The sequence below is a fragment of the Durio zibethinus genome, chromosome 14 (genome assembly GCF_047325235.1).
Source record: "Durio zibethinus cultivar Kanyao isolate XHJ-2024 chromosome 14, ASM4732523v1, whole genome shotgun sequence".
NCBI classification, from domain to species: domain Eukaryota; kingdom Viridiplantae; phylum Streptophyta; class Magnoliopsida; order Malvales; family Malvaceae; genus Durio; species Durio zibethinus.
In genome coordinates, this window is record NC_143175.1 from 6,616,312 (window position 1) to 6,684,502 (window position 68,191).

The following is a 68,191-nucleotide window of genomic DNA, read 5'->3' on the forward strand; positions in this document are numbered from 1 at the left end:
GTCGAAAACTTCAATGTTCGTCGGAATTATTGCCGGAAAATTCAAATTTCGCCGGAATTTTCGCCGAATCTGAAAATTTCTCAGAAATTTCCAGAAAAATTTTTTCGTCAAAAATTTCTAAAAATTTTTTCTCACTCCCAGAACACTCCTAAACTTTTCCTAGCTTCCTATACGCCTCTTTTTCTCTCAAATCAGTAGCTTTGCTTACTATTTTCTATGTATCTTGCATTCTGTTCCAGAGTCCCTTTTAAAGGGATTGATCAGGAGTTCCTGATCAATCCCAATTTCTCCTTGGACGAAAATTCAATCTTTGAATCCCACTGGACTCTTCTGATTGAATTCCCATTTTCAATGGGATTCTTCCACTTTCAATCCTAGCACTCCAAAAATTAAAAAAAAAATACTAGATAATTAGAAAAGATAAATAAAAAAAAATATTATGGGATAAATAAAAAGAATAATATCAGATATATAAAAATAAGAAAATAAATAAAATAAAAGATAAAAATATATATATTAGTAATAATAAGTAAATAATAAATATATAGGATATACATAAAATAAAAAATAAAATAATAATAACCAAGATACAATTAGACTTACCCCTTTGGACCAGGCCCAATTGATCCGGACCTGGACCAAATTGGGTGTCTACACTTACCATTTTCTTTTCTTCAAGCAAAGTAAGAAATACTCTTTATTATGGTCTAATCAAATAAATATGAATGAAGCAATTAATGGTAACTTTTATTTTTCAAAAGAAAAAACCATTAGCAAAAACTTGAAGTGATATAGAAAAGTAATGACATCTAAATTGATTAAAATTTATTATAAAATTTTTTTATTATATGAAATAAATATGATTTTAATAATATAATATAATATCATATAATTATCACAATTTTAAAACTTTAATACTATTTAATTATGTAATTATATTTCTAATTTTGTACACTAAGAAATATTAACTACTTAAAAGTGATATTTATAAATTGAATTTTGTTGTTAATACATTGTTTTCTTTTTTTGAATTTGGCGAGAATAATTACATTAAATGCAAAAAAAATTTCTTATAATGATTTTCCTAATGAGTAATTTTAAGGTCTTATTTTATTTTTGTTAATATATTATTTATAATAATAATTTTATATTAAATACAATAGTGAATAGTTAATATAGTCATTTTTTACACATCAAGTGAAGAAATATATATTTTATAAAACTGTAGTATCCCTTTCTTCAAAATACTATTCACAAAATTGAATTAAAAAAAAACAAGCTCTTTTTTTTTTAAGTTAAATTCATAATTAATTATTACATCCAATTAATCAATTGAAGAATTAGTAATTACATCGCTAAATAATTAATTAATAAATTATATAACTTAACTAAACAATCAAACTCACACACAATGACTCTTGAACATAGGATCTCAAGGTTTTATTAAATATATAATATAATTAGCTTGTGACATATGTGATGCATGAATTGTTTTATTTATTTAAATGTGTGTTTACATTGTAAAATTTGTATTTTCCTACAATTATATCTAATTCTTTAAAATTTTATGACATATATAAAATATAAATATATATTCAATTCACATGTCATAAGAAAATTAAACTTTACTATCATTATCTTGATCAAAATGTTAAAAACAAATTTAAATAAAAAAGAGATATTAGATAGGGATAAAAAGTAAAAAAGGATTGAATATAAATATAATATTGGTATTTTAGAAGAACATAAAATATAATATTGAATGATCAATTAAGTAATAAAAGAAATATTGAAATACCTTTACTAAATTATTGTTTTGATCAAAATATTGAAAAAAAATCAATTAAAAATGTGTGACAAACAAAAAATAAAGATTAAAAATGATATCAAAAGAAAAAAACCATCTAAGTAAAACAAACAACAAAATCACAAAAATAATACAAATCTTAAAGAAAAATTGCATACTAGGAAAAAATGACATAGCACATATTAATAATAGGGTAAAAATTATATGTGTTTTTTAAATTTAAAAATAAATTAATAATAAGGTATTTGAAAATTGAAAAAGATGGAAGAGATATGTGGGATTTTAAAGTTAGAGAGAATTTTTTTTGGTTTTAAATTTTTTGCATATTTATAGTAAAAAAATTGATAATTTAATTTGTTTTTAAATTTAGTATTATTTTAATTAAAAATTAATTACTTGGTTAATGAATGTTTTGTCATATATTTTTATTTATTTATATGATGTTGATCTAATCCTACACAAAAGTTTCAATTCCTTTCTATATAAAAAAATATTTTTAGTTATTTTATTCTTAATTATTTTCTTAAAAAAATTTATAAATATTTACCATTTTTCTATAGAAATCATAACATATAAGTACTATATTTGAAACATTGAAGAAATATGATTCTTGTAAATTATTTTACAACGTACTTACATAATTTAAATACAAAATAAAGATATGTATATGTTTTATATAAAAAATATTTAGTTAATTTTAGATGAGATTTCAATTTTTTTTTTTACTGTGATGGTCCCAATAACATTATCTCATCTAAATAAAGATAGAAATTCTCAATTACTTAACATAAAAAAATTTGAATAAATCTAATATTTTAAGATTTGACATATTTTTAAAATAATAATGAAATTATTTGATAAATATTTATAATTAAGAAATTATCCTACGTATTAATAATATAAATTATTCACATAAAATTATAAATAAACAAATTTTATTGAATAATTATGTAATTTATAATATGATATGATATATGATTACTATATAATATTAAAAGAGAATTTTTTTTTACACATATTAACCGAGTCTTTAGAATAAAATCTTTAACGAAATTCCTCTTTAATCAGTAGTCGTCACGACACCCTAAGTATAGCAGAGGGAATGCCACGACGCTTCCCCGCATGCCAAAATGAAACAAAAAACAGCGCGTAAAAGACACGGACCAATCTTGAAGCAACCAAGTATAGATCACTCACTTGTCTTGATTGAAATTTTTATTTGCAGTCATAATTTTAGTCATTTGTAACTAAAAAAATTATAATTTTGAATTACTTTATTATTTCTAATAAAATTATTTTGTAACCTTCAGCTTCCAATCACGTCCAATTTACCTTATCTTTTCTCACAACTTGATGCCAAGTTACCAACTAAACAAAATTCCATTTTTTTCCGTTTAAACCACCGAAGCTAGGCTCCATCTTTTCTCATTATCTAATGGTTAGTTACCGTTGAAGGCAATGCATCCGTTGCTAGTGATGAATCTGCAAGTGGCAAACAACTTAATGGTTCTCTGTCTTGTGAGTTGTTTGATCATTCAATACGACCTGCTTTCTAAACTCAAAAGTTAAAATAATAAAAAAATCCGTGAATTATTTTAATTTTTTAAAGGAATCTTTATATTTTTATTATATTTAAATAAACTCTTACATTTTAATTTGCATTTATATAAGCTCTTATTTCAAATGAAAACTTGATTTATGTTAAAGATTTATTTTAAGTACAAATTAAAAATTTATTTTGATGTAATTTAAAAATTAAAGATTTATCTAAATAAAGTGATAAAATTCAAAAAAAAAATTTTTGTTATGTTAACTAAATTCAAACTTATATTTGAGTTCTAATTTTTACATTCATGGTATGGGAAACTTGGAGATACTTCTCCATGTTTCCTTCAACTGTCCTTGAGTCTTAGTTTCCTTAGTTGCAGAGGCTATATTGTAAGTGCAAAAATGTTTACTTGATTGTATTGAACAATTTTTAAGAAAGTTAGAAATATAGATGTAATTGGCAAGATGGCTGCAATGAGTAAAATTGTGGTTGTAAATAAAATTTATCCTCTTGATTAATTAAATAGATACAGAGCATTCTAGAATAATTTTATAATCATACATATATTTATACATAATTTTAAATTTGTTAAAAATTCAGTTTAATTTAATAAAAAAGTTAGAAATAACTTAATTAATCGGACTTTATCCTTACCGAATAAAATTAATAAAAAAAATAAATTAGGAATAACTTCATCTATGAGCTTTCATAACAAAAATAGAACTAATTAAATTGAAGGATCCATAGATTCTCTTGAAAAGCTTGAATGATTATTGAAATGGAAGCCTGCATTTTGCCTATCCTTTTTTGTTTTATATTGTGGTTTGGTCCCTATGTCCCTTCTAGTCGTCTTTTTTCTTCTTTTATGTGTACTAATATGTAACGTCATGTTTCTAATGGAATTTCGTGATTCGGTAACCCACAAAAAAAAAAAAAAAAAACGAATTCCTTGATGTTTTAAACGAAATATTATTTTTTCTAATAAGAACAATCCGACTGCTAACAAATGATATAGAGATAATAAATAACAATTCCAAAAATATTTAATTTTTTTGTGAGTAATTGAACAATGAACTTGTAAAATATTTTAGCACTTTTATGCTTAAGGTTGACGTGATAAGAATTTTTTTTCATCGACTATCCAATCCAAATGAATGCCGGAGATTGTTTTGGTTTTATTACTTGTACATATGATGTAAAACCTAATATTGTTATAAAGAGGAAGAAACTATAAGAGCTAGCATACTTTACCTTCAAAGACAAAGTTTCATGAGAGAAAAAAAAGGGGAGAAAGAAAGATGAGTTCCCCACAAAATCAGCTAAGTTTGACCTCCATGTCTGAAGAGGAAGAAGCATTTGGATACGCTTGGTGTTTACGTTCGTCCGACATTTTGTGTTTTGTCCTGGATGCTGCCATCCAGCTTGGTGTCTTCGAAATCATAGCAAAAGCAGGCTCTGGTGCACATCTTTCCTCGTCCGAGATCGCTTCTCAGCTTCGTGCAAACAACCCTGAGGCACCTTCACTTCTGGATCGCGTGCTACGACTCCTTGCTTGCTACGATTTAATTACCTGCGTTACGCGCAACCTTGATGGAAATGAAGATGATAATAATAAGATTGAGAGGGTCTATGGACTTGCTCTGCCTGGAAAAGCATTTGTTCCTGATGAAAATAAAGGATCTTTGGCTGGTTTTACTTTCAGCAAGACCAAGATAGAAGCCTGGTGAGTAACTAGAGCTATATATGTCTAATCTAATCACTTTCATATTGCTTGTTCTGAGATTTGTTTGAATTTTAGCTATAGTTTCTTCTTTCTCTTATTATCCAATATTATATATATAAATAAGATAGTGATCATAGTTTTATTGCTTTGTTCTCTTTTTTTATACATATCACAAGCTCTTCCTCACCCCCAATGTGTGATGGGAGAAATTGTTAAGGTTATCATATGTCGGTTGTGCAAAAAATTAGAGGTCACTTTAATGTTGACAAGATCCAAAATCATGGTATCAAAGTCTGGTTGAGAACATCTCCCTATTAGCCAGGCATAGAAACTCTTCTCTAAAGCCTGATATGTGAAGGGGAAGATTATTGAAGTTATCTTACATCGGTTGTGAAAAAGGGCTAGTGGTCACTTTGTAAATATAAGGGAAAGCTTCACCCAAAGTCGCATAACAATAATTTTATTATTAGCTTTTTTTTTTATATAATATATAAAACTTGGAGCATTTGCATGTATTGTTGTGTGTATAGCCTATCCTTGAAAGATAAGATTCTTGATGGTGGGAATGTGTTTGAGAGACTTTACGGGGTGCAAATGCCGGTGTACCAATATATGAGCTTAAATCCAGAAATGGCGAGGAAATTTGACAGCACAATGACTAATATTTCAAAGATTGTTATGAAGAAAGTGTTGGATAAGTACCAAGGATTCCAAGGGATAACAACATTGGTAGACGTTGGAGGTGGATATGGCATTACTCTCAGCATGATCATCTCTATATACCCTTCCATTCGGGGCATTAACTACGACTTGCCTCACGTGATACAAGGGGCAACATCTTTTTGCGGTATGTGAAATTTAATTTCAATAAAAAAAAAAAAAAACCTCAATTTTAGTACATGCAATTTCTTAAAAGGAAAATTTATTAAATATTTGTTTATATACTGAGAGATTTATCGTGTATTAAAAAAAACTCAGAAAAAAGAAAAAATTTTCCCTTTACAAGACGATGGTTTTGAACTCTAATCAGATATGACTAATTTAATTTCTTTTTCTTGTCATTTCTTTTGCGGTTATTGCAGATTAATTAAAAACCAAAAATGCAATTTCCACCAATTATTCATATTTGCTAATATCCATAAAGGTAAAAAAGGAAACAAAGTCAATCATAGCAATTAGCAAAGAATTAGAAGACGTAAACCTTGAGTTTTGCCAAGACAATTCATCTATACATTTTTTGAAGTTAGGAGTTGAATTTTAATAAAATTAAGTTGCGATCCTTGGTACTTGCAAATTCTTCTTTCTCATTTCCCTTTAAACCTTTGTCTTTTTTGTAAAAAAAAAGAAAAAAAGAATTATAAGCCTTTTTTGTTTTTAATGAGTAAATCTTCAAAACATTGCAGGCATCGAACACATTGGAGGAGATATGTTCTCAAGTGTTCCTAAAGCAGATGCCATAATGATGAAGGTACGTATATTTTGATTGAGATGATACCTTTATGTTCAAAAATTCAGAAGATCGTCTATTCCCTTTTAAGTTGATAAATTATATTGCAATAACATTTTTTTTAACCATCCCATCAACAATAGACGGAATTAAAATTTGTCATACGAGCCATATTTTTATTAATCTAACAAATCATTATTATGTCAATAACATCTTGAGTTTGTGGCAAGAAAAAGATCCTAAAATTTTAAAATCTTAATTCCATTCAAATTACATTGTGCGTGAGTTTGATTCAATTATGTATATAATATAAATTGATGAAGCGAGAACAAAGGCAAACAAAAATAAGTTGAATTGTGTTTGGTAGGATGTACTTCACAATTGGAATGATGAACGTTGCTTAAAGGTGTTGAGAAACTGCTACGAGGCATTGGCGGACAAAGGGAAAGTGATTGTAGTGAGTTACGTGATGCATGAGGAACCACAGGCAAGTAATGGTGCTAAGTTTGTTTGTCATATGGACCTCTTCATGGCATTGCAAGATGGAGCAAAGCAAAGAACAGAAAGCCAATTCAAGGACTTGTCAAAGGCTGCTGGATTTTCAAACTTTCAACTTAGCTCTCGTATTTTCAATGCAATTGGTGTCATGGAATTCTACAAATGATTTTGCTTTAATTTGTTTTGTTTCTAATTAAGGTGTTTTGATGTTAATCCAGATTGAATAATAGTATAATGCATGGAAATGGTTCCACATCATGATCATCATTTTTCAAAATATTTTCAAGGTGTTGATTTAACTAAACTGTTCTATGGAAAATCTATATCTACAGTAAAAACTGTCCCCATTATCAACTGCATGGACAGATGAGCAATGTCCAAAAAATTGATTTAAGGAGTATTTTTGAGCTTTAATTTAATCTAAACATATATATAATTTTATTTATAATCTCATGTTTGCATGACACATGTCCTTTTTGGAATATATAAAAGAGGGATTCTTTTTGTTTGTTAAAGATAATCATAAAATTAAAGATAAGGATAAACGACGATAAGAAGAATGTTTCGTAACTAATTGCAAGTATGAAAAGGAGAAAAAAAAAAAAGAGAGAAACGTAAAAGAAATAACTGTTAGAAAAAATACATAAAAAAAAAATAATATAAGAGAATTTTTATTTTGAGGCATGAAAAATATTTTTTTTAAGATAATTATGCTTTTAAGATTTAACAAAACTTCAAATTCTCTAATAAGAAGCAGTGAAAATGATTATATTTAAAAATTTATTTATAATGAATGAATAAACATAAATTTTTATTCAGATGGTTATGATCTTCTGTATAGTCATGATCTTTATGAATAATAATCTATTTATATTTAAATAATTATGACTATTTGTCATATAATAATTGTTTCTGTTCAAATATAATTATTTAAAATATAAATAAAATTAATATAAAAATTAATTTTATTCATCAATAATTAAATCTTTCTATCTAATATGAGATGCATCACCTTCTAAACTACTAATAATCTCTCACTAGTTTAGAATATTGGTATTTAATTTTTAACCTTTTATACGAATAAATATTATGAATATAAAAAAGTATCTTTTAATTTAAACATTCAATTAGCTTATATATCTTAGAATTCTAACGAAATTGAAGGTATCCGCAAATTAAACCTCAATTCGTACTATTAGAATTAAAATTATACTATACATAATACTTATTTACTCTTATATTAGAAGTTTATAACTGATTTTGGCACTACTATGACTATGTGCTTATCCTATTTATAAATATTTACAAGAAAGACCTCAATTCTTTTTATTGAAGTGACAACACTTCTATGTTTATATGGATAGAGTTTCTATTATGTCTCCATTGCTTTAGATATTTAAGAGTATAAAAACTCATCCTCCTCACGTAATAGATCATATTAGTTTATAAATTTTGAATGAATTTTATCGGTGCTTAACGAACACATATCAATAACTTGTTTTTACCCAATAAACTTTGTAATTAGAGGTTATTAATTCAAAGTTGGGTTCTCATTATTAGTGTCTAATAGTAAGAATCTAAATCCATTCTACTTGTAATACTACTAACCAAATATCTTGAAATTCATTTTTTTATGGTAATTATCCCAATTTGAAATTGAATCTCTAATATAATTACTTCAAGCTAATATGTCCAAACTTTTCATTTTGCATATCATTTATATGCCCCAAACATTGTTGCCTCATTCTTATCATTTAAAAAATAGTCGATTTTAGTTGTGGCCACAACTTTATACTCATAAATTTCAACCATTCTATTTCTATATTTTTATACATTTTTAATATAATTATACTTCTAGTACAATTAGATAAACTCAATGAATAAACTAAACTATCTTAATCCTTTTAATATTTTTAAAGACCTTTTTATGATTTTACTTTAATAAGTGTCTAAATTTATTAGCTTTTATAATTTGCTCATAGAATTATAATGAAATCTTACAACACTATGATAGCAATTTTTTTGTTATTCTTATCACCCTCACCATGTGCAAATAGCATTCTTTTATTAAAGAATGTCTCATTCAATTGTCAAGATATCATTTATACTTAATCAAGTTGTCATTTCATTTATCTTATTATTATTTGATAATTTTTTTTTAAGTAAGAGGCCTCTAAATCCACACTTATGAAAAATAACTAGCAAATATCTTAATATTTCTATAAAAATTTCAAAATTTTTATATTTTAACTCAATATAAAAGTTTACATCAATAGGTAGATTGAATTTATCCCTACTTGAGATTAAATCTCTAATATAGTCACTTCAAATTAATATGTTCAAACTTTTCATTTTGCATGTCATTTATATGTTCCAGGCATTATTGCCTCATTCTTATCATTTAAAAAAAAAGTCGATTTTAGTTGTGACCACAACTTTATACTCGTAAATTTCAACCATTCTATTTCTATACTTTTATACATCTTTAATACAATTATACTTTTAGTATAATTGGATAAACTCAATGAATAAACTAAACTATTTTAGTCCTTTTAAGATTTTTAAAGACTTTTTTATGATTTTACTTTAATAAATGTCTAAATTTATTAGCTTTTATAATTTGCCTGTAAAATTGTAATGAAATCTTATAACACTATAGTGGCAATTTTTTTTTTTAATTCTTATCACCCTTACCATATGCAAATATACATTCTTTTATTAAAGAATATCTCATTAAATTGTCAAGATATCATATATACTTAATCAAGTTGTCATTTCATTTATCTTTTTATTATTTGATGGTTTTTTTTTTTAAATAGAAGGCCTCTAAATCCACCTTTAATGAAAGATAACTAGCAAATATCTTAATATTTCTATAAAAATTTCAAAACTTTTATATTTTAACTCAATATAAAAGTTTACATCAATAGGTAGATTTCAAATATAATCATGCTTCTATAATATCTTTTTGAGACTTTTTATGTAAATTCATAAATATTTATTATGAATCTATTTCATCATGGACATTATTAATAATTTTTATTACCATGAACAAAACCATTTTCATCACCCAAATGGATTAAATAACATTTCTTTTGCTATTATAAAAGTTTTCATATTCACTAGGTTTTTGAATTACTCATAGCTTCCAAAGTAAATATACTTTGAAATTTTCACTATATAAAACTATAGATGATAAATCATTTGTACAATCCATGAATTAGACCATATATATAACAAAAAATTACTATAATGTGATCAAAATTGTAGCATTAATTTTGGCTTATGGCTATTCTAAGCCAGCCATAATAATCCACATCATACCTACAAATCATGTAGATTTAGTTATTGAAGTTATCTCATTTATAATGATGGTTTTTAGTGAAAACTAACTATCTTAAATATTATCATGAGTTTCTAATGCATATATTAATTGTCCAATAGCAAATTTCAAGTTCATGAGTATTGAAACCTCTAAACTTGATTTCAAAATTTTATGAGAACTTTATTTCTCAACTATTGTGCAGCCTATATATCTTTATTATTGACCACTTTTAATTGGTCATAACATTTTTAAATATATAATAAATTCAAACTTTACTTATAGGACTAATATGCCTATGTACAATAAGAGTCCATAATATATTTAACTCCAATTTCAAATACTTTCACAATCATTTTGTGATTAATATGTTCATATTAAATCAACATATCAACGCAAGTCATGAAACATGAATCCAAATAATCATTTTCATAAAATAGTATAAACAATAATTATAATATGTGTTTTACTCATATTTCATGCAAAAACTCGTGATGAATTTGCATTGGTTAAATCATTAATTGGCTACCTCAAAGGCTTACGGCTTTCACAAATCAATATTATTATCTAAGCCTATATATTAATTTGGTATATAATTAACCACATCCTTGCCACTATCATGAAACTATTGAAAACCTCAAAAACTTGTTCATTTTTCATTTTAACAGCCTATAAAAAGGCTATTTTTTTTGTATAAAAAGTAAAACATCTTCATTGTCTTTAACCAATAATGTATTAATTGGACAATGGCATTCTATCTCTATAGTCCATATCTTTCTTATATGTATAAGAAAAAAAATTTCATCCCATTTAATTCATTTTTGTAATATATGGCAAACTATACCAATGTTTTTCATGCCATCACAAAATGGAATTAAACACTTGCATATATTGATACCTTTGAAACATTGAATTTGCATGTTCTTTTCTAATTTATAAATATGGCTAATTAAACATTGATGAGTATCCTTCAAAATGCTAGTAATAGACAAATGCTTCAATATTTTTAATGACATGCCTTTTTCTTAATCAATATCCCATACACAAAAAGCAACAATGTTTTTGTGCAACCATTGATTAACTTTTTTATGGCTATTTATGATTTTCACTTTGTGATTGTTCACAATAAAATTTTATTTTATAAAATCACTTTTATTGTAATGCACCCAGCAAGCCAAATACATGTCACACTGCCTATGTTTTTAATAATAACAATTATTTGGGTTATTATCCACTAATTAATCTATAAAACACCTTATCTTAATAATAATTATCCACATATATCAATTTAATTTTAATTGATCTTCATGAAAATTAAACACTAGTCAGATTTTGAACCAATAATAAATTAAAAAAAATATATCAACATTTGATTTATAAATGACCAACAAATATAGAACTATACAAATAGCTTGACTCAACTTATTATCTCAATTTTGGTGCCATAATTTAAAAATAAAACTAATCTTGCAGTCAAATATTATTTTCTACATATATTCTCTACTTACATCTAATTTTTCATGGTAAATTTCTTTACCCATTTTTGATTGTTTTTATAGAAACTATGAAACAATTTGCCTGTTTTATATATAAATAAGACATGACAATTAAACAATTGACCATTCCATTAGAACTCAATTTAATTCATCACTTAATAACAAACGATAATTCTTTTGATCGTAGATCAATTCATATCTTTCTTTTTTATGTTTTCAGGCTATTTTTCATCCCAATTTTTATAAGCATCAATTTTTTAAACAGATATAATACAATTTATTAAATCCAATTGTGGAGCCAATTTCAGTATATGCATAAACTTATACAATATAATTAATATTTTGCATATTATGATTTGACTTTACACACTAATGAAATTCATTGTTACTATATTTATCTCATCCAATCAAAATTTTTTTACTAGCAATTATGTAAAAAATAAAATACATACCTCTAATGAAGATCTTTATAAAAATTAATATTTTGGTCCATAGAAACATTAATCTTTTGACACTCTGAGCCTTCTCTAATATTAATCTCCAAATCATACCAATTTCTTTTCCTTCTATCTTCTTTATACAAAATATAAATTTATCATAATTGCCTTTAAATTGTTAGAAAAAATAAATAAAAGAATAGCAATAATAGAAAAGAATTTTGGCTTTAAGGTGTGAAAAACACTTTGTTAAAGGCAATTATGCTTTTAGGAGACAATAAAGTCTCAAACTCTTCAATCAGAAGCAATGAAAATGGTTATATTGAAAGATTTATTTATAATGAATGAACAGACATAAACTTCTATTCAAATGGTTATAACTTTTTGTATAATCATGACCTTTATAAATAATAATCTATTTATATTCAAATAGTTATGACCATTTGTCATATGATAATTATTTTTGTTCAAACATAATTATTTAAAATATGAATAAAATTAATACAAAAATTAATTTTATTTATCAATAATTAAATTTTTTAATCATATAAGAGATGTATCACATTTTAAACTACCAACAACAACCAAAATGAATTAGTCCAAGCCAATCCTTGCCTCTGTCAGATTTAAAAACTCGTTTCTCCCCTCCTAAATCAACTCAACTCCTTGCTTTTCCTCTCAGGTGAATTGTTTCTCTCACTTTTCTTAACTTCTCTCACTTCAACCACACTCTTCTCATTTACTAAACTTTCATCAAAGGTTTTACTTCTTTACAAAACCCAACTCCTTGTTCCATCTAATATTTACCAATGACTAGTCTGATGAGTAAGAGGACCCAAAAATAGCATCGAATTTCTTCAATTGGGCACGTAAAAATAACGAAGTTTCTCACAATTCTTTTGTTTGTAGCTTTATACTTAGAATTTATGCTAATAAGATAGAATGAAAGAGTTTTAAATGAATTTAAGGGAAATGAAAGACCAAAATAGGAATTTAATATTTTAATTGTTATTTTGTTGTATATTTCATTACAGGAGATTGATTTCAAAATCATGATTAAAATCTTCTACTTAAATTGATGATTTGTGTTCGTTTTAGGCAGCTATTAGAACTATTGAAGATAGTCTTACAATAATAAATATTAAAACTCATATAACGGTCATGTTAACTCTCATATTGAGCTGTTAGTTCTAATCTAGAATTTGTTAGTCAATTTCTTAAGTAGTTTTCTTAGTTCTTTAAAACTTATTCATTAAGTGAATGTTTTCTAAAGATAGAATTACAACAAAATATAAAACCTCAATTCTTTTGTTACTCATTTAAATTTGGCAAAACCAAATACTTCTATGCATGTTTTTAGAAGTTATAGAGTTTCTTATGTTAGTAAGTTAATTTTATTTATGTTTATAGGAGATTGTTTAATTTGAGTGTTGATTTTTTTTGTTGTTACAAGTAACTTTTTTATTATGTGACTACCAATTAAAGTCTTATAATTCTTATTATCATTGTTAAAAGAATGACAATAAAGTTCTTTTAGTATCCTTATATTAACCCTTTCATGTGGTAGACGTAATGAAGCTATAGAGATTGAGAAATGAACCTAAATTATTATGTTTGACCTTTTCATATGCTAGACATTGTTTATACATGACACCTTGAGAGGGCATCAAAACAAAATAGTTTGGTGCTTTGCATGTTTTAAATTTGAAAATTGAGTGTACAAAATGTAATGATCTATAGATTTATGTTTTGAATTCAATGTTGTAACCAGTCTTTTAGTTGTTTGTGTATATGGGTGGATGTTGCATTTTCTGTTATGATTTTTTTATTAGTTCTTTTTTTCCCTTAAAAATTCCAACAAAATTAGAGCGACAATAAAATAATGAATAACAAAGTCTTGAATTTCTAAAACAATGTGACTATCAAACTGGAATAAGTTAATTTCGATAGAGAGAAATATCTTGGTTTGCAAGATACATATGATTTATTCTGAATGATTGAATATGGGTGTTCAAATTAGTGGTAATGACTGAAAACTCTACTGGACATGGTTTTTCCAACCATTCTTTTAGTTTGCAACAATACAAATTTCTAACACTTTCATTTTGTTGCTATAACATTGACAAATTATTTCATTTTCTTTTTTTCCCAATAGCCAAATAAATTTTCAAAGGTAGCAAAATGATTTGGGAATTGAAAGGCTGATAGTTGTTGGTACTTAGTAGTCATGGCCTTAAAAGTTACTACTTAAAAGCTTGGTATTTGACAAGAACTTTCATAAACCTAAAGGGTCCATAATTACTATACACACGATCAGTCACAGTAATTTAAAAACAATGTTGAATGTGATAGGTACAACATATAAGCCTAGCTTCCATGTCTTTTAAATGCTTTAAGTTTTATTTTTTTTTTCAATGTTTTGGTGCTTTCATTTTTAAAATTTTCAGCTCTAATGGGACAATTTTTTTTTAAGCTTAAAGTTTTTAGAGAATTTGAGGTAAATCAAAAAGATTTTTTTTAAATCTTAAATTTTAATGAATCAGAATTATTATTTTATTTTTAATTGAATTTAATGAAATATGAATAAGTAAGCAGCAAAGATAAATGGTGAATCCTATTGTATTTTTATTTTTGTTTTTCATTTGTTTAAAATAATCATGATTTATAGTAATGAAAAATGAACTTTTTTTTTTTTAATTTGTATTTGTCCGTTTGAATGTTATGTAGGAATTTGTTTGTATGTGTGCATATTAAATGTTATGTTGTTTTGTTCTTATGGATTGTTTTCATTAAAATATTCTCTCTTTGTTAATTATATTTTTTGATAAAGTTATTATTAAACAATTGATAAAAGGTACATTTTCACCTAATTAGTTCAAATATAGTTCTATGATTTTTTACATTATGATATTACTGATAATATTAATTGTAATTAGTAGTATTGATGTCTTTTTTTATTTTAAAAAAATGTGAATTACATTCGAATTATGTTAATTGAAAATAATTGAAAATAAATTCCTTATTCTATCTCTTTTTATTGAAAGATTTTATAATTTATAGGAGTGAATTAAGTTAGAAGAAATGAAAAAAAAATATCTTTGTGCATTGTTAGTGGATTTATTTTTTGATATTAAACTCATATGCAATTCAAATTGTTTGTCCCTTTTGATTGGTTTGGGACTTTTTTTTTTTTTTGGGGGGGGGGGTTAAATTACCAATTTTATTTAATTTTACATATTCTTATTGATCAATACGTAATTATTATTTAATTACATTATATTCGTTTTATGAGCCCGCAGCGAAGCGCGGGTATCATGCTAGTTAGTGTCAAAGTTGTAATTTAGGAGTACATACGCACACTGCATTCCTTTATTAAGAGGCTTCGTTTTGGGGGTTTTAGGGTTTTTATTTTCTTCTTATAGTTTTATTCTTTCTCTCAACCAAAAATGACTGCTCAGACGGACAAAGAGATCGAAGAGATCCTCGCTGCCCATCTGGACCAACAGAAAATCGATGTATCGTTTTCCATTATCTCCCCCTTTGATTTCCTAAAATTAATGGTTTTTTCCTTTTATTGATTTTCATTTTCATTTTATTTTGGGTTCACAGTCCGAACAACCTGTAGTTGAAGATGACGACGACGACGACGACGACGACGATGAGGACGATGACAAGGATGAAGATGATGCTGAAGGTGAATTTTCGTATTCATTTGTTACATTTTTAGCTTTGGGTTGAAATATTTTCAATAATGTTTTGGTATTTGATTTAATTGTGTCTGTTTAGTTTGTTCTTTTATTGTAGTTCAATTTGATTTATGTATGGAGATTTGGTAAAAAATTTTAAGATGCATGGATAAGCGAGCTGGCTCGATTGTTTTGGGATTATGCCACTTGACGACTTCCCTGTCAAGTTGATCTCGAGTAGTTCAACTAGTGGGTTTAGCCCTGTTCACGAACCTTGAATTTGTGCTCGAAGCACCTTCGATTCAAGCTTTTTACTGTTTTGACTCGGATAGACTCAATTGTGTTCGTGCATTAAGCTTTGTTATTGATATTAGTGCTACTGCTATGAATTATAACCCAGAAACCTGCATGTGTAGTTGTTTTTTTTTCCCCTTCTTCAGATGTAGGAATTTATCCTGTGAGTTGAAAGAAAATGAGCTCTGTGGTAATTGTGTATTAAATGGTGATTTTGATGGATTTGGATACTGTCTCATGTTCATATATGAAAAGATTAAACCGTCAATGTGTAAAGTTCTTAATGCTGCAAAATGTCTTAATGTGTCATAAAGAGTTTCTTGGCTAGCTTAAGGCATCTATTATTGACCAAATTAACGTGGCACAAGTTCCATGGATCACTGTGTTAAGAATGTCACATTCGGGGAATGACAAGTATGTTAATTGGAGAAGTGCTCTTTATAGAAATGAGTGATCCATTGAACGTTGGTAGTTTTTCTTCTATTCCTTTAGAGATTCATTTTTTCTACTGTATGTACTATCAGGACATCATGATGGAGATGGAAGTGGTAGGTCAAAGCAAAGCAGAAGTGAAAAGAAGAGTCGCAAAGCAATGTTGAAGCTTGGGATGAAACCAATTCCAGGTGTTAGCCGGGTTACTGTCAAGAAGAGCAAGAATGTCAGTCCCCTTTCCATATTACTATCCATTCATTACTTCCTTGCCTTATAAATTATAGTGTTTATTAAGATAACTGATTTTGCTGTTGAACTTAGATCTTATTTATCATTTCAAAACCGGATGTCTTCAAGAGCCCTGCATCAGATACCTATGTGATCTTTGGAGAGGCTAAGATTGAGGATTTAAGCTCACAATTGCAGACTCAGGCTGCTGAGCAATTTAAGGCACCTGATCTCAGCCATGTGGTCTCCAAACCTGAGTCATCAACCCTGGCCCAGGATGATGAAGAAGTAGATGAGACTGGAGTTGAGCCCAAGGACATTGAGTTGGTGATGACACAAGCAGGAGTCTCCAGGTCGAAGGCTGTCAAGGCACTCAAGGCAGCAGATGGAGACATTGTTTCTGCTATAATGGAGCTAACAACCTAAGAATGGTGTTAGTGGCATGTGATGGACTTGGTCGTAGTTAATTTGGTTTGTGAGAATTGTGTGTTCCATGTTGGATATCCCTTTTGTTTTTCAAGTTTCTTTTTAAATGTCATCTTTTCCCTTTTCTTCTTACTGTTATACTAGTAAAAACCATTTGGGATTTTCTCTTCTTTGATGGGTGGAGCTTTTAGTATACTATCAAGTTTTGGTTAGTTAGAAACATTTTTTACCTCAAATTTTTACAGCTTGGGCCAACCATATGTCCGTCCTTGAAGATGTCAAAGACGTGACGCTTTTGGAGCGATCAAAAGGATGCGAATAAGATCCTGTTGCAGACAAATAATAGAGTTTTCCTCAGGAATGACCTTAAACAGTGAAATGACAGAGAGCAGACGGTTACTTTCATTTCCGAAATGCGAAGGCCAGTTGTTGGGAAGGTCTTGATTCACCAGGCGCTGATAGTGACTTTGACAATGGAGTTACATCAATTGTATTGCCATATTTCCGTAATTAACCCTGTATTGCAAAATAATAAAATAATAATTATTTTATCTCATGTTAATTTATATTTAAAACGAAAAAAATTTGTAAAAAAATTAATCATTTTCTTTTTTAAAATGATTTAATCTTCTCAAAATGAAAAAATTTTAAAATTTACATAAATAATTTAAATAATATAAAATTAAAAAAAATAATTTTAATTAATAAATAAAATTATTTTATCTTAATTTTTACACACATAAAATGATATTATTTAATTTAATTTTAAATGTGATATCATATTATCATATTCTATTTATGATTTTGTGCACTAATCGTGACATGAGAACTATATCTAAGACATACACGTCAATATCTGCACGTTGCAAATGCTCGTCTTATCTCTGTTTAAACTCTTGAACATGTTGGTAAGAACCGTTTGTATTATGAACAATACAAAGAAGAGAAGGATAGAGAGAAGACGTCGAACACTCAGAAAGCCACATGCATATATGATTTACATCTTTTGTGAAGCCTGTCTTATTGTTATAGACACTTAGACCAACTCCAAACATGGCATAAAGCATTTTAGATACCACAAAGAAGATTATTTTAATTCCGAATCTTAATTTAATTTATTTATATAATCACTCTTAAAAGGTAACATTTAATATATCTGACTTTTGAAATTAAAATATCAACACCTGCAATCTTTTCCTTAGTCCCCAAACTGCTGTCTTATATGTAACAAAAAAAAGATATAAAAGCTAAAAAAATTTCTATCAATCCGGTAAGTTCTAGGGTGCAATAACTTTTGCTACACGAAATGTGAGAATCTAGATGTCCTTCAAGAACCATATATTATAAACTGAACAAGAATTTTATTAAATTCAATTGGTTGGGCATGGTGAAACTCTGAAAGGACACTGGTAGAAGAAACTAAATCCCACAGTTGCTGATAAAATATAAATGGTAATAAGCGCAAAGAGGAAAAAATGTAGGAAGTTTGTCATTTGGTTGGTATTCCAGATCTCCATTGAGACACTTATTTTCGAGTGATAGAAGATGAATAAAGTTTTGTGGCCTGCTTAATCTCCAGGCAGTTCTAGCATCTCCAAAGAAATAAGAGTACATTACATTTCTAACTCAAATTTTGAGGCACTACACAACACTTGCACATGTATCTTAAGCTTTTGTATTTGCAACCAAAATTGCGCAGCTAAGATTTAACAGGACATAAGACTAACCAAATATTGAAGCTGGTGAGAACCAAAAATAGCCAGCTTTATGCCCAAAGCATTGTCACAACCAAAAACAGCACGAAAGCCAGCCCAAAACAAAATCCTACAATCACCATGAAAGCCTGCAGACATTTTAAAAGGGTTACGATGCTTGCTAATGGAATAATATAGGAGAATTTCCAAGTTGAACTGTCATGTACCTTTCCCTGAGATTCAAACTTAAATTTGACAGTGAACCATGACAATCCTCTGTCTACAAATGGGGCAAAAGCAAGGGCCCTGCGATAAAAGCACCTACCTAGAATTACATGGTTCTTGATGGAGAATGAAGCACTTTAAAAAGTTTGCAGAACAAAAGAAATTTATTTGATTGATGGCTACCAAGGATTTAAAATGAAAACATCTTGTAGCGATTTCATATTTACAGTAAGAGACAGATAGAACAGTCTTATGAAACCATTAAGAAGACTTAACAAACAATTACGATCACTTGACCAGAATAATCATGGAATAGATTAGAATGAGGCACAAGGAGTTGGCGTAGACTAGAGCTAGATTACCAGAAGTTACTAAAAAATAATCCACAACACAATGTAAAACAGACCAACTCAATTCCAGCATTTGGCTCAGTAAAAGAATGCCACCAAACCTATGTGTATGGAGATCACCCATTTACATAAGAAAGGATCCTTTCTTCCTCTCATCCCCACAAAAAAGGTAGAATGAAAAAATATTTACAAAAAGTTCCTTCTGCTTTTATGTTCTGTGTATGTTATGAGATGGTTATGAATTTCCTTTAACCTCAAGACTTCCTCAACATGTTCTTGGGCTAGTAGTCCTTATTAATCAATTTAATCCATGTTGTAGATAGCTTAGCTTAATGACTTGGATATGGAGATGATTAAAGGTTATATTCTCTTAACCTTCCTCAAAGTACATGACATAGATGAAGCTGCAACATATAGGAGCATAAAAAACTAGCACTTAACAGTGCAGAAATTGAACAAACAAATAAATGGATTTAATTAGATTCAAATTACTACCAATTGAGCACCAATGGGAAAGTATCGGTTGTTCTGAAGATTCTGACGTAACTAATTGTTAAGGAAAGACATTTGAATTCTATCAACTTACCCTCCAGCTCTAACAAGCTTAGTCACTTGGCTTCCAGCCCAAACCATGGCCATAACCTTGAGAAATCTGCGAGGAATGAGATTGCTCATACCATCTGTATTCTCATAAATGATGAAGAGGATGAGATACTACCTCTCAACAGCAGCCATATAACCCATTCTTCCAGGGACTGGGGCAACATAGAACCTAAAAAGGAAGCAAAACCGCTCCTTGTTACAATGACTACATTAGAATACACAATAGAGCACCTAAGTAAGATGATTATATATGAACCAGTGAATATTTCAATCATTAATCTTGAACAAAATGATGATATCAGTGCTGTTGGGAAGTGGGAACTGGAGAGATTATCATGCCTTATTGAAATATCATTTTAGCCAAATTACAGCATATAGAAAAGAGTAACATTGATTCAGATTGGCTCTTGTTCATAGTTCCTTTTCAATGTATAGGCAACATGAAATCCGTTTTGCACTCAATGCAAAAATACAGGGTTGACAAGATAAATAAGACACTTTGTGTCCTCACAATAAATAGGAGAAGAACATTAACGTGATACAAAATCAAATCCAAATAATATTTTACACATGCCAAATGACTTGTGACAGGCCATCATGAATGTTTAGAGTCCATAATTTTATAAATTAAAATGCATATGCCAAATTAAATCATGAATTAACAGGGATGCATATTTTACTCACCACACCAAGAGAAAGGTAGTAAGATAGTAAGCTGTGTTCAGTAGCCCATAAGACAGTACTCCAGAAATTCCATATCTCTTCAACTTCTTCAACACCCTGAGAACCCAAGAACAAAAACAAACAAAGAAATTAGGCCTACATATCCTCACCCCTCTCCCTTTTTTTTTTTGTTCATAGTATGGATTCATAAGTAAAAAAAAAAAAAATGAAGTCAAGATGTGAAAGCAAGATTTTTTACTGCTACCATTGTGATAGAAGACAGCTATGTGAAGAAAGATTAATCCATTAAGACATTTTCTTTAACACATATCCCCATATTCTTTGGTGGCCTTACAAAAAAAGATAGAAATGAATAAAATGCTCTCAAAAGAAAATAAAGCTATTGGTATAGTTCTCATTTATGATGAAAATCCGTGTCATATATCTAAATAATAATTGCATTTGGTGTTACATATCATTTTAAGAGAGAAGAGAAAAAGAAAAGGAAATAATAAACCAAATGAATATAAACCTAGCATAAAAAGATTATAGTTTGAAAAAACAGTTCACTGTTAGCATCCAACAGTTGTGGTAATACAAGCATTCTTTATCAAAATACCCAATCAATGAATGACATTCTGTCTTTAATAAAATTAGAAGAAATTCTAGAACAACCAAGTTTGGCTGTGTATATCTCAATGACAGAGATTTAGAGCAAACAGAAAAAGAAGGCCGCACAAGTACATGCATCAAGTAATAGGAAGACCTTCCGAAGTTGGTGATTAAAATTGCGATTAACAATATATTTCAATAAAATAAATCATTAGTCAATAGTCATTTAACACAAATTAGAAAGGAAAGTAGTAAATACTCTTTAGATGAAAAAGATTCTCCATTTCTACTCTCACCCTTTCCTGTCATTGAACCTTTAAATCGAAAAATGACAGATAAATAAACAAGTTATTTTCTTGTTAAACAAAAAAGTCATATAAATAAACAACATCCCCTTTTTTGTACAATGTCTATTTCCAATACCTTCATTGTTTGTTGAGTAGTTGCTATTATCAGTTGGATCATAAACCTAGAAACACACCATTAATATAAAAATTAAATTAATTAAAAATTAATAGGAGCCAAATAACATATATTAAATTAAAAAAATTAAAAATTTAACAAATAACAAATCAAGCAATAAAAAAAAGAAAAGAAATTTCCCAATTCAACAAATAAGTTATAATAATCACGGAAAATCATGCAAGAAACGGTAATTGAATTCCGCTTACAAAGTTGTTATGGCCGTCGATTGAGCACGAAAGTTTCCTGAAATTCTGATAGACAAGGCTCTTGGATTTGTAAATACCGGGAAAGGTTAAAAAGGAGATTTGATTGAAACCCTAAAACCAAATAAAAAAACAGTTATATTAGTAAAATTAGAGAGAAAAAAGAAGACTTGAATAGGAAAATTAGTACAAAAAATAGAAAGAGAAAGCAGAAATTTTTACGCTTTGAGGGAAGAGGCGAGCGGTGTTTGGTGTGAGTTTGAGCGAGAGAGACATTACTTCCACAAGGATAAAATGGCGGGATGATAACAATTTGGGGAATATTTGTTTTTTTTTTTTTTTTTGGGATTAAAAAATTAGCAATCAACTCTTAAAATTTCTCAATGACCCGTATCAAACAAGTTAAGCTTGCATTCATATCTCTATTTTAAGTAAAGAAGGATAAGTAGTGAACAGAATTAAATTTTGGGCTTTAGAAATGCATAAACTAAAAGGACCCAGTCCAGCCTAGGTTAGCCCAGATCAGCCCAAGGATCCCATGTGCGTGCGTGCCCTGCTTTTCTTCCAAACTCAGCTGAGAGCCGACTCATACACCCTTTTATTCTCTCTTTCTCCTTTTCCTCTGTACTACAATCCTAGAGTTTCAGATCAAAATATAGTACGCCACCGAAACCACCATAGCCCTTCGCCACGCCAAGCCAACCCAAGGTAACCCTTTTTTTTCTCCTTTTCTTTAATTGTCCTTTCCTTTGCTTCTTTTCTTTTATTTGTTTCTACCTGTTTTTGCGTTTCTCTTTTTTGATCTTTTTTTTTTTTATTTTGTGTTGGAACTCGACTGAAGAGAACAAATAGTTAAATTTAAAGCTTAGATTGTAGAAAATAGGAGAAGAAATTGCTTGAACATGGAAAAAAAAATGAAAAGGGACCGGTAAGATGAAAGTTTTTGTAAATTTCTTTTTTTTTATGAATGCAAAATAATAGTTTAATTATTGTTTGGTTTGTAAATGGCAGTGAAATCTTGATCATGATTGATTAAAACATTTTCTTTCCTTGACTTGGAAGGATCGAAAAGATGGGTTTTTAAAGGGAAAGGGAGGGATTGTCCATTTCACTCCATTTCCTTCCCCTATGAGCATATTCATGTTTAAACGTGGATTCTTTAGTAAATGAGTTTTCAGATTCTGTTCGAATTCAATTCATGCGACTTGCTAAGTTAAACTAGCTTAGAGCAAGCTCAATCAGGAATTATTGGATGAATATAACCAATCAATAAAACATCCTTGTAATCCATTAGGCGAGGACTTTTGCCGATACGTTTGATGCCTATGTTTATTTTTGGTCTAGGCTTAGCAATTGGCAAAAAGCAACATGTATACTTTTACAAGAATAAAAATGCTAAAATATTGCCCCAGTGTTATTTCTTGTTTGAAATGGAACGATAGTCTGGTCTCTGGTGATGACTTTTAGTTTTGGAAAGATTGAAGTTAGGGGGTTTTGGATGAGGATATAAATATTAAGAAAATCTTGCATACATGGCTATAATTTACTTTTTCTAGTTTACTTTACTTTAATCATGCATTGCTAGCTCTGATCAGGCAGTTTGGTATTTTAGGCAACCACATATTACCTGGTCACCAAGGCAATATCTTGAAACAATCTGATAGTTGCATCATTTTAGCATTTATATATCTTTTGTGACCATTTTAACACAAGCTATACTGATTGCAATTTTGCAGATTGTTACACAATTTATCAAACTAGGTACAAGTAGAGTAAAGCTATTCTGGGATATTAGTTTTGGCATTTTCATCCCTCTTGGTTTTGTTTGTCCACCATAAATATTATGGCGGTCCACACAAGCATTCAGCTTATATCTTATTCTCAGGAGCTTGTGGAGGGACAGCCACTCTATGTTTCTTCAAATTGCCTTCCTGTTAAGGCTTTAAAATATGAACCTGCTGGCCATGCTTTTCATTATGCTGCTCTTAAACTCCTTGGCTGTGAGGAGGATGATACATCAGAAGTTGATGATCAGAATGTCTCTAATGATAAGGAACAAGTATATATGCCATCATCTGATTCATATAGTTGCAAAGGAAAAAAGAAATCTGCTGCTGATGGCAAGCAACAAGATCACTATGCATTGCTGGGTTTGAGCCATTTAAGATATCTTGCCACTGAGGATCAGATAAGGAGAAGCTACCGTGAAGCTGCCTTGAGACATCATCCTGACAAACTTTCAGCTCTTCTTCTTGCTGAGGAGACTGAGGCTGCAAAGCAAGCAAAGAAGGATGAAATAGAGAATCACTTTAAGGCCATTCAAGAAGCATATGAGATTTTGATCGATCCTGTAAAGAGAAGAATCTATGACTCAACTGATGAGTTTGATGATGAAATTCCAACTGAATGTGCCCCACAAGACTTCTTCAAGGTGTTTGGTCCAGCTTTCATGAGGAATGGACGATGGTCAGTGACCCAACCTATCCCATCTTTAGGCGATGACAGTACTCCACTAAAAGATGTAGATAATTTCTATAATTTTTGGTATAGTTTTAAAAGCTGGAGGGAATTCCCACATGCAGATGAGTATGACCTTGAACAAGCTGAGTCTCGTGATCATAGAAGGTGGATGGAGAGGCAGAATGCAAAACTATCTGAGAAGGCTAGGAAGGAGGAATATGCTCGGATACGTACACTTGTTGACAATGCCTATAAAAGAGACCCAAGAATACTTAGGAGAAAGGAAGAGGAGAAAGCTGAGAAACAGAGGAAAAAAGAAGCCAAGCTTCGTGCCAAGCAGTTGCAGGAGGAAGAAGCTGCTAGGGCTGCTGAAGAGGAGAGATGCCGGAAAGAAGAGGAGGAGAAACGAGCTGCTGAAGCTGCTTTACGGCATAAGAAAATGAAGGAGAAAGAGAAGAAGCTCCTCCGGAAAGAGCGAACTCGCCTTCGAACACTTTCTGCATCTGTTTTATCTCAGCATTTGTTTGATCTTTCTGAGGATGATGTAGAAAGTCTTTGTATGACCCTTGGCATTGAGGAGCTTAGAAGTATATGTGATAAGATGGAGAATAAAGAAGGATTAGAGCGGGCTAAAATAATCAGAGATGCACATGGATACAATGTCAAAGTGGAGGAGAAGAAAATAGATGAAATGAACAGCTCACAGCTGAATGGTTCTGTGGAGTCCAATGGACGTGTCTTGTTAAGCAGCTTTGAGAAGAAGGAGAAACCTTGGACCAAGGAAGAGATTGAGCTTTTGAGAAAAGGAATGCAGAAATATCTCAAAGGGACATCTCGGCGGTGGGAGGTTATTTCAGAGTATATTGGTACAGGGAGATCTGTGGAAGAAATTCTTAAGGCTACCAAAACAGTCCTCCTCCAGAAGCCTGATGCTACCAAAGCTTTTGATGCTTTTCTTGAGAAGAGGAAGCCTGCGCAGTCTATTGCATCTCCACTTTCTACTAGGGAAGAAGTAGGAGGGGTTTCTACACCTTCAGGGACTGAAAACAGTGCTGTGAAGACAGTTAGCCCTGAAGACTCTGTTAAAAGTGCAAGTAATCCTGTTGATGTGGTTTCTGGTAATGAGGTTTCATCAAGTTCAGAACAAGAAATGTGGTCTGCGGTACAAGAAAGGGCACTGGTTCAGGCTCTAAAGACGTTCCCAAAAGAAACCACTCAGCGATGGGAACGAGTAGCAGCTGCTGTTCCTGGGAAGACTGTAAATCAGTGCAAGAAGAAATTTGCATTGCTGAAGGAGAATTTCAGAAACAAGAAAAACACAGTTTAGTTATTGGATTACACTGCTCCTGCTGAGAAGTAATAATTTTCATGAGGGACATTTGGATTCAATTCTTTCCTTAGAACTGGGAACTTGCTTGAGCTACCACGTATGTGCAAGACAACCAACCTTTTCCCCTAGTTCCTATACTCTGGCTTTTATCATGCTATAAAGGTTTTTATAGCTCACGTTTTAGCAGAAAGTAGCTTATATATTGATATAAATATGCCAGATTGCATTGATTTTGTATGGAGCAGTATTGCATCGATACCATGATTTAGCAATTGCCTTTTTTTTTTTTTCTTATCGCCTTATGGTTTCAATCATTGTTTTAATAAGGTTCTGTTTGTTTGGCAGAAAATTATTCTCAAAAAATATTTATATTTTTTGAATTGAAACAGATTTTCTGTTATTCGGATGAGTTAATGAAAAACATTTTTTGATATTTGGTTGTTTTTTGAAAAATCTATTTTTTTTAAATGATATTAATATAATTTTTAAAATATTAAAAATTATTTATTATTAAATTTATTAATATAAAAAATAATTGTATTTTAATAATAATATTTAATATTAAAATGTTATGTTAATATAAAAATACTTAAAATAAAACTATTTATTATTTTTATATTATTTATTAATATTTTGTAATATTATTTATTAATAATATTTATTGATATATTATATTAATAGTATAATATTAATAATATTATTTATTAATATATTATTATTTTATTTTATTACTATAATATTATTTATAAATAAAATTATGTTCAAAAGTATTGATAAATAATTTTATTTAAAAACAATTTTTTTCAAAAAATCTCTTTTTTTAAATTTGTAAGATAGTTTTTTAAAAACTGATTTTATTTTTTTGTTAATCAAAAAATTATTTTTCGTTAATCAATCAATTTTTTATCAAATAAACATTTAAAAATAAAAAAATTATTTTTCATGAAATAAATGGTTATATCGATAACATCATCACATCATTCTTGTCATTCTATATATTTTTTATTTATTCGAGTCATTATCATCATTACAAATGAGCCGAGAATCAGATTTGGGTCATAATACACAGCAATAACTGCTAATTTCTTTTTTTTTTTTTTTAAATGTTAAGATGCTATGAGATGCCGGTTGAACATATGCAAATTAACTACTATTATATGTTGACATTATTATTTTTTTCAACCAGCTGGTCGCTACTGAAAGAAAATTAAATTAAAGCTGTCCAATAACATGAGATGCAACTTTTCCATCCAATCAAACCAAAGCTGCATAGCTAATGTATATAAGATTGCATTGTTACGATAAATTCTAAGATTTTTGATAACTTAAGCAAGACAAATTAAGGAATCTCAAACATCTATAAATAAATACATAAATAAATCATAATAAATCATAGAAATTATCAAACAATTAATTATCATAAATCTTGAATTCTTAAAACTTAAGTCGGTAAAAATAATATGATTGATATTTATTCAAGTGGACATATAAATATAATTTAATATGATATCGGACCAAATGTTATTTTTATTATTTTTTTTGTGATAGGTTTATTATACTTACACGTAAATATTTTCACGTGTGAGAAGAAATATTGAAGTGGAGATAGAGTAAATCTTATATTTATTAAATTAAGAACAATTTGAACATATAATTATAATAAAAATTATTTTATTTATTAATCAATTAATTTTAAATTAAATGTTTATATGAAAATTTAATAGTATATAAATAAAATATAAGCTGAAGGAAGATTTTTTAAATTTAATATTCATGTCTTAAGACAAAGGGTTTATTATCCTCATAAAACATGCGATAGTTTTACTCATTCTTGCTAAATATCATCTCTTGAAGGTATTTATATGAACTAATTGGATTAAGTTCTTGATAGGAAGTAACCTTTTTACTGAGTATTAAGATAGATCATAGGTGAGACTAACACTTGTTTTTTTCAGACAGATGAGCTTATCAATTGAAACAATCTGTGCTGTCCAAAAAAAGGTAACTGCAAATTAAATATTACTAATGGTGACTTGAAGTAAACTACATGATCACAGTAGTAAAACCAGCTTCCCGTTAAGTTTTATTTCACATTGAATAATCATATCCAGCTGGGGACAGACAAAGCTAGTACAGTCACCATTTAAATAAGAAACAAGTAATTTATTCTCATGGAGAAGATTCCTAGATGGCTTTGATTTCATCCATAACCCTGTCTTCTCTTGGAAGCAAACATAGAAAACATCAATTTTTGTAAGCAAAAGCAAGGATATATCCTTCCAGTACAACAGAAAGAAATTCCAGGGCCAGGGCTTGGATATTCGAATATACGCTTGAATTTACTTCCAGAGATGCTTGCTTGGATTGACCACCAACCTCTCCTCTACGATTTTCTTTAAACCATCTTCTTCAATTGTTACACAGAAGCAGTTCATTATCAATGTGAAGGAACTGATTTTTTTTGGGCTTGTTCTTCTTTTTTCTCATATTTCTTCTGATATTATCTCTTGTTTCTGTTATAGTCTACAAATTAAAACTTTTAGAATCAAAAAGAATACTGAACTAGATTTCATATTGCTAAACTGTATAAAAGTTTTAAACTGCTGATGCCTTCCTGGGCCAAATGCTTTAGATTTCATAGAACCAAAATTATAACTGCAAAGCTCTTTAATTAGCAGAAAACTGAAAGAGCATCTGACACAAGTAAACTCCGTGTATTTGAAAATTTTTGTATATCTTCTACTTGGTTTTGTTTTTTCGAACATAACATCACACTGTAAAATAGTTGTGACAAGTTCAACCATAGTAATCATGACAACAGGAGCTGAAAGAGTGGTGGTGATCCTGGATGCATCAAAGGAACTAAGTCTGAGCACAATCAGATGGCCCCTGCTAGGCTTATCACTTAAGTCTGGAGACAAGCTTATAATTCTTGGAATTATTCACCAGGTTAATAATCCTAGTATGTTATCTTTCATGGGAGCTGGAAAACTCAGTAAGAATCTATGCTTCTTTTATCTTCGAAAGGAGAAGGAAAAACAAGTAGATACACTGGATGAATCACATTCAATGTTCCTGCTAACTGCCCTTTTCTTCAGTTTCCTTTTTCTTATATTCCTTTTTTTTTTTTTTTCAGTGGGGTTTAGAACCAAGTTGGATCCCAGTTCAATGTTTGGAACAAACAAAAAGATCACTGGAGAAGAAACTGAAAGAAAGAAAGAACAGTACCAAAAGAATGCTGAGATAGAGAAAATATCCAAACAATGCAAAAACGAGCAGGTCTGATGAAAATTTTCTGCTGCCTTTACTGACTTTTTATAGCTTATTAGTACTTGGCCATGATATCATGAGAGAATTCTCATAACAAAATGAGCACTGATCCACAAAAAATTAAATAAATCCTGAAATGGTTTTTCCATCTCACTATTGTTACCCTACAGTTTCATCATACGCATGTTGCTGAAGCATATCTGTATATCTTACCTTAAGAACATACGTAGTCACTAATATTGTAACACCTCACTCCCATGTCGGGATATTATGAGGATCCACTATGATATATATGTAACGATCTAAACCCATAGCTGTGAAACGTCTTTTATGGACAAAACAGATTCTATTAGGAACAACAAGGTCGATTGACATTCTGAGAGATCTTGTTTCGATCCTGAGCAAATCTATTTACACTTTATATGAAACATGAAGAATTAAGAAACATCTGCTCGGAGAATTTGACTTCCTGGATAAAGATCCGTCAACTGCTTGTAGGAGATCACTTGAGGAATGATGTGTTTGTGCACATATGGCTGAGGAAATACGGTGCCCTCCCCTGAACTGAACTGCATAACTGGATTACAAATAGGCCATATGAATAATATAATTCAATATATAGCATGCTCACATTTTGCTAAAACTTATCAAAGTGTTTAATGTAGTATGGCTTGTGTATCAGATTGCTGACAGTACCTTGACTTTTCTCAGATAGAATTCCGGGTAGAGATGCTAGCTGGTTCTTCTTTAAAGGTAGTTGCTTCAAGAGCTGTGAGAAGATTTCATGCAACATGGTTAGTACTTGACAGGTAAGTGTGTGATTATTGCAACTTTTTTTTTCTATCACTTGTACAACAAGTTCAAAATGGAAAAAAAAAAATCCATTCAAGACTCAATACAACCATTTTTTATAAGCTTAAATGGGCAAATATAATTCCATTTTTATGCAAGAAAGAAGTGCAAATTAAAGTTCGAAAACCAGGATAAAGAAGGAAGAACCAATAAGGCACCAAAAAGGATCTCCTCCAATGATTTAAAAACATGGTACACTGTTATGTTTGAGGCAGGCACATGAAGAATGATGAGAGGTACTTTGTAGAGAACCTATCATGTAATATGGTAAGGATAAAGAAAGATAACAAAGTTAAAAAGTTAAGAGGACCGGCTGGAAGGGATGACCGCAAACCGCCTGCTGCGAGGAAAAGTATCGTAACATATGCTGAAATGATTCCCGCAACTAGCCCCAGCAAAGTACAGCCTCCTCGAAGTAAGTTATTCATCAATCATTAGCATAAGCGACTCTACAATGTTCTCCTCACAAACTTATAATACTCTTTCTTAATCTGGGACGCAATAAATCATGAAGAGTCAAACATATTGGTTTTTTGTTTCAGAATTTCAAAGTGTTCAGAACAGCATCTCAGTGAAAGAACGAGGAGGTGAAGGTAGTGGAGAGCAACCGTGGCATGGTAATAGGAAATCCACCTCACATTCAGCTTCAACTTCCAGCCGTGCAAGTAATAGAGCATCAACTTCGGGTTATAACGAGTCAAAGTACTCTTCCTCACATTTTCATGATGAAGAACACACTACAACTATAGCGCTGGAAACCGGAGGAGAGCTTTCCCCGATATCCATCAATGAAAGTGGAGACCAGAAAGACTTTTATGGTCCAGATGAAAATCAGAAGCTACATAACCACAATGATGATTGGATGGGGGGAAATCCAGGGGATCAGGAATTAAAAAATTCCGTTTGCTTAACATGCAATAATAGAAGACCAAAGTTAGGGTCGATGAGAGAATTCAGTTATGCAGAGCTTCAAGCTGCTACAGAGGGGTTCAATGCAAAGAATTTCCTATCAGAAGGTGGATTTGGCTCTGTCTACAGGGGAGAGATAAATGGGATGAAGATTGCTGTAAAGCAACATAAATATAATGCAAGCCTCCAAGGAGAGAAAGAATTCAAGTCTGAAGTTCAGGTACTTGGGACAGCTAGAAATGAGAATTTGGTCATGCTGGTAGGGTATTGCTCTGAAAGAAACCACAGGTTACTTGTCTATGAATTTGTCTGCAATGGTTCACTGGACCTTCATTTATCAAGTAAAGACCAATTCTGACAAAACTTCGGTTTTACTTCTCTTTCACAATGAATTAGCAAGATCTGATCTTGCATTTTCTCTCACTCTTGGCATCCAAAAATATTAAGTTCTGGTCAATGTATATTATTTCTTTCTAAATTGGTTGCAGAGCACACGAGACAACCTCTTAGTTGGGAAAAGAGGGTGAAGATAGCATTGGGAGCTGCTAAGGGCTTAAAATATTTGCATGAAAAAAATATCATCCACAGAGACATGAGACCAAACAACATCCTAGTAACACATGAATTTGAGCCTCTGGTAATAACAAAACTACATTCACAAATACATGATATAATTATGGAAATATTTTTAGATCTATTTGCCTATTTATCTAAGAGAAGTAATGTTCATTCACTCAGGCTTACCTTGGTTTAGTCATGTAAAACATATTAGTCATGAATTTGAACTACGTTTGTTCTGTGCTTGATGTATTGAGTCTTTGCAAAAACCAATTAGCATAAGTCTAATGCACAAAATAATAATAATAATAAGTCAATACTAACTCTTATTCTACAAATGCATTATCTTACCTCAACTAATTGAAGTTCCTTACCGATTCACCATATCAGCTAGGGGATTTTGGCTTGGCACGAACTCAACATGAAGGCTCGGATCAGTCATCAGAGGCAATAACAAGAGTTGTAGGAACTCTAGGATACTTGGCACCGGAATACGCCGAATGTGGCAAAGTTTCAACCAAGACAGATGTTTATTCCTTTGGAGTGGTCTTGTTACAGCTCATCACTGGAATGAAGACGACAGACGAAAGACTTGGAGGGAAAAGTCTTGTTGGTTGGGTAAAAGTCTCAGTACATATTACATTCTTAACTAGATCTAAACCTATGCCCCCATAAGACATTCTTTAACTGTTATGTGAACTAGGGCCACCTTCTATCATATTGATCAGTTGAGCAGTGCCTCAAATAACCCTACCAGCTAAAGAGTAAACCAAGAATTTTTCTAGACTTTTTCAAATACTATTTCAACTCTAATTGATTCTATGAAATTATGCATGTCTACCTTCCTGCAGGCAAGACCACTACTAAAAGACCGGAACTACCCAGATTTAATTGACCCCAGGATCCTAGAGTCGCATGATGTCCATCAACTCTTTTGGATGGTTCGAGTAGCTGAAAAGTGTCTAAGTAAGGATCCTCGGAAGAGATTAACAATGGACAAGGTAAGTTTTAAACAAGCTTTTCATCTCAAGATTCAATGCTACAATAATTCTAAAACATCAATGTCAAAATCTAGCATAGTGTTCACATGCTTGTAACACTTCAGGCATCATATACCCCAAACCTTAACTTTTCCTTGCATGGTTTCCTTTTAACACCATCCTTAGCAAACAAATTTAATTGCTAAGGTAATGGAAAATTGGTGAATAAAAAAATTAAAAAAAAAGTGACTGAAAAACCACTTGAACAACAATACAATGAAGCCAAACATGCCCTCCATAGGGGCTTTTTGAATATGTTCATGTGAACCTCCAAATAAAGTGACAGATCCACCTTTACTAGCCTCTTTGGACATAGCCTTCAGCAGCTAAAATCACATGAAGATTTGGGATTATCACTTTTAATTAAATATGCATTAAGCATTGCAGGTGGTTTATGCTTTAAACTACATAATGGATTGTGACAACAGTTGCTGCCTCAGAAACTTCTCACCAACACAATCAGATACAGTGAGCAGAGACTCGTGTGAGTCACAAGCACAACCTCCAATAGAAACTACCTCAGTAAGTAGCCTGAGTCAATTTAGTGAAAGACTTCCAGCATCACTTTCCATTTCAAGAAAATCAAGTTCATCCACCCTTTATGATGAACCAGCATCCAGCAGTGGGAGTGGTCATGAAAGATATCTATGATTTGAAGGCGGTTTCTTACCATGACCCAATCTTCTGAATCAATGGTGTTTCTCTTGGAAATGATTCGTGCTCCATTCATTCTTGTTCTTACATGATGTATGAATGAATGATGTATCAAATGTCAATTAGGACCCTTTTTTGTTATGAAATTAATCACTCTCAAGTCTCAATGGATATTTATTATTCAATCACCTTCAGGAACATGATTCAATCACTCTCAGAGGTAGGAGGTTTTTTTTTTTTTAATATGATTGTATGAAAAAAGAATTTGAACTCTATTAAAAACCTTATAAAATTGATTTAAAAAATTTTTATTTTGTTTTTCTTTTCATAAAAAGGATTTTATGTTGCCTATGGTGTGCCTTTTTATCTGTCTTGTTAATGAGGTTATAAAAATCTTTATAAAAATAATATAAAAGTGTTCTGGTTTGGGTCAAATCCTATTAACATCTTACAATTCAAGATTCTGTCCTTGCCAAAGCCGAAGATATTTTCTCAAAGGCCCGTTAGGTGGAAAATTTTCCCACGTTCATTATCAAACAGGGTTGGTATCAACTCTGACTATACAGTAGCACGATAATGAGAAAATATGCACGAGGCAGCCTCGCACAATTGTTTATACTTTCTAGCTTTGTCTGTTTATATTTTTTTTTTTCATTTCATTTTATTTTATTTTTGCCACTACCCTCTGAGTCAAAGACAAAAGATCAGCTTATAAAAAATATATAAAAACAAAAACAAGGGACAAGGAGAAATAAAAGTAGCATAGCCTAACTCCTGAACGAAAACATGTCAAGGAGTGGAGGTTTTCGGTATAGATCTTAGGTTCCTACGATAGTGCGATCTCATCCAGTTTCAACTTCAACGGAATGAATTATAATTTATACTGATAATTTGAAACACTATAAGAAAATTATATAAAGATCACACATGAATTTGATAAAAACAAAAAATATTTATTTCATGTTTGATGTGTTTTATATAAATTTGACATAAAATAACTACTACATAAGTACGCAAAGTGTCAAATTTATCATTAATCATCCTTGTTCAACATATCTCCTATCATCAAGCTGAATTTCTTAGTCCCTATTTATCCATCATCTATTGCTAACTTAAAGTCGATTCGGAAAATAAGCACACAAAAAGTAAATTAAACTGCTGCTGCTAACAGAGAAAAGTATCAATCCAATTCGTTGCAACTCACCATAAAAAAGAATGGGGCGACATGTTCACAAGCCCTGAACCTATTCAACTTTAAGTGCCTAACAGCCGAAATATCCATGGAAACTGATATTCTTTTAAAACCTGTGTCTTGAAATGAGACATTACAGACCTAAACATAAAAATAAGAAGTGGAAGGTGCAAACAAATAAATCTTCAAGCAAGTACCCCAAACAATAATATATCCTCCTAAAGTTTTCCTCCAACAAAGGGTTAGAAAAACAATAAATTCATGCGTTGATAACAATGATCTACACCGAATTATAGATTGTCTGTAGACAAAAATGTTAAAAGGAAAAACCAAACCAATCCACCAAATATCTATTATATTAATGAAACGAGAGTAAGCTTTTGAGATCTGTCATCTGACCGCCCTACCACAAATCAGCGTCAGTCAAGACACATGCATCAAATGGCAAAATCATTAGACTGGGGGTTCCATGCTAAAAGTGCATGGTTATTCTAAAAGTATAACAACAGCTTGAATGCATTTGTATACCTTGTAGTTCCAATTGGCATACACGCATTCAACAGTTCAACAAAAACATAAAAAAACAACAAACCAAACATCCATGACTTATACCATATTGTGGTCTCTTCCCAAATGAGTTTTGATAATCAGGTTCATTTGTCTACCCACATCAACAAATCATGGAATGAATGAAACAAACAAAAAGCTTCAGAGTAGCTCATACAATAGAGATAGCAGATCTCAAGGGAGTTCAGGCATTTGACAGACAGCAGGCATGTTATTCCATGCACAAGAACCAAGGCCCCATGCTTGACTTGAAATAGATGTTGCAGCTGCCATATTCTTATACTCACTACTCAAATCATCACCAAGAAGGCTTGCTATGGCATCAGTCATGATTGTTTGGTCCTTATCAAAACCAGAACCCTGATCAAGCCAATTTGAAGCAAATAAATTATCAGGGCAATTACTATCCAATTGAATAGGAGTCTCTTTTTGTATCTCCGGTGTCAAAACAAGGTCAGCTGGTTCTGATTTCACATGAGACTCTGAAAAACAATCCAAATTCAAGTTAAGAAACTCTACAAAAACAATTAAAAAAATTGATAATGTACAATTCTCACTTCAAATAGACTTGGAATATTAGTTCAAGGACCATATCATAAAATATCAGGAGAAAATAAAATGAATTTGATGATATAAAAGGTGGTGAAAAATAAAAACTAAAACATGTGGACGGTGTAATTATACCATGATTTCTGACAAATGACTCAATACCTGAGGTAAGAAATAGCGAGCCTTTTGTAAACTCCATGTCAATTGTAAATAGTTTAAACATTAATGGAATCAAAAGGACATACGTCAGCATGATGCTTGATGAGAAAGATCAAATTTTTATAGAGTGGGAGACAACTGTCGTTTTTGATAATGCATGAAAAGTATAAATCATGTCTCAGCCTTAACAAGTCTGGATCACAGAGGTGCTCACCAGTAAATGTTTCAATAGGTGGTTGTCCATCCAATGAACTGCCACTTGCACTGATACACTCACTGAAAAGAGAAGTTGCTGAATGACCCACCGGAGAAAGAGGTTCACCACAGTTTTCCCTATCTGTTTCACAAATGTTGAAATTGGAACTTTCAGCTATATCACCGGGAGTTGATGAATTTGAGCTCTTGTCAGATGCATGATTCTTTGCACTGCTTAGAGTTTTTGCTTCATGCAGTAAAGCATCCAACAGGCCACTATTACGGGGTAAAAGACTATCTGACTCGACTCCGCTGGTTGGAGGTGGTGACTGGATAAAAGCATCAACATTCTCAAGTAAAGGTGGTGGGCAGGATAATGTGCCCCAGTTACCTAATTCAGTTTCTGGATATTGGAGTGAAGGGAGCTCCAACTTCACAGCCTCCAAAGTGGGCTCTGAAGCAGAGAAATTGCCATTTGAAATGGCATGGCTACCTAGAAATACACCAAATGACTGAGAGTTTTTAGCTGTAGGATCTGGTTCAATTGGAAAAGGCAGCTCAAAGGATCGAGCAGCCTTATCCAACATATCATCTTGAAACTGCTCAAACAAGGGACCTTCACTTTTAACAGCACCAGTGTAACTAGGGAAAAAGGCTGTCGATTCTCGAAGACGCTTCTGGCGATGGATTGTTGGTGATATGAAACCACAATATGGAGAAGAACCTAGACCTTTCATCAGCATGCTGCTAGCAGATAAATCAGGAAGCTCAGGGACATAAGGCAGGACACTTTGATTGGCCTTCAAACTGTCAAATATGACATCAGGTATCTCATAGCTGTTGTTCTGCAAGATATCATGAGGTCCTCTATCCCCTCCATTAACTGCACTGCTACTGTGGCTCTCCTGCTTTGCTTGCAGGCACACTTCGGGAGGATACAAAGGTAACCCAGCACGTTGACGTCTCTTAATCCGGGTATTCCAATAATTTTTTATCTCATTATCTGTACGGCCAGGCAACTGCAAAGAACAACAGAGCATAGAGAAACTTATTTCAGACACCTAAAGGACAGGCATATAAATTTTTGTTACTGAAAGTTTTATCATGCTTTGCTCAAATGTATGGCATTTCCAAGGCTGGAATAGCTGTCATAAAATTCTGGAAGACATGAATTGCTATTGTTCTGCATCTAGCAAAAAAATTGACGGTACTGAGAGAAATATGCTCCTAATATAGTTCATTATCCTTTTTAAGGCATGAACAAAATTTTGCATTCTAGTTTTCTCACTACTTTTCCCTTTGGCTTTAGGACAAGGATGAGATACGAACGGGGGATGGGGAAGAAGGGTAAAATATGATGAGGAGTTGGATTTTTATAATCCTGGGAGATGACCACTTCAACCAGGCCAAGAACAACACCACTATTATGTATAAAGGCCCCTTATGACTCTGGACAAACTTTTACTCCTTAAAATACTAAAAATTACTGTCTCAATATGGATCTTCCTGAAACCAAGGATACCGATACCAGAGCATTCCAGCATTCCACACTGCGCACATAAGTAAATCTTAGAACTTCTGTTAGTTCATTGGTTATAAATAAGAAGGACATATGCTGCAAGGGGGTTCAGATAGAATGAAACAACCATGTGTACCTATCAGGATTCTTCATAATATTCATGTTACTTGCTCTAAATTATTGTAGAATGCAAGAATTCAATGATAGTAATAAAGAAATTCAGCATGCAGCGGGGGCAGGGTGAATTTCTACCGACAAACTTTACTTTAACACAAACTTTAAGCTTCCTTTTTAATGTAATTCTTAACTTTCTTTATGTTCAATCAATTTCTCTCATTTAACCAATCATGAGAATCAAGCACTAGATTCATGGTAAATGAACTGCACACTTACATGTGAAGCCATCCGAGCCCATTTATTTCCCATCTTTGCATGGAGTTCAATGATCAGCTGTTCTTCTTCTTGAGTAAATGCCCCTTTCTTTAAGTTTGGCCTTAAGTGATTTGCCCAACGTAAACGGCAACTTTTTCCACAACGTAGCAGCCCAGAGTGCTTCTGAACAGCATTCCAGTTGCCTTCCCCGTGCTTCTTCACATAGTCAATCAAAATTGCATCTTCAGCAGACGTCCAGGGCCCTTTCTTCAGAACAACTCCCCCACCTGCACCTCCTCCACAGTTATCATCATCAACCAATGGTGATTCTGTCTGATCCTTAGAGAACATTACATCTTCCCTCTCATTTTTTGTGTGACTCATCTCTTTGTAATCATGCACGAATCCCCACCAACAGGTGAGAACCATCCAAAACCTGAAATCAGTGAAAAGATAGAAGACACACAAAATTAAATACATACAAACCCAAAAAAAAAAAAAGCAGCGCCTTCTCCTTTCACTTTTTCATACTTGCACTCCAACTCCCACAGGTAAAAATTTTTTTTTTTCAAAATAAACACTCTTTATGCATCACGACAAGCTACAAGTTGATCAACCACAGCACTCATTTATTCAAATGTTAAATACGATTGTAAAAGCATACATAAACATATTAACTCTATAAAAGGAAACAAAAGTCGTTGGGATAATATAAGCGCAACTCTCTACAGATAAGAATTTGGAGATGACAGAAAAAGTCATCACGCAGAGAAAGAGTTAAAACAGTTAATATAAGGCAAAATTATCCACAGAATCTAAAATCCAGCAAACATAGTTATGAACCGTGTATCAAATTCCAATTCTATTCCAAAAACGGCAAAATCATTCCAATATTTGAAAGTTAAAATTAAACCCTTTTACCTAACCTGGAAAGAAGATGACATGTAATTTTGAAAAAAATGAAAGAGACCCATTTGGCCATTTCCAGAAATGATGAAACAAATAAATTAAGATAGAAAGTAAAAACCCAGACTGCATTTATTGCACTGTACTTCTGTCATAAATTACTCCAATAATCTATCATTAATAAATTATAAGCTGCATTAATTGCACTGTCAACTACTAATACTATATTAAAACAAAAAACTATATTTACATTAAATTATTCCAAATCTACCCATTTCATTAAGGAAGCACAAATAAATTAATTTAAAAAAAAAAAAAGAATGTAAGAAAAAGTAGAACTCAATTACCTGCCTTAAGAAGCAAAAGTTCGGGAGAAATTTGCCAAAAACAAGAATTCTTTAAAAGAGCTCAATTATGGTTCCTGATTGAAGTGAGAGCTGAGACAAAAGCGAAAATGGAAAACCTGAAATTCAACCGAAAAATTAATTATGATTTTAATAAATTATTTTGATCTAAAATCAATAAGAATAAAGAGGAAACCCTAAATCAAAAATAATTTTTTCTAACCGTAATTTTTGAGCTAGAACAAAAAGGATCCGAGAATAGAAAGAGCAAAACATTGAGATCTAACAACTGAGCGATTAGAAAAGGAAATTTTTTTTTTTTAATTTTGAGGTTTTGCGTTTGCGGATAGAGAAAATTGATAGGGAAAACCCAAAAAAAATGAAAAAAGAAAAAATGAAAATGGAAGGAAATGAGAGAAAGAAAGGAAAGAAAGCTGAGAAAGAAATGTCAAACGCAGAGGAAATAAAGGAGCAAAATGAGGAAAGAGAGAAGTTTTTTTTTATTAAGCTTAATTAATTATTTATTTATTTACAATTACTCTCCTTTTTGCTTTCTCTAAGCTTAATTAAACTTTCTTTTTTGTTAAAAAATTTTTTAACTCGCTATGTAAATATTTTTTATAGGATTAATATTATAAATGATCCTAACATATAATAAAAGGTTTAATTCATTACACAAATTTTAAAAATTTTAAATGTGATATATAAATATTAATTTATTAATTAATATAATATATAAAAAATTATTTATTTATTATTTATCATTATTTAAAATTAATCATATTATAAATAAATATAGATATAACAATATAAAGTTTGGCTCAAGCTTAGCAGAGACAAAAAAATTTTAAAATTTTTTACTTATTACGTTGAGATTAAAATTTTTTACTTATTACGTTGAGATTAATATTGATTTTATTAGTTGTCATTGTCATAATAGAAATGGCATTTTTGCTGGTGAATATCTTAAAGGCTCATTTTGATAACCAAATATGAAATTAAGGATTGAATGATAGCTTAATTATGTATATTAAAAATGATTTGTTCATAAATTCTAATAACAAAGTTATTGTGTAAAGTTTTCAAAATATGAAATGATAATTGCAAAATTTTTGACAATGACTAGATACGAAAATTTTAATTTGTTATTGTTGTTATCATTATTAATATTATTTTTTTAATAATTACTATATTTGAATTAAGCCACAATAGATAAAATCTTTTTATTTTATCATTAAAAATAAATATTACATTAATTATTATATATGTAACTAAAATATTATATTAAAATTTTTTTAAATTTAACTATCATATTTAATATTTCATTAAAATTAAAAAATATACGATATATTTTCACTTTTTATAGTACTATTGAGAGTGAAAGAGAAGTTGAATTTTATCAAAACCTTTCCCAATTACTTATTTTTTTCGATGTTTTGGAATTTTCTTTTTCTTTCAATAATTAATTAATTTTATTAAATTAATAAAATTGAAAGTGGGGCCAATGATGTGTACTTCAATTTTTTCTAATTTTTTGGTCAAAGAGAATGCGTCCTAAATGGTCAGTGTGTTGTTTGTTTTTTTTTTTTTTTAAAGGTAAAAAATACTCTTAAATTATAATTTAATAATTATTTAAGTATTTAATATTTTATTATAATCAATCAAATTCTTAAATTTTTATTTTAACTCAATTGAATCTTTAAATTGATGAAATCAAATCATGTAATAAAATTTAATCTATCAATTTCAAAAATACAATCAATTAAATTCTTAGAGAGATCTATGATAAAGGGACAAAGAAAATAGAGAAAAAAAAAGATGAAACGTTTATTTTATTTAATTTTCATATATATTAATTAGATCATGCGGTAAACTTTAAAGGTTTAAATTATTTAACCAAAAAAGAAAATGAACTAAAAGCAAACAAATCTTAAATAATAGGCACGTAACAAATCAAAAGCAACAAAAACACTATCTAAATCAACATCATTGAATAATCCCATTAGGCCATTTCATTAAATGATTTTAATTATTTGTTAAAAATAATTCATAGATTAATTGGTAATAAAGTTTTGAGTTATTGATTCTCCCTAAATATTTCATATTGAATTTTATTCCAAAAAATTACTTATGCTAGCTAAATAAAAGAATGTTATAATCGGCACTTAAATTTTATGAGAAACAAAATGTTACAATTTATTAAGACAAAAATCAAATACTTTAAATGCTTAACAAAAAACATTAAAAAAAGAAAAAATGCATATGAAAAAGATAGAGAGAAAGACTAACCGTGAACGGTGAGTGACGAAAAAAGTACAAAAGCTCAAGAAAAAGCTAGGCTAGTATAATCAAAACTGTAGTTCATGTTTCTTAGTGAATTGTAGCTACCAAAGCGATAGGGCCAGCAGTGGTGGAGATACATATACAATAACATATGGTAGAAAACATGGCAAGAGATCACATAGTAAGAATGTTCCTAACTTAGATAAAGCTATTGGGTGGATGGATAAAGCCTTTGGAAGGAAACTTGTAGGTTGGGTGGATGGATGGAAAAAAAAATTGTAGAGACTTAAGAGAAATAAAGGTCAGGGTTAGATTTGGAGGCAGGCTTCTCATGAAGAAACGAGGAAATGGGAAACCCTAAAAAAATTTACATATATATATATGTATACAAGGGCATTTTGGTAAATATTTCAGGGTAGGTCAGAGCGGGTTTCATATAACCTGCCTTTGACTTGACCCCGACGCTCAAAAAAATATTTCCCAACTTGACTTAACTTGAAACCCTTTAAAAAAAAAAACTGACCCTATATGATTGGGTCGGGTCAAAACCTGTTGATTTCGAGTTGATTTGCTATCGTAGCTTTTTATACCATTTAGTTTTTTTTTTTTTTCATTTTAGCATGCAATCTATAATATAAGTATGTAACATCATGGTTTCCTTTCCTCTTTTATGAGAGGAATTTTTAATAAATTTATTTATTTATTTTAATAATCCAAATTAATAATGTCTATTAATACTAATTAAGTGCTATTTTAAAAGGAATTTCATTAAAATGTTCTATTCTAAAGACTTTATTAATATTATATTGTAATTATGTAATATTTTTCTTTATATACCTCTTAAATATTAGCATATCTAAGGAAGGATGGAAACTTTTTTTTAATCAAATTGAGTTCCTATGAAGGTAATTTTATAAAAATGATCTCTTATGAAGGAAATTTTGCCAAGGTAAACTCATGTGAAAGTAATTTTATTGATGTAAGCTCTTATAAAAGTAATTTTGTCAAGGTGAACTCTTACGAAGATAATTTTTATTGAAATGAGCTCCTATGAAGATAATTTTGCTGAAATGAGCTCTTATGAAGGCAAATTGTGCCAAGATGGATAACCATGTCTTCCAACATCTATTTTAGATTATACACTTTTGCATGCTAAACAAATTTAGATCCTCAATGAATAACAATAACAAGATAAGTTCATATCATATATAAATTCAAATCGAATATTTTCACAAAAATTGGCTAATATCATTTTTAAGGTGTTTTTTTCAAAAAAAAATAATGATGTAAACAAAAGATATATTTAGGTCAAATAAATGTTAGTAAAAGGTTGATAGTACCTCATTCATAAGGTTGACTCATCCATCAACAGTATAACTATGATCATGTTGAAATGATCATCTATTGTGCTTTATTGTTAGAGCATTTTATCCTCTTCTTACAAGAAGTACCTTGTTTATAATGTTGACATTTCTTAATAATGAGATCACTGTTTCTCATAGGGTCTTCTATATCATTTATAAAGTTGGCATTCCTTAAAAATGTGATCACCTCTTCTCACGAGGTCTTTTATATCATTCATGAGGTCAATAGGATATCTCTTCACTCGAAGACCACTTCTTATGCGTTACTCTTGAAGTATCTTGTCCTCTTCTCATAAAGAACATTTCTTTTACTTTGTTCTTAAAAAATCTTATCATTTTTCTTACGATGATCATTTCTTATGCTCTTTATTTCATGTCTATTCAATGTTTATCATCTTTAGCTTTTACGATCATCATTTTCTCGGCTTTCATGTATTAATGTCTTAGGATTCTAAAAAGAGAGAAATTAAAGTGGAGTTTATCCACTTTTGTAGCTTCAACATGATTTTTTTAATATGTCAGCTGCTGATGAAGTGACATGATTAATCAAGGTGCCAAGCTTGAATGACGAGAAGCTTGAATAATGTGATTGACTTCAAGTTAGATCATCTATTCCTTATATCAACATATTAATACTATAAATTCAAATGATCAAAAGGATTAAAAGTATTATTGTAGGTTTTAATGCTAGGCATTTGAAAGCCAACTAACAACTGAGGTCGATCAATCTCATTGGCAAAAAGTAAGGTATCTAGTATATTCAACTCATCTATAAGGTTAAGGTTAATCAATCTCATCGATAAACAATAAAGTCTTTAATATCTTCAATTTATCCATGAAGCTAAGGTCCATCAATCTCTTTAGTAAATAATGAGATCTTTATTTTTTGTGGCTAGGTTTGGATGACCCAACCTAAGGTGGCAAGGTGACAAGGTGCCAACCTAACATGAAATAAGCCTAACCTAAAGTGGCTTTTAGATACTCGAGACTTGAATGATATGTTAGCTTGGTCAAGTAAAATTGATAAGATATCAAGCGATCTGTCAAGGTGTCAAGTGTGAAATGTGCTTTCAATAATTTAGGTTAGTTTGTCATGTCTGCTCGCTTAAATGACTAAGATACTTTTAAGAACCTAAAATATCTTAATGTCAATAAAAAACTATTTTGCCCTTAGAATTTAAAATATCCACATTAGAAATTATCTATTTGTAATTAAGGTTGATTAACTTATTATTATTTGGTTGACTAATGTCGGGTTTTGGTTTGAGAATTTATACTAAATTCAATTAATGCATATAATATATATGTCGGTAGGGAGTGGAAGAAGAGGATTGAATCTTTTGAGGAAAGATATAGGCTTAGTTTAGTAATGCTATTGAAAATAGTTTTGCGTTCAAAAGTTGTTTTTTATCTAACTTCAAAACTAAACAACAAAATTATATAGCTTTTCATTTTAAAAATCTGGTTTGCCAATCCAAAGTAAAAAACTCCTCAACCATGTTTTTTATGGGAAAAAAATACGTTTGAAATAAAAAAATTACTATATTATCCTTATATTTTTAATAGTTTAATATTTTATATATTTTTTAAACATTTTAATTATTTAAAATTTTTTACAATAATATTAAATACTTAAAATTTTTAATTACATTATTTTATCACACTTTTTAAACATTTTTTTATATTAAATTTTTTTCAATCAATAACAACACTAAAATAATCCTAATTAAAAATTGTGTGAAGTAAGGTCCAAAGAAATAAAGTCTGATCTAGTGAAGTTTGATTTTACATATACATCTTAAGTTAAGTACATGACTGTCCTAAAGGTCATCAAAGTGTTAATTGTCCGGAATGATTTGAGGTTGGTAATGAAGTTCATTCAGTCAACATAAGACTTGTGTTTTATTCTTGGAGTTTGAATTTGGCTTTTTATTTTGAACTCTGGCGATGAGCTAGGCATCCAATCCATTATGGGGAGTTATCCGGTTTGATCGGTCTGAGCTAGGGTTTATTCGATTTGGTTTTTAATCAATTATTTTTTTGTTCGATTAGGTCGGGATCATTTTTTTTGCAAAAATAAATCCTGACGTAATGATTAGTATATTATGGATAACTTGCTGAATATGTATATAGTGAAATTGGTATGTATTTGTTATTTCATATTGTATTTTAGCCGACCTATTAGCTCAATCCAAATGACATGTAATTGTTCACATTGGCTTAAAAGCTTGGTCATCTTTAGAGTTACCTCAAAAAATTTTAAAAAAAAAAAAATTGTTAAAGATTAAGAGCTCAAATTGACTTCAGAGCACACTTTTATCATGTTGGTCTTATATTTTGTGTTCTTGCTTATGGTTTCTACTTCTTGTCGACTTTTGCTATTTGTCTTTCCTCAGTGCTTCTATTCTCGACCAAACTGCCAGTTTGCTTTTTAATCTTTCCTTTCATTATTGTGACATAACATTGATGTATCATGGATCGGTCTCCTCTAACTTCTCCAACCCCATTGGGTGTTAAAAATTTTACTTTCAGATGATTAACAGAGCTTATAAGTACATAACATATTGACTAGGTCAACCCAATATCATGTTATAAGCTAATGGGACATCCACCACCATAAACTCTATAACCGAGGTGGTTATCTTTGGTTCTATCTTCAAAGAGATCGATAGTTTGATTGTTTTTTTTACAAGCACTTGTTTATTCCCGAATCCTACTAATGTTGTAGTGATTAGCTACAATCTATCTTTACCAATTTTTATATTCTTTATCATGCCATAATACATGACATCAGTCAACCTTTTATTATCAACATGATTCTTTTAACTATATAGTTATATACTACGGTCGTGATCAATATGACATCATCATATGGGTGTTAGATTCTTTTAAAGTATTTCAAGCTAAATAAGATCGGCTCATCTTTCCAATCTTTTTTTTTTCTTTACCAAGGTGTCTACTACTATAACCATGCCTAGATTGCACTTTCTTTTGGTCAAGGTAAAATTACCTCTGGTGATCACATCAACCACTTTAGCGATCAACCTATTATTATCAATTCGATCATCTTCTTACCTCGACTTATCTTCATGGTCTTCTTTTTTTTTTTTTTGGCTTTTTTTCTTTACTTGAAGTGGGCTCTCTTTGATATTATCTGTAGTCCACTCTAGGTTGGCCTTATCTTTGCCATTCTACAAACCTCTTTAGCTGATATCTCCTTATCAGAGCTTTAATTTCATTTTTTAGGTCAACACAATTTTTGGTATTGTGGCCTATGTCTCTATGAAAAATGCATCTTTTAGTCGAATCCCTCATTGTATTCTATTTTAATGGCTTCGACCATTTGAGGTCAGGATTCCTCTCAATTTGCATCAGAATGCTCTCTAAAAAGGCATTCAGTGCAGTGTAGTTCTTTTCTCCACTAGGACTTGTAGCCCTATGTCGTCTTTTTTTTAGGGGAAGATCATAAGAATCATTGCCTTTCTTACGATCGAAAAAGAGGATGAGCCTCTTTCACCTTGGTTATTTTTTATTGTAGCTTCAATATTTATATATTTTTTAACTATCAGTAAGATGTCGACCAAAGTTTAGATGGTTTTAATGATAATATCAACTTCAGATGGTACTCTTTAGCATTGAGTCCACTTGTTATGGTGGTTACAGTGGCCATTTATTTAGGTCTTTAACCTACAAAGCTTTCACATTAAAACGTGTGACATAGCTCTTCAAAGTCTTGTTCTGTCCTCGTTGGATTGATATCAAAGTTAAAGTCATCTTCTTCACTCTTCGACTACTCACAAACCTAGACAAGAAAGAGCAGCTAAGCTCATTGAACATCATGATTGACCTCGATTCCAAGCTGTTGTAACAAGATTGAGCTGCGGCCTTCAACGTAATAGCTAAGCTTTTACACATTATAACATTATCTGCCCCTTACATCATCATATTAGTTGTATAAAATTTTGAATGATCCAAAGGGTCAAAATTACCATCATAGGTTTTCAAGGTCGATATTTTGAACCCCTTGAGAGGCATGGCTCTATCGATTCTTCAAAAAAAGGTGAGGTCTTTAGAAACTTAAGCTCATCCTCAAATGCCACTGCTTTCATTTTTAACTTTTTTTCCATGGTATGCATCTAAGCTTCCAAATCCTTGTTTAGTTAGGATTCAGGGTTTGTTTGTTTGAATTTTTAGGTGTAGCCTATGTTGAATTGTGGCTGGGGTAATGATAGGTTGAGGTGTTGTGCTCTTGTTCTCTAGAGGCCGAGAAGGCTCTACCTCTTCATAGCTCGATTGTCTAACAATGGCTCTCAACCAAAAGTGATTAGGTCAGGCATTTTTGAAACTTATGATGGAGTTATGGTATATAACATCTGTTTAAGAGTCTATATCTGTTCGGTCAAGGCTTGGAATTGTTTGATGGTCGATCCTTTTTATGGTTAGGCAAGTCAGGTGAAATTTTGGCTATGATAGGTTTTTGTTTCAACTAGGACAACCGTCTCTCCTTCCTCTAAGGTTCTCTTCCTTATTGGCATTATTTTACGGTCGATTAATGAATGAAATAAGTTCCTTATATAGGCAGCCAAATGTTTGTTCTGAGCTCCGATTTCAGGGTATTCCTGAAAAGATAAAAAAGAAGGGTAGTTAAAGGCAAAAGGTAGAGAATGTTCCTTGTATTTGCACTATGATGTGCAAGTCAGAAAGAATAAGGTCGAAAGGAGAGTAATAGAAAGAAGATGGAGTGATGTGTGTCATCTTCATGATGCTTGGACTTCATACTTATAAATAAATGATAGGGGACCACTAGAGGACAATAAAGACATTGCCAAGCTAACGTGACACTAAAAATGTCAAATCGATCTGACATATCAGGTAGGCATAAATGTCCAAATTATCTTTTGTTATCTGCTAAAGGTTTCTAACATAAAAAAAAAAATTACTATGCTCTATTGACCACTAAATGCATAAGTACCATACATCTATAGTACAATCTCTTTCTCTTTTTTATTTTTCAAAAATGGTATTTGGTCCGAATAAATGAGATAAATTTAATTCTAATTAATTAGGACAAATATTATGGAGTAACAAAACGTATGGTCATTTTTTTTTATTGAGATAATGTTGTTTTGTATAACGTTTTATTCCTTCAATTAGTCTCATTTTTATTTTTAATTTTTAAATGTTTCAAAATTTTATCCTATCTCTTTTTGGTAATTGGTTCAAATACATAGTTATTTTATAAAAAAAAAAAATGTAAGAATGTTGGATAATGTTTAATGTTCTGACACTGGTGGAAGCCAATGAGGATACAAAAACAACTTGGTTTCCTAGCACAAACAAAAGCATTGGAGTTACCAAAAAGTTGTTGCCTCCTAGATTTATGTTCAAGAACAAAGGCTTCGACTACCTAAGGCCCGATCCATAGATTTTGAGATTTAGAAGTTAAAACTTGACTATAATAATTAAGAGAATAAATGATACATTAATATTTATAAAGTATTTTGATTTAGTTCAATTGTTATAGAGGTGAATTTTAATTTGAGCAATTTAACTTATTAAAAGATTTAAATTCGTGCATTTTAATATCCAATTTAAATAATTCATAAAACAAATTCAATTTTTATATTTTTAATATATTTTTAATTATTTTAATTGCAAATTATTATATATATATATATATCAATTTAAATTCAAATACAAATAATCAAATTTAAAACCAAACTTAAAATTCGAGGTTATTTTTTATTAAATAAACAAACTTAGTTAAGATTTCGATTGCTTACAAAAAAATGATTTTCATATTTTCAAGTGGTTATTTGCTAGAAAACTTATTAGTAAACAGAAAATAGCTTAGATCAACGGAAAATAAGGAAAATTTTTCTAAAAATTATCTTACCCTTTAAAAAAAGAAAGATAATTTTTGAAAAAAAAAATTTGTCTATAAGTAAAATTACTTATTAATGCATTTGAGTATAATTTTACTCAAGTCAAAATTTGTATATAATTTTTTTAAAATTTAAAATAACTTTGACCCAAACCAAAATATTATTATATTAATAAATAATATTTTATTTAATTTTACTAAAAAATTAAAATATTAATATTAAAAGTTTTTTGATATTTTAATTTTAAATATTTTTATAATTCTACTCAAGTAAGATTTTGAATATAATATTTCAAACCCGAACTTGATTTGATTCAACTCGAAATATTATTATATTAATAAAAATAATTTTTTCAATTTTTATTAAAATATTAAATATTAACATTAAAAGTCTTTTAATATTTCAATTTTAAATATTTTATTTTGTATATTATGAAAAATAAATATTTTTAATGTTTCAATCATAAATAATATTATATTATTCTTTTAATAATAAATAATAACATATATAATAATATTTTATTATTTTAATAATTAATGTTATATAATATAATAATATTATTTTCTTAATATGTATTTTTAATAATTTCTTATTATTTTTAGTTTAAAATATATTACTTCATATTTTATATATTAAGGTATTTATATTACTATTTTAATAATAAATATAAATAAAAGAGATTTTTGTTAAGATTTAATAATAGATACTTTTAATATAAAATATAACTATTTTAATATTATAAATATTTTAATAATAAATATTACTATTTCAATATTAATAAAATAGTATTTTAAGAATAATAATACTATTTTAAATATTTTAAAATATTAATATAATAAATAATAAACAGTTTTATTTTATATTAACATAATACTTTAATATTAAATATTATTTTTAAAATATAATTATTCTTGAATATTAATAATTTTAATAATAAATAATTTCAATATACTTTAATAATAAGTAATTTTTAATATTTTAATAGTTATATTACCATTATTTGAAAAAAAAAATTTTCAAAACAACTAAATAATAAAAAATATTTTTAATTAAATAATCTAAACAATAAAAAATTTCTACTTTTTTAAAAAATATAAATATTTTCTAAAAAATATTTTCTAAATCAATTTTCACAAAACAAACGAAATCTTAATGAATTCAAATAACTCAATTTTTATTATGAATTTGAACTTTTCATTGTAATAGCTTTCGATATGATTCGATTATACCATAATCATAACCCATCCATTAGTTCATTTTTAAATAGCTTGTATGTCTCTTAACTTTTTAAGAAATCCTTATTTTTATTAAACATAGTAATTTCAAACACGACATAATAAGATATGGTAATTCGATATAAAAAGAATCATATATATATTTTAAAAAAATGTGTTTCGTGTTTATTAGTGTCGATATGAATTTTGACATTACATAATTTGTGTCATTTATGTGTTAACTTATCTAAATACATGATATAATATGAATAAAATATGTAATTTAATCTTATCATACAAGTACATGTTTAATATGTTTCACACGTTTAACATATTTTTATATTTATTTTAATTTAATATAAACATATAAAAATTATTTTTATTTTTAATTTTTTAATTATGATACTTAATTAACTATTTAATATAATATAAAAATCATTTTAAAAATTTAATTATAATACTCATTTAATAATTATTATAAAATTATTTTTATATTAATAATATAAATGCAATATAAATATTAATACTAATCTTATATATTATTATTTTATTCTTTAATCTTTAATAGTTTATCATTTTGAATTTGATACTAAAATTTAATATAGTTATGTCATATAAATTAAATCATATAAATTAAATTTTAAGTGTGTGTATGTATATATAAATATATATATATTAAATACATATTAAATGAATATTAAATTCTTATTTTTTTATATTATTAGTATGTCAATTTATTAAGTTATAAATTATGAATAATTTATAGTTATTTATTATTTTAGTCGTATTTTGGTATATATTTGTGTTAACCGTATCTATTTATGTATATTCGTATTAATCATGTTTATTCATATATATATATATATTATTCATATTTATTTTTATCGTATTTAAATAAATTAATTCTATATATATTAATTATGTATATAACAAATATATTAAAAATATTGTGTTCGTGTTTAAAATTTAAGCATACTTTATAATTTATGTCATTCATATTTTAATAATTTACATCATTACACGTCCGTGTTAAATGCAACTAAAAATACAACGTAAAAATACAAATTATCAAACCTAATTTTTATACATGCGGCAAGGCAAGGCATTTTTCCCTTTTTTTTTTTTTTTTTTGTCTGTTTTGTACATTAAAGATCCGAAACACTTTCTTCAGCCATCATTGCTTTCATCTTTGAATTCAATTATAAAAAAAAAAAAAGTGCTAAACTACCCAACAATTCAACTATTCAATACTCTTTAAAAGCTTACGGTTTTCAGACTATCCGACTCATTTAAGCAAGAAAGATCTAACTTTGAATTGCCAAAACAATGACTCATTCATGATCATGTCTATGAAATGAATATACTCTAAGCAAGGATAGTGTTGAATTGCCCAAACAATTATAGTGGTCTATCAAACTTTTTCTGCCAAGAGACCAAGGCATATCTATTTCAGTTTCATACAGATCATTGTTCTCGATTCAAGTAGAGCCTAACTGGAATACTACAAGTAGATTCACACTCATTTGCTACACAGAAGAAAACATTAACACGATAACAAATCTGTATCTAGCAAGTAGAATGACCTAAGTAATATTTAATTAAATACAAAGACAAAAAAAAAAAAAAAAAAAAAACAATTACATGAGGAATGCAGATTGCAAAGGATGATATGCGTCAAGAATGCAGCATTTTCACCACTGAAACAGAATCGGGCTCATGACCATGCACCCTCAAACGGTAAATGCAGGTATGTGAAGGGCTTCCATGGTTGGAAGCGAAATCCAGCCTGACTGTGTCAACAATGCCAACACCTGCCGCATCCAACACATCAAAGGTCTGAGCACTACTCTTCTCTAGGTCATATGTGAATTCAGCCAAAAGAAACATCTTATTGCCATCAACCGGTAAATCAAGATCACGAGCTTGCAGCCAGCCAGAGACTCGGCAGTCCTTGGGTGCACTGGATCTATCATATGCTACACTCTGTTCACAGTAGAAGAACAACACTTTTAGCACTTGTGATAAAGTTGATAGAGAACAGATACAGTAAGAGCAGTATCTTAAATTGATGTATTTTTGCTGGCCATAATTTAAATGAAAAAGAAGCAAAAAGCAAAGGCAAGCACTGTTCATAAATGATGATAAATGCAAACTGCAAATTTTAAAACTGTCAAAACTTTACTTTCAATCATAAGAAGTTTGAAGCTTTGCAAGTGAAAAATATATGTTTTACTTGATGCTAGATGTTTGTAGAATACAGAAACAAAAAATAAAAGAAAAAAATCAATGGCGTAATTGATAATTCTCTCCTCTGGCGCGCCACCAGAACAAGGCAAGATAGAGGTACACTAAAGAGCATATCAGTTGAAGCAATCAGAAAAAGAATTAGTGTATTTAGATCATAGATGAGAAGAGAAGAGATTCGTATAGTCATTCCCTAGGTATACCCCATAATTATTTCCATGCACATGGTATTAAATAAAACCTTTTTTATTTTTCAGAAGTGCTTTGCATCTAATGCTGTTTTAACCTTAACCAATACATGGTAGATAAGTGGCTACACATAATTCTTAAGTGCACCAGCCTGATTGAAGCATTAAATACCCAAGTGAACCGAAATATAGATTAAAGGAATTTACACAGAAATGACATCAGTCTAAGGTCCAGATTACTGCAAAGAGAAAAGAAACAGTACGCCAGATAGGTATCTCATCCACAGAAATAAGGAGTACACAGCCCCCTATTCTAAACCTTGAGCCACCAAAAGGGAGACTGGAGAAAAGTCTCATAAACCACCTTGAAAAACTGGGGAGAGCTTTGATAGATATCATGAAGGCTGCTTCCTTGCTGACAAGCACTTTAGGGTGTATGTTAAAGAGACCTTTAGAGAAGAAAATTAGGTTTTTTGACAGTCTCATAAACCTCCTTTACAAATTAGGGTGAGTTTTGATAGCTAAAATAAAGGCCATTTCCTTGATCACAAGAATTTTAGGACGCATGTCATTAAGACTTGTATAGCAAAAATTAGGTATGGTGGCAAAGGATGCATGTTACTCCAGCTGCAGAGTTGCACTCCAAGCATAAATATTTGCATTAATTGAGATTTAACTAAAGGCTAGATTTCCTTTAGTCAAGATACATCATCTACTTCCTACAAATACATAAAATTTTACATATATGAGGGAGACATTCATTGGCCACTCTCCAAATTTGCAAGTTTAAGAAACATTGAAATAAGGAAAGAATGCTAAAAATGGTTCATTCTATTGGTCAAATCACAAGATAGGTTTACAATATTTTCTTAAAATTTCCAAAATAGAAAACATATAAACAGTCTTTCTTTCAAAAATTTTAGAAAAAAAAAAGTAAGAAAAGATATATTAGAAACATGCAATTGGAGAAAAACAACTGAAAAAGTCCACAAAGGACAATCACTGAACAAAATTCTGCACAAAGAGACTTCATTAAAATGTAGGCTTCTCTTATTCCAAATTTCTGTAAAATGTGTATTGTTTCCCTTATGAAATGCTTGTTTAATCAAGATAGGCAAATCAACAAGACAGATAGATTAACAAGAATTAATAATGCAACTTCAAGATGTTGTAAATTAAAAAAAGGAAAAAAAAACTCGTTAAAACTTTCAGCCACTTAAATAATATTCTACTAAAAGCATCTTTCTGTCCTCAAAGCAACAGATTTCCAACATCTTAGGTTGAAAATGTCTGGCAAAAAGTAAATATGAGAAACAGAAGAAAAACAAACCCTCAAATGTCCCATCCTAGCAATCCATTTTTTTCTACATACACAAGTAGCTCAGTAGCTCTTACTCTCTTTACCCAATGCAATCTAGCAATGCCAGAAATATATATATATATATGTATAGATGTCTTCACCCACTACCTCCAAAAGTGTGCCTCCATTAAAAGTAAACATAAATGGATAAATATATCCTCATCTAACACATACTCTTCAGTCAAGCCTCAGCTTTTGTATTAACCAATTTCTCTTTCCCTGAAACCACTATTAAAGGAAAGGAAAGACTACTAAACCACATTATTTAAATATTTAGATCTAATACTGAACAATAATACATAAAGGAGGTAAGATGCAGGGTAAGGAGGGTGTTATAACAGACTACAGAGCCAATATAGATTCTTAAATAAGAGACCAGTGTAATGTTTTTTGTTTTTCTTTCATTAATACTATAAGATTCATATATATCCAACTTTATAAAAATAACGAATTATTGCCGATGTCAAATTGAGGCTATTGAGAAACAAATTGAGCTAGATCTACTAATTATAAGAAGTCTACTAAAAATTATTAGCTGTTAGTTAGTGGAAATATAGTGTCTTGGAAGAGTACGAAGCATACTGTTATTGCAAGATCAAGGGTTGAACCAGAGAGGGCTATAGCTCATATCACTTGTAAATTATTTTGGCTAAAAGGATTGTGTACGGGAGCTCGAGTTTGAATATTTACAGCCAATGGATCTTACATTAGAGCTTCAGGCTCAATACCAAAAGAAACTGAACCAAAATTTAAGACATATACATAAGTAGAACTATAAACAAAGTAAACAGCTTTAGAACAATGTAAGCATAATCAAAATTCAAAATGTTACCTTGGCAACATGTTCCAAAGTAATAGCCTCTGCGATAATAGCTGTGCGCAGCTTGATCTGAACAAACCCGTTGCTTCCTTTCAATGGAAAGCACTGCCCTGGTTCTCCAAAACTAGGCTTCAACATCTTGGCTGCATCACGATGAACACCATTTTGACTACTTGTCAAAAGCCAGTTGCTTCCCTTTCCACCAAGAAAGGGCTCGGAATGCCTAACAACCTTTCCCCCGCCCGAAAACAGTGCATAATCAGCCCTCGCAAGCCCATCCGAGGCATGCTTCTCAATCTCATTCTTAACAATCTCTCTTGCATATGCTCCTAGATCACTCAAACTCACTGCATTTTCAGTCTTACCATTTTCACTCATCTCCTTTATTATTTGTTCATACATCATCTCGAACTCTTCTTTTGTCAACAAATTGGCGCTCTTCAATTCACTCAAGGACTTATCCAATCCCTCACTCTTTTCTTCCAATTTTTTCAACGAATTCTGCAAGACCCCAGTTTGATCCTCAATTCTCTCATTCAGTTCCCTCCTTAACCCACCAATTTCGTTTTCAAGTTTCCTATCAACAACCTCTACCTGAACCTGAATCATTTTAGCTGTGGTCTTCAAAAAACTCTCAACCTCAGCAACTCTACCCTCGAATTCAGTTAATCCAATCTGTGTCCCAACCCCACTAACACCCCCAGATTTCAAAGCCCATCTCCTAATAATCTGAACCAACCCGGCCAAAACAAGCAAAAGCACTAAATTCTTAACAAAGATACTACCCACAGTCAACCACCGGGGTTTCTCCGTCTTGTTGAGCACTCCTTTCCGCGTTCGCCGCAGCGGAATGTTCCCGTTTTGACCCACAGGGACTTTTCTCGTTTGCATAGAGTCCTTCGATAATGATCTCTTATGAAGGAAATTTTATAAAAATGATATCTTATGCAGGAAATTTTGCCTAGGTAAACTCATGTGAAAGTAATTTTGTTGATGTAAGCTTTTATAAAAGCAATTTTGTAAAGCTAAACTTTTACGAAGATAATTTTTATTGAAATGAGCTCTTGTGAAGATAATTTTGCTGAAATGAGCTCTTGTGAAGGCAATATGTGTCAAGATGGATAACCATGTCTTCAACATTTATTTTAGATCATACATTTTTGTATGCTAAACAAATTTAGATCCTCAATGAATAACAATAACAAAATAAGTTCATATCATATATAAATTCAAATAGAATATTTTGACAAAAATTGGCTAATATCATTCTTAAGGTGTTTTTTTCAAAAAAAAATAATGATGTAAACAAAAGATATATTTAGGTCAAATAAATGTTAGTAAAAGGTTGATAGTACCTCATTCATAAGGTCGACTCGTCCATCAATAGTATAACTATGATCATGTTGAAAATATCATTTATTGTGCTTTATTGTTAGAGCATTTTATCCTCTTCTTACAAGTACCTTGTTTATAATGTTGACATTTTTTAATAATGAGATCACTGTTTTTCATAGGGTCTTCTATATCATTTATAAAGTTGGCATTCCTTAAAAATGTGATCACCTCTTCTCACGAGGTCTTTTATATCATTCATGAGGTCAATAGGATATCTCTTTACTCGAAGACCATTTCTTATGCTTTACTCTTGAAGTATCTTGTCCTCTTCTCATGATGAACATTTCTTATGCTTTGTTCTTGGAAAATCTTATCTTTTTTCTTACGAGGATCATTTCTTGTGCTCTTTATTTCATGTCTATTCAATGTTTATCATCTTTAGCTTTTACGATCATCATTTTCTCGGCTTTGATGTATTAATGTCTTAGGGTTCTAAAAAGAGAGAAATTAAAGTGGAGTTCATCCACTTTTGTAGCTTCAACATGATTTTTTTATTATGTTAGCTGCTAATGAAGTGACATGATTAATCAAGGTGCCAAGCTTGAATGATGAGAAGCTTGAATAATGTGATTGACCTCAAGTTAGATCATCTATTCCTTATATCAACATATTAATACTATAAATTCAAATAATCAAAAGGATTAAAAGTATTATTGTAGGTTTTAATGGTAGGTATTTGAAAGCCAACTAGCAACTGAGGTCGATCAATCTCATTGGCAAAAAGTAAGGTATCTATTATATTCAGCTTATCTATAAGGTTGAGGTTAATCAATCTCATCGATAAACAATAAAGTCTTTAATATCTTCAATTTATCCATGAAGCTGAGGTCCATCAATCTCCTTAGTAAATAGTGAGATCTTTATTTTTTGTGGCTAGGTCTAGATGACCCAACCTAAGGTGGCAAGGTGACAAGGTGCCAACCTAACATGAAATAGGCCTAACCTAAAGTGGCTTTTAGATACCCGATACTTGAATGATATGTTAGCTTGGTCAAGTAAAATCGATAAGATATCAAGCGGTCTGTCAAGGTGTCAAGTGTGAAATATGCTTTCAATAATTTAGGTTAGTTTGTCATGTCTGCTAGCTTAAATGACTAAGATACTTTTAAGAACCTAAAATATCTTAATGTCAATAAAAAACTATTTTGCCCTTAGAATTTAAAATATCCACAATAAAAATTATCTATTTGTAATTAAGGTTGATTAACTTATTATTATTTGGTTGACTAATGTTAGGTTTTGGTTTGGGAATTTATACTAAATTCAATTAATGCATATAATATATATGTCGGTAGGGAGTGGAAGAAAAGGATTGAATCTTTCGAGGAAAGATATAGGCTTAGTTTAGTAATGCTATTGAAAATAGTTTTACATTCAAAAGCTGTTTTTTATCTAACTTCAAAACTAAACAACAAAATTATATAACTTTTCATTTTAAAAATCTGGTTTGCCAATCCAAACTAAAAAACCTCAACCATGTTTTTTTATGGGAAAAAAATACGTTTGAAATAAAAAAAATTACTATATTATCATTATATTTTTAATATTTTATTATTTTATATATTTTTTAAACATTTTAATTATTTAAAATTTTTTACAATAATATTAAATACTTAAAATTTTTAATTACATTATTTTATCACACTTTTTAAACATTTTTTTATATTAAATTTTTTTCAATCAATAATAACGCTAAAATAATCCTAATTAAAAATTATGTGAAGTAAGGTCCAAGGAAATAAGGTCTGATCTGGTGAAGTTTGATCTTACATATACATCTTAAGTTAAGTATATGACTGTCTTAAAGGTCATCAAAGTGTTAATTGTCCGGAATGATTTGAGGTTGGTAATGAAGTTCGTTCAGTCAACGTAAGACTTGTGTTTTATTCTTGGAGTTTGAATTTGGCTTTTTATTTTGAACTCCGACGATGAGCTGGGCATCCAATCCATTATGGGGAGTTATCCGGTCTAATCGGTCTGAGCTAGGGTTCATTCGGTTTGGTTTTTAATCAATTATTTTTTTGTTCGATTAGGTCGGGATCATTTTTTGCAAAAATAAATCCTGACGTAATGATTAGTATGTTATGGATAATTTGCTGAATATGTATGTAGTGAAATTGGTATGTATTTTTCATTTCATATTGTATTTTAGCCGACCTATTAGCTCAATCGAAATGACATGTAATTGTTCACATTGGCTTAAAAGCTTGATCATCTTTAGAGTTACCTCAAAAAAATTTTAAAATAAAACAAATTTTTTTTTTGTTAAAGATTAAGAGCTCGGAGTGACTTAAGAGCACACTTTTATCAGGTTGGTCTTATATTTTGTGTTCTTGCTTATGGTTTCTACTTCTTGTCGACTTTTGCTATTTGCCTTTCCTTAGTGTTTCTATTCTCGACCAAACTGCCAGTCTGTTTTTTAGTCTTTCCTTTTATTATTGTGACATAACATTGATGTATCCTAGACCGGTCTCCTCTAACCTCTCCAACCTCATTGGGTGTTGAAAATTTTACTTTCAAATGATTAGCAGAGCTTATAAATACATAACATATTGACTAGGTCAACCCAATATCATGTTATAGGCTAATAGGACATCCACCACCATAAACTCTATAACCGAGGTGGTTATCTTTGGTTCTATCTCCAAAGAGATCGATAGTTTGATTGTTCTTTTTACAAGCACTTGTTTATTCCCGAACCTACTAATGTTGTAGTGATCAGCTACAATCGATCTTTACCAATTTTCATATTCTTTATCATGCCATAATACATGACATCAGTCAACCTTTTATTATCAACATGATTCTTTTAACTATATAGTTATATACTACGATCGTGATCAATATGACATCATCATATGGGTGTTAGATTCTTTTAAAGTATTTCAAGCTAAATAAGATCGGCTCATCTTTCCAATCTTTTTTTTCTTTACCAAGGTGTTTACTACTATAACCATGCCTAGATTGCACTTTCTTTTGGTTAAGGTAAAACTACCTCTGGTGATCGCATCAATCACTTTAGCGATCAACCTATTATTATCAATTCGACCATCTTTTTACCTCGACTTATCTTCATGGTCTTCTCTTTTTTTTATTTTTTTGGCTTTTCTTCTTTACTTGAAGTGAGCTCTCTTTGATATTGTCTGTAGTCCACTCTAGGTTGGCCTTATCTTTGCCATTCTATAAACCTCTTTAGCTGATATCTCCTTATCAGAGCTTTAATTTCATTTTTTAGGTCAACACAATTTTTGGTATTATGGCCTATGTCTCTATGAAAAATGCATCTTTTAGTCGAATCCCTTATTGTATTCTATTTTAATGGCTTCGACCACTTGAGGTCAAGATTCCTCTCAATTTGCATCAGAATGCTCTCTAAAAAGGCATTCAGTGCAGTGTTGTTCTTTTCTCCACTAGGACTTGTAGCCCTATGTCATCTTTTTTTTAGGGAAAGATCATAAAAATCATTGCCTTTCTTACGATCGAAGAAGATGATGAGCCTCTTTCACTTTGGTTATTTTTTATTGTAGCTTCAATATTTATATATTTTTCAGCTATCAGTAAGATGTCGACCAAAGTTTAGATGGTTTTAACGACAATATCAACTTCAGATGGTACTCTTTATCATTGAGTCCACTTGTTATGATGGTTACAGTGATCATTTGTTTAAGTCTTTAACCTACAAAGCTTTCACGTTAAAATTTGTGACATAGCTCTTCAAAGTCTTATTCTGTCCTTGTTGGATTGATATCAAAGTTAAAGTTATCTTATTCACTCTTCGACTACTCACAAACCTAAACAAGAAAGGGTGGCTGAGCTCATTGAACATCATGATTGACCTCGATTCCAAGCTGTTATAACAGGATTGAGCTGCAGCCTGCAATGTAATAGCTAAGCTTTTACATATTAGAACCTTATCAGCCCCTTACATCATCATATTAGTTCTGTAAAATTTTGAATGATCCAAAGGGTCAAAATTACCGTCATAGGTTTTCAAGGTCGACATTTTGAACCCCTTGAGAGGCATGGCTCTATCGATTCTTCGATGAAAGGTGAGGTCTTTAGAAACTTAAGCTCATCCTCAAATGTCACTGCTTTTATTTTTAACTCTTTTTCCATGGTATGCATCTAAGCTTTCAAATCCTTGTTTGGTTAGGATTTAAGGTTTGTTTGTTTGAATTTTTAGGTGTAGCCTATGTTGAATTGTGGCTGGGGTAATGATGGATTGAGGTGTTGTGCTCTTGTTCTCTAGAGGCCGAGAAGGCTCTACCTCTTCATTGCTCAATTATCTGACAATGGCTCTCAACCAAAGGTGATTAGGTCAGGCATTTTTAAAACTTATGATGGAGTTATGGTATATAACATCTGCTTAAGAGTCTATATCTATTCGATCAAGGCTTGGAATTGTTCAATGGTCGATCCTTTTTATGGTTGGGCAAGTCAGATGGAATTTTGGCTATGATAAGTTTTTGTTTCAACTAGGACAACCGTCTCTCCTTCCTCTAAGATTCTCTTCCTTATTGGCATTGTTTTACGCTCGATTAATGAATGAAAGAAGTTCCCTATATAGGCCACCAAATGTTTGTACTGAGCTCCGATTTCAGGGTATTCCTGAAAAGATAAAAAAGAAGGGTAGTTAAAGGCAAAAGGTAGAGAGTGTTCCTTGTATTTGCACTATGATGTGCAAGTCAGAAAAAATAAGGTCGAAAGGAAAGTAATAGAGAGAAGATGGAGTGATGTGTGTCATCTTCATGATGCTTGGACTTCATACTTATAAATAAATGATAGAGGACCATTAGAGGACAATAAAGACACTGCCAAGCTAACGTGACATTAAAAATGTCAAATCGACCTAACATATCAGGTAGGCATAAATGTCTAAATTATCTTTTGTTGTATGCTAAAGGTTTCTAACATAAAAAAAAAAATACTAAGCTCTATTGGCCACTAAATGCACAAGTACCATATGTCTATAGTACAATCTCTTTTTCTTTTTTATTTTTTGTAGACATCTCATTTTGTCTGAGGTCCTTTGTCAAGTAAAACCGATCCAAGTTCGATTGTAAATTTTTATTTCATATTTATCATTTTTTAATTTTTATCTTATGGTCTACTTATGGTTTATTATCTTTTTCTATCTTCATTATCTGATTATTTAAAAAAAAAAGATTGAGATTAAGTTTGATGATGATCAGAAAGGATAATTAGATGCTAATCTTTAGCATTTGATGACTTAGTGAAATTGAACTGAAACTCTATAAAAAACAGCATGGTTTTATAAATCAGGGGGATTCACAGTTTGAGGGGAAAGAAAAAAGAGAGAAGAGGAATCCGAATAGGAGAGAGGGCCACAAAAAAAAGAGATCACAGTCATTTCGGTAATGGACTGTAACGAATTGAGCCTTGCTGTGGAACTCAATCCAGCTGTCTTTCTTTATGCTTTATGAAGGCAGCTTTCTTCATTCGCCCCAGTTCGAGATTGTGGATCGGAAGTAGCAGCCTTTTGGTTCAGATTTTTCTACAGAATAAGCTGGATGTCTTCATTTCTTGTTGAGAGACAGAATTCAAGACCGATGAGAAGATAGAATTAGATCTGGACATAGCTGTTAGATCTACGATTGGCGGTATATTTTTTTTAAGCTAGGTTGAGTTTCTGGCTTTTATCAATTCGTAGATCGGAGACTCATCCACTTCTTCTAAACTATTAGCGTAAATCACTTCTAATTTTCTTCAACTTTACTTCAAATCGCGTGGCCTCCTCAGTAGATATTCCTTTTCTTCTTGTCAATTAAAGGTGGCTTTATCTTTTCTGGGGATGGTGCTTCTACCTATACAGTAGAGTTCAGACTGATCGTGTTTCATCCATATGTTGATGGATATGAGACTTTGAAGAAGCAGATGCATAATCCGAAGAACCATGATTTATTATTGATGGAACCGATCAGCAACAACACAACAAACAACTCCTGCATCACAGCAGAATGCCCTTGTTCTCTTTGATATGTTCTCTGATAGTAACAACACCTCTGATTCTGTTAACACCCAGTTTTCGGGTTTAGATGGACAAACCAATCCTTGGACTCCTCAAATTCAGCAGCAGCAGCAGGATTTTCATACGAATGGAACTACACCAAACATGGGATCACCTCGATATGAGCAGTCATATGCTCAAGGCACAGGTCCTGCATGGAATGGTCAGTTGGTTCCACAACAGCAGCCCCCCATCACCTGTCTATGGTGCCCATAGTAGTGGCTTGCTACCACCACCATCCTGGGGAACACAGGTAGCAGACTCTAGCCCAATTGCAGGTGCTCAATATCCTCAGTCAATGGTTACTCAAGTTAGTGTAACACATGGCCAACCTCAAGGACCTCAACATATGAGAAGTGATCAGGTGGTGGGTATGTACGTTCAGCCAATCACAACCGGTCATTTGTCAGCAATTAATAACGAGGCTGTTCAGGGAAACCGGTTTGCTAGTTTTCATCCTCAACCAGTTCTGGGATTACAATATATCTGCTTTAAAAATGGGAAGAGCCTGCTTGATGTGTTGAGGGCATACAGGAGGAGACCACTGCATACATTAGAAGCAACAATTCAAAATATCGTTAGTGCTTTGCCTGAGCAAAAATGTTTCACTTGTCGAAGATGCAAAGGTTCATTTCCTGTAATACATGTTGGCTAAATAGGGCCACTTTGTAATTCATGCATGGAGTCAAAAAAATCTCAGTGCAGCACAATGAGTGCACCCAGAGCAGGAGCTAGATCACAAGAACCATTATTGATTTCACATTCCTCTAGAACTGCTACAATGGGTATCTTTCCATAATCTACTAGACAATAAAAGATAACAAGAAAATCACAAGAGCCAATTTTGATGTCACAGTCTTCTGGAAGTGTGTCATTGAGCATCTCTCCACAAAATAAAAGTCAATGCAAAAAAGCCAGAAAGTTGACAAAACCAGGGTTATTCACAAAGTCCTTGAAGAGTGCTTCAGTTTATATTTCCTCACAAAATAAGGGCCAATGGAGAATAAAAAAGAAGCCAGTGAAATCGGTTTTGATGTCAAAGACCTTCAAAGGTGCCTCATCGCCAATGTATTCACCCAATGGAAGTCAATGAAAAATGACAACAAAAGATCAGCGATTGCATAAGTTGGTATTTGAGGAAGATGGACTGCCTGATGGGACTGAAGTTGCATATTGTGTGCATGGACAGAGATTGCTTGAGGGTTGCAAAATGGGCTATGGGATAATTTGTCGTTGTTGCAATTGTGAGGTTAGCCCCTCACAATTTGAAGCTCATGCTGGTCAGGCTTCTCGCCGAAAACCCTATGCTTACATTTACACATCTAATGGGGTGTCTCTGCATGAACTGGCAATATCTCTCTCAAAAGGTCGTCGTTATTCTGCCAAGGATAATGATGATGCATGCATCATTTGTGCTGATGGTGGAAATCTTTTGCTTTGTGATGGATGCCCGAGGGCCTTCCATAAAAAATGTTCATCTCTACCAACAATTCCTCGTGGTCACTGGTACTGCCAATAGGTGTCGAGGCTGGCGGCTGGAAGCCATCATCTGCTCCAACCACAAATGATGGGCTTTCCATGCTTATATATTGGCAAGGTTACTACGGGTCAACTAATGGTTTTCCTCCACAGCAGCAACCTTTACTCCGACTCCCACCTGGCTTGCCAATGCCACCTTCCATGCAGCAATCTATGCAATATCTAGCCATGAATGTGTCATTACCTGTTACAGCTTCTAACTTGCCAACTTCTTAGTTTTCTGAAAACAGTCAGTTGCTGCCACCTTTTGCTCAGAATGACGTGGAGACTGTTCACGTGTCATCTCCAAAATTGACGTTAGCACCAGACATCTCTGTATTTATTCGAATAAGGGTAGCTGCCTATCCTATGTTTGTGATGATAGAAAGGAATACAGTTAGCAAAACCAGCTTCAAGATAGGCTCAACCAAGACCTTAAACCCGAGCCATTCACTAATCAAAATCAAAGCCTTGAGTTGGAACCCATTCAAGAAACAATCTAAGCTTGATTCAGAAGGTTGACTTAAATTGGTTTTGATCCGAGATTAAGCTCAAATTTTGCTAAGATAGTTTCTATCCCGTTTTGATTTTTTTTTTTTTTGGTTGTAGCATGTCATTTATTCACTTATTTTATTTTATGTTTTCATTATTTAAAAACATTGGTTAATAATAAAAATAATAATTTCAAGAAAAAAATATTTTTGAGGAAAAGTTGAAAGTATCAATTTTTCTTGAAAATAAGCTTTCTAAAAAATATTTTTAAGGAAAATTTGAAAGTATTAATTTTTCTTAAAAATAAAAAATAAAAAAAAAAGTTTTTTGAGGAAAAGTTGAAAATATCAATTTTTCTTAAAAATAAATTTTCAAAAAAAGTTTTTTTTGGAGAAAAGTTGAAAGTATCAATTGTTCTTGAAAATAAAAGTTTCCAAAGAATATTTTTGGGGAAAAAGTTGAAAGTATCAATTTTTTTTAAAAATAAATTTTCAAAAAATAAATTTTTGAGGAAAAGTTGAAAGTATCAATTTTCCTTAAAAATAAATTTTCAAAAAAGATTTTTTTTTAGGAAAAGTTGAAAGTATCAATTTTCCTTAAAAATAAATTTTCAAAAAGATTTTTTTTTTTGAGAAAAAGTTAAAAGTATCAATTTTTCCTGCACAAAAATAATCATTTTCTTTTTTTTATTTTTTAATGTTAAATAATCCGATGATGGAGCCTCTGTAAGTGAAACAGTAGTTTTTTTGCTTACTTTTAAGGTGAGGGAATTTTCTCAATTTTTTTCTAAAAGTATTAGAGTCAATTAAGAATAATTTCTAATAATTAATTACTTGATAAAATTTTAAGGCTCATTAGATAACACAAATTTAAACTGGTACCATCTTTTGATAGGCGTTGTGAGGGTGCTATAACCTTCCTCACACGTAACCGAACTCTCGAACTTTGTTCTAGTTAGTAGACCTGAACCTATTCTTTTAGGGATCCTTAAACTTAGGTGTTTCCTGAAAAGATAGATTCTTTAGGTGACCAATCGTATCTAGATAAAAAAGATTGGTGGCGACTCCCTAAAAATTAATGTCTAGCGATAGATCCCCGGATCTAAACGTTATGACATTTTTCAAAAATGGTATTTGGTCAGAATAAATGAGATAAATTTAATTCTAATTAATTAGGACAAATATTATGGAGTAACAAAACGTATGGTCATTTTTTTATTGAGATAATGTTGCTTTGTACAACATTTTATTCCTTCAATTAGTCTCATTTTTATTTTTAATTTTTAAATGTTTCAAAATTTTATCCTATCTCTTTTTGGTAATTGGTTCAAATACATAGTTATTTTATAAAAAAAAAATGTAAGAATGTTGGATAATGTTTAATGTTCTGACACTGGTGGAAGCCAATGAGGATACAAAAACAACTTGGTTTCCTAGCACAAACAAAAGCATTGGAGTTACCAAAAAGTTGTTGCCTCTCAGATTTATGTTGAAGAACAAAGGCTCCGACTACCTAAGGGCCCGAACCATAGATTTTGAGATTTAGAAGTTAAAACTTGACTATAGTAATTAAGAGAATAAATGATACATTAATATTTATAAAGTATTTTCGTTTAGTTCAATTGTTATAGAGGTGAATTTTAATTTGAGCAATTTAACTTATTAGAAGATTTAAATTCGTGTATTTTAATATCCAATTTAAATAATTCATAAAATAAATTCAATTTTTATATTTTTAATATATTTTTAATTATTTTAATTGTAAATTATTATATATATCAATTTAAATTCAAATACAAATAATTAAATTTAAAACCAAACATAAAATTCGAGGTTATTTTTTATTAAATAAACAAACTTAGTTAAGATTTCGATTGTTTACAAAAAAATGATTTTTATATTTTCGAGTGGTAATTTGCTAGAAAACTTATTAGTTAACAGAAAATAGCTTAGATCAACATAAAATAAGGAAAATTTTTCTAAAAATTATCTTACCCTTTAAAAAAAAAGATAATTTTTGAAAAAAAAAACTGTCTATAAGTAAAATTACTTATTAATGCATTTGAGTATAATTTTACTCAAGTCAAAATTTGTATATAATTTTTTTAAAATTTAAAATAACTTTGACCCAAACCAAAATATTATTATATTAATAAATAATATTTTATTTAATTTTATTAAAAAATTAAAATATTAATATTAAAAGTTTTTTGATATTTTAATTTTAAATATTTTTATAATTCTACTCAAGTAAGATTTTGAATATAATATTTTAAACTCAAACTTGAGTTGATTCAACTCGAAATATTATTATATTAATAAAAATAATTTTTTTAATTTTTATTAAAATATTAAATATTAACATTAAAAGTCTTTTAATATTTCAATTTTAAATATTTTATTTTGTATATTATGAAAAATAAATATTTTTAATGTTTCAATCATAAATAATATTATATTATTATTTTAATAATAAATAATAACATATATAATAATATTTTATTATTTTAATAATTAATGTTAATAATATAATAATATTATTTTCTTAATATTTATTTTTAATAATTTCTTATTATTTTTAGTTTAAAATATATTACTTCATATTTTATATATTAAGGTATTTATATTATTATTTTAATAATAAATATAAATAAAAAAGATTTTTGTTAAGATTTAATAATAGATACTTTTAATATAAAATATAACTATTTTAATATTATAAATATTTTAATAATAAATATCACTATCTCAATATTAATAAAATAGTATTTTAAGAATAATAATACTATTTTAAATATTTTAAAATATTAATATAATAAATAATAAATAGTTTTATTTTAAATATTTTTTATATTAACATAATACTTTAATATTAAATATTATTTTTAAAATATAATTATTCTTGAATATTAATAATTTTAATAATAAATAATTTCAATATACTTTAATAATAAGTAATTTTTAATATTTTAATAGTTATATTACCATTATTTGAAAAAAAAATTTTCAAAACAACTAAATAATAAAAAATATTTTTAATTAAATAATCTAAACAATAAAAAATTTCTACTTTTTTAAAAAATATAAATATTTTCTAAAAATTATTTTCTAAATCAATTTTCACAAAACAAACGAAATCTTAATGAATTCAAATAACTCAATTTTTATTATGAATTTGAACTTTTCATTGTAATAGCTCTCGACATGATTCGATTATACCATAATCATAACCCATCCATTAGTTCATTTTTAAATAGCTTGCATGTCTCTTAGCTTTTTAAGAAATCTTTATTTTTATTAAACATAGTAATTTCAAACACGACATAATAGGATATGGTAATACGATATAAAAATAATCATATATATATTTTAAAAAAATGTGTTTCGTGTTTATTAGTGTCGATATGAAATTTGACATTACATAATTTGTCATTTATGTGTTAACTTATCTAAATACATGATACAATATGAATAAAATATGTAATTTAATCTTATCATACAAGTACATGTTTAATATGTTTCACACGTTTAAAATATTTTTATATTTATTTTAATTTAATATAAACATATAAAAATTATTTTAATTTTTAATTTTTTAATTATGATACTTAATTAACTATTTAATATCATATAAAAATCATTTAAACATTTAATTATAATACTCATTTAATAATTATTATAAAATTATTTTTATATTAATAATATAAATGCAATATAAATATTAATACTAATCTTATATATTATTATTTTATTCTTTAATCTTTAATAATTTATCATTTTGAATTTGATACTAAAATTTAATATATTTATGTCATATAAATTAAATCATATAAATTAAATTTTAAGTGTTTGTATGTATATATAAATATATATATATATTAAATACATATTAAATGAATATTAAATTCTTATTTTTTTATATTATTAGTATGTGAATTTATTAAGTTATAAATTATGAATAGTTTATAATTATTTATTATTTTAATCATATTTTTATATATATTTGTGTTAATCGTATCTATTTATGAATATTCATATTAATCATGTTTATTCATATATATATATATATATTATTCATATTTATTTTTATCGTATTTAAATAAATTAATTGTATATATATTAATTATATATATAACAAATATATTAAAAATATTGTGTTCGTGTTTAAAATTTAAGCATACTTTATAATTTGTGTCATTTATATTTTAATAATTTACATCATTACACGTACGTGTCAAATGCAACTAAAAATACAACATAAAAATACAAATTATCAAACCTAGTTTTTATACATAAGGCAAGGCAAGGCATTTTTCCCTTTTTTTTTTTTTTTTTTTTGTCTGTTTTGTACATTAAAGATCCGAA

At 29.9% G+C, this 68,191-nt stretch overlaps 7 protein-coding genes and 1 long non-coding RNA gene across 14 annotated transcripts; 4 read left to right on the plus strand and 4 right to left on the minus strand.

Moving 5' to 3' along the window:
- Positions 1–4,111: 4,111 nt before the first annotated feature.
- LOC111295573 (caffeic acid 3-O-methyltransferase-like) lies at positions 4,112–7,282 on the plus strand. The gene is made up of 4 exons (XM_022889110.2): positions 4,112–5,079; positions 5,610–5,926; positions 6,483–6,547; positions 6,894–7,282. The coding sequence occupies exons 1-4, from the start codon at positions 4,655–4,657 to the stop codon at positions 7,188–7,190; spliced, it is 1,104 nt and encodes a 367-aa protein (XP_022744845.2). The 5' UTR covers positions 4,112–4,654; the 3' UTR covers positions 7,191–7,282.
- An 8,395-nt stretch (positions 7,283–15,677) lies between these two features.
- LOC111295552 (nascent polypeptide-associated complex subunit alpha-like protein 1) lies at positions 15,678–17,520 on the plus strand. The gene is made up of 4 exons (XM_022889084.2): positions 15,678–15,794; positions 15,889–15,973; positions 16,784–16,917; positions 17,013–17,520. The coding sequence occupies exons 1-4, from the start codon at positions 15,726–15,728 to the stop codon at positions 17,343–17,345; spliced, it is 621 nt and encodes a 206-aa protein (XP_022744819.1). The 5' UTR covers positions 15,678–15,725; the 3' UTR covers positions 17,346–17,520.
- Positions 17,521–17,530: 10 nt separating this feature from the next.
- On the minus strand, positions 17,531–22,572 carry LOC111295551 (Gag-Pol polyprotein/retrotransposon). Of its 3 annotated transcripts, XM_022889082.2 has the most exons (10): positions 22,383–22,571; positions 22,164–22,274; positions 21,916–21,961; positions 21,752–21,806; positions 20,902–20,997; positions 20,333–20,386; positions 20,201–20,266; positions 19,267–19,345; positions 19,073–19,188; positions 17,531–17,861 (listed from the first exon to the last, which is right to left on the minus strand). In XM_022889082.2, the coding sequence occupies exons 1-9, from the start codon at positions 22,434–22,436 to the stop codon at positions 19,111–19,113; spliced, it is 639 nt and encodes a 212-aa protein (XP_022744817.2). In that variant the 5' UTR covers positions 22,437–22,571; the 3' UTR covers positions 17,531–17,861; positions 19,073–19,110. The 3 variants fall into 3 exon arrangements, with proteins under 3 accessions (XP_022744817.2, XP_022744818.2, XP_022744816.2); XM_022889081.2 differs by lacking the exon at positions 17,531–17,861 and having other exon boundaries at positions 18,814–19,188; positions 22,383–22,570; XM_022889083.2 differs by lacking the exons at positions 19,073–19,188; positions 19,267–19,345 and having other exon boundaries at positions 22,383–22,572.
- A 150-nt stretch (positions 22,573–22,722) lies between these two features.
- Positions 22,723–26,236, plus strand: LOC111295550 (uncharacterized). The gene is made up of 2 exons (XM_022889080.2): positions 22,723–22,868; positions 23,897–26,236. Exon 2 carries the CDS (start codon positions 24,004–24,006, stop codon positions 25,945–25,947), a length of 1,944 nt encoding a protein of 647 aa, XP_022744815.2. The 5' UTR covers positions 22,723–22,868; positions 23,897–24,003; the 3' UTR covers positions 25,948–26,236.
- A 1,576-nt stretch (positions 26,237–27,812) lies between these two features.
- LOC111295268 (uncharacterized) lies at positions 27,813–33,432 on the plus strand. 5 transcript variants are annotated; one of them, XM_022888692.2, is made up of 9 exons: positions 27,816–28,945; positions 29,087–29,229; positions 29,932–30,029; positions 30,288–30,487; positions 30,615–31,322; positions 31,470–31,618; positions 31,930–32,157; positions 32,391–32,540; positions 32,967–33,432. In XM_022888692.2, the coding sequence occupies exons 1-9, from the start codon at positions 28,762–28,764 to the stop codon at positions 33,228–33,230; spliced, it is 2,124 nt and encodes a 707-aa protein (XP_022744427.1). In that variant the 5' UTR covers positions 27,816–28,761; the 3' UTR covers positions 33,231–33,432. The 5 variants fall into 5 exon arrangements, with proteins under 5 accessions (XP_089599477.1, XP_089599476.1, XP_089599478.1 ...); XM_022888695.2 differs by having other exon boundaries at positions 27,817–28,899; XM_089743351.1 differs by having other exon boundaries at positions 27,813–29,229; positions 33,008–33,202.
- Positions 29,377–32,022, minus strand: LOC111295269 (uncharacterized). The gene is made up of 3 exons (XR_002690793.2): positions 31,891–32,022; positions 29,917–29,989; positions 29,377–29,797 (listed from the first exon to the last, which is right to left on the minus strand). It is a non-coding gene; the product is annotated as an uncharacterized LOC111295269 (long non-coding RNA).
- A 1,309-nt stretch (positions 33,433–34,741) lies between the features above and the next one.
- LOC111294346 (transcription factor MYB33-like) lies at positions 34,742–39,504 on the minus strand. Its single transcript, XM_022887622.2, has 5 exons — positions 39,260–39,504; positions 39,040–39,155; positions 37,808–38,222; positions 35,915–36,914; positions 34,742–35,474 (listed from the first exon to the last, which is right to left on the minus strand). Exons 3-5 carry the CDS (start codon positions 38,213–38,215, stop codon positions 35,167–35,169), a joined length of 1,716 nt encoding a protein of 571 aa, XP_022743357.1. The 5' UTR covers positions 38,216–38,222; positions 39,040–39,155; positions 39,260–39,504; the 3' UTR covers positions 34,742–35,166.
- Positions 39,505–51,180: 11,676 nt separating this feature from the next.
- On the minus strand, positions 51,181–55,362 carry LOC111294742 (SUN domain-containing protein 2-like). The gene is made up of 2 exons (XM_022888132.2): positions 54,407–55,362; positions 51,181–51,765 (listed from the first exon to the last, which is right to left on the minus strand). Exons 1-2 carry the CDS (start codon positions 55,283–55,285, stop codon positions 51,457–51,459), a joined length of 1,188 nt encoding a protein of 395 aa, XP_022743867.2. The 5' UTR covers positions 55,286–55,362; the 3' UTR covers positions 51,181–51,456.
- Positions 55,363–68,191: the final 12,829 nt, after the last annotated feature.

Coding starts and splice junctions, on each gene's coding strand:
- LOC111295573 (XM_022889110.2), top strand. CDS start 4,655: ATGAGTTCCCCACAAAATCAGCTAAGTTTGACCTCCATGTCTGAAGAG. Junction 5,080..5,609: donor AAGACCAAGATAGAAGCCTG/GTGAGTAACTAG, acceptor TTGTGTGTATAG/CCTATCCTTGAAAGATAAGA. Junction 6,548..6,893: donor CAGATGCCATAATGATGAAG/GTACGTATATTT, acceptor TGTGTTTGGTAG/GATGTACTTCACAATTGGAA.
- LOC111294742 (XM_022888132.2), bottom strand. CDS start 55,285: ATGCAAACGAGAAAAGTCCCTGTGGGTCAAAACGGGAACATTCCGCTG. Junction 51,766..54,406: donor CTTTGGAACATGTTGCCAAG/GTAACATTTTGA, acceptor TACTGTGAACAG/AGTGTAGCATATGATAGATC.
- LOC111294346 (XM_022887622.2), bottom strand. CDS start 38,215: ATGGTTCTCACCTGTTGGTGGGGATTCGTGCATGATTACAAAGAGATG. Junction 36,915..37,807: donor GGGCTCGGATGGCTTCACAT/GTAAGTGTGCAG, acceptor TGTTCTTTGCAG/TTGCCTGGCCGTACAGATAA. Junction 35,475..35,914: donor ACCTATTGAAACATTTACTG/GTGAGCACCTCT, acceptor ATTGTTTTTCAG/AGTCTCATGTGAAATCAGAA.
- LOC111295552 (XM_022889084.2), top strand. CDS start 15,726: ATGACTGCTCAGACGGACAAAGAGATCGAAGAGATCCTCGCTGCCCAT. Junction 15,795..15,888: donor TGGACCAACAGAAAATCGAT/GTATCGTTTTCC, acceptor TTGGGTTCACAG/TCCGAACAACCTGTAGTTGA. Junction 16,918..17,012: donor CTGTCAAGAAGAGCAAGAAT/GTCAGTCCCCTT, acceptor TGTTGAACTTAG/ATCTTATTTATCATTTCAAA.
- LOC111295551 (XM_022889082.2), bottom strand. CDS start 22,436: ATGTCTCTCTCGCTCAAACTCACACCAAACACCGCTCGCCTCTTCCCT. Junction 21,807..21,915: donor CTACTCAACAAACAATGAAG/GTATTGGAAATA, acceptor TTCGATTTAAAG/GTTCAATGACAGGAAAGGGT. Junction 20,267..20,332: donor TATATGGCTGCTGTTGAGAG/GTAGTATCTCAT, acceptor CATTCCTCGCAG/ATTTCTCAAGGTTATGGCCA.
- LOC111295268 (XM_089743350.1), top strand. CDS start 28,762: ATGACAACAGGAGCTGAAAGAGTGGTGGTGATCCTGGATGCATCAAAG. Junction 29,230..29,931: donor AACAATGCAAAAACGAGCAG/GTCTGATGAAAA, acceptor GACTTTTCTCAG/ATAGAATTCCGGGTAGAGAT. Junction 30,488..30,614: donor CAAAGTACAGCCTCCTCGAA/GTAAGTTATTCA, acceptor TTTTTGTTTCAG/AATTTCAAAGTGTTCAGAAC.
- LOC111295550 (XM_022889080.2), top strand. CDS start 24,004: ATGGCGGTCCACACAAGCATTCAGCTTATATCTTATTCTCAGGAGCTT.